Source organism: Setaria viridis, chromosome 3 (genome assembly GCF_005286985.2).
Source record: "Setaria viridis chromosome 3, Setaria_viridis_v4.0, whole genome shotgun sequence".
Taxonomy (NCBI): domain Eukaryota; kingdom Viridiplantae; phylum Streptophyta; class Magnoliopsida; order Poales; family Poaceae; genus Setaria; species Setaria viridis.
Window position 1 is genome coordinate 16,952,237 of NC_048265.2, and position 68,916 is coordinate 17,021,152.

The window sequence follows — 68,916 nt, forward strand, 5'->3', positions numbered from 1 at the left end:
CCATTTGGATATGGGCTCATCCCTCCACGAGTGGGTGAATAGATCTGTGATGGAACGCCCAAACGGAAGCCCAGTATTGCTCCTGGAAGGCCCATCTCCTTTCAGAGTCGTCATTTTCCTCGCGCTTGTCAGAAACTTCTCCTCCTCTTTGCCCGCAATGCTAGGATGCGGTTCATCGATTCCTCCAATTGTCTCGTGGCCAATTCGAGAGTCAGAGATTCAGCCTCCCTCTCACAGAGGTTTGACATCGAGCCATCTCTACCTTCTGACGATTTCTCTTCCATCGAACCCCCAAACAGGCTACACTTGATCTCCCGAGCCAATCCCTCCTTCTCAACCTCTCTCTCCCAATTCGAAGTTGCTGCTCTAACGGGTCTGCTCCCCTGACGATCCACATGTTTAGCAATCTCCGATCGATCCCTTTGATTGAGGTGGAATTTATCTAGATGTCGATGAGGCGCTGGTGCCAAGTTCATCTCTCCTCTTCCCCCTCCTCCACCGTTGTACGTTCTCCCCCCAAGCATGGTGAACACCCCCTCCTCCTGCGGACTCGGGCGTCGATGGCGACTCCCCCCTTGTCGGAGTCATCAGATGCAGCCGCACCCAAGATGAAGGCAGCAATGGGTGAGGAGTCGGCTCAGGGAGGGCTCGTCCATGTCCAGCCCTGACAGCGCCGATGGGTGGGATGGGGGTTCCTCTTGCTCCTGCGGGGCGGAGCGTCGGCGGAGTGGCGAAGTTGCTTCTCGATGGCGAGGTCCCTCTCTCCTCTCGGCGAAGTTGCTTCCCGGCGGCGAGGTTCCTCTCTCCTCCGATCTACGACAGTAGTCCTTGCCAAGGCCTCTGATAGTACTGTTATAGTGCACAGTACAATTAGGCAAGAAAATTAGAATATATGTGTGTATACATCTCATAGAGTCATGGCCAATCGTAATGCACGAGTTTACTCGAGCTTTTCGATCTCGAGCTCAAAAAGCTTACGAGCTTTGAGTTAGGCTTGAGCTTGGCTCATTTAGAAATCGAGCCGATACCAAACCAAGCCTAAGACAAGCTGAACACGATCGATTCACGAGCTTCGAGTTTTTTTAACAGCCATGTGCCACCGTTGGGAACCGACGCATGGTTAAGCGGCAGGCAGGCATGTGATAGGATCACTAGCGCTTGGCACTTGCATGTGTGCGAGCGTGTGGTGTTTATTCAGGTGCGTCTTCGTCTTTCCTAGGTCGACAAGTCGTAGGTTTTTAACCACCAACGGAATGTTGTGGTCTTGACAGGACCATATGGTTCGCGGATTGTGCATGCGAGACGGCACCAGGTCCACAGTGCGCAGCCGGTCATGTCATTTGCGACTGCGCACGTACGGCTGCGTCAGCTAAGGGGGTGTTTGGATGCTAGGGACTAAAGTTTAGTCCCGTCACATCGGATGTTTGACCACTAATTAGAAGTATTAAACATAGGCTAATGATAAAACTAATTGTATAAATGAGATCTAATTCGCGAGACGAATCTATTAAGTCTAATTAATCCATAATTAGCACATTGTTACTGTATCATCACATGGGCTAATCATGGACTAATTAGGCTTAATAGATTTGTCTCGCGAATTAACCCTCATTTATGCAATTAATTTTATTATTAAACTATATTTAATACTTCTAATTAGTGTACAAACACATCGAGGATTAAACTTCAACTTCAGTCAGCCCCTGAGAGCAACCGCGCGCGTTGTTAGTGCCACCCGAAAGTGTTCTCGCTTGACAGGGCACGCCCAACCAACCGCGGCGACACACTTTGGGACCAACTTGGGCATGTCGCGACGCTCTCCGCAGGCGTGGCCTAGTTTCCACCGCAGCACGGTCCATATTTTTCATACCCAGCTCTCTGATCCTCCATCACGCGCACGGATCACCTGACGCCTTGGGGTTGGGGGGAGACGTAACCGATCCCGCGCGCGCAATCGGCAGATAGGGCTGGTAGGCCACGGATCGATGGATCGGCCGCGGCAGCAGATCTCGAATTCCCTTTCGTTGCTCTCCTTCTCAGCGGTCACGTCGCGGGCACATCCGATGGCGGCTGGAGCGAGAGCCGAGGTCGGCGTCGGCGTCATCCCCCGCGCGGGGTGCCGATCGAACTATCGAAGGCAGCGGACGGGGTGGCGGGTTCGGTGCCGCTGGCCTCATTTAGCTGGCGGGTGGCGCGCGCCGGCCGGTGGGTGGGTGGTGACGGGTAGCGTCACCTGACGCGAGACCAGGTCCTCCCGTCCCGTGCTCGCATCGTGTCACCTCGCGGCGGGGCGATGGGGACCCGAATCGCATCGCCGCGGTTCACACGCACGGTGCGGTGCAGTGTGGTGCCGAGGCGCGGAGGGATCAGCTGTGCATGCAACAGATGGCAGCGGCGATCGCTCGCCGCCGTCGCGGTCGGGGCGGACACGGGGAGGCGGGGCGCGCACGCCAAATGTGTGCGGGCCGGACTTGACCACAACAAGGCATTGCTTTGTTTTCGTTGATGGATTGGACGCCTCAAGTTCGATGGCTTCTCGCCCTCTCTCATCGGTAGCAGTCTAGCAGAGGCGGCGCCGTAAACACACCGTAGCTTGTGCCGTGTGTCCAACCAAAGAAAAAGAAAGGAGGTTAAAAAAAGACCCATCATCGCGAGACGGCCGAAGAATATGGAGGCCTATTGAAACAATGGGTAGGCCCAGTTGAATGAGTACAGGCCCATTGGATTTCAAGAACTGCCAGATCATCTTGTCAGGCCCATGGGATGCCCATTCGGAATTGACTTCTCTCCTCTCCTCTTTTTTCCTTTTTCTCATTTTCAATGTTACTCTCTCATCTATAGTCATCTTGTCACTCGCTTTTGCACACTTCTCAGAAATGGTCAACCTAGTATCCAGTACCACACCTAGCGAGACCCTAGGGCTCCTCGGGACCACGGGAGCAGCACGAGCATCTCAAACCTTTTGGGCTCGACCAACTGGCTTTCCAAAGTTCACCGATTCCTCATCCCGACTTGCCGCCCGCGCGCGCGGAAGCCGACCCACGAACGACCGGCACCGCTGCTGACCGGGAGGAGCCCAGCCGGCCGAGCCCACTCCCACTACTTCAGCAATAATCGCCGACGATCTTTTGCGAGCCCGCCCCCTCGCGCCGCCAAGGGGCGCGCCTCCCATTCCCCCAATCCCCGTCGCCATCGGCGACACGCCGCGCAGCGACGAGACGAGACGCGCGGCCAGCTTTTCGGCGCGCCGTGCCAATGCCGTGCCGTGCTTGTGCTCCGGCCGATCGGCTTATCCGGGTGGGTGACGCCGACGGCGACGCTTGCGCGCGTCAGCCGCCAACGGCCAACCACCCCCACCCGGGTGCGCCGGGGGCGAGATGCGCCGCACCGCGCGCGCGCAGTAGTAGCAGCAGCCTAGGATTGCGGCGGCGGCGCATAAACTAGCTTATCCTTAAACCAGCCAAGATCTGTATCTAGTAAGATTTGCTCTTGCCATATCCAGCGATCCTTCTAAGTTCTTCTTCCCGATTTCCTCGTGGGGCCTCGTGTGCCATGTTTCATTTTGAGCCGGAATTCAAGGGCCTGGCAGGGGTCCGGCTCCTCTAAAAACAGCTCCGGCTCTGGTTCCACCAGTGGAGTGGCTTCTCCGGCTCTGGCTCCTTTTGGAAAACCGTTTGCAAAACGGCTCTTCCGTGTAGTTTAAAATGGTTAGATAAGATGAAATACCCATAATATCCTTTTCTTTTTTTCTATTTATTTTTCTCTTTTCCCTTCCTATTTCCTCTCCCTATTTTCCCTTCGTATTTCTTTCACCTCGCACCGTCGACTCCCTATCCCCTCCCTCTCTTCCCTATCTCTTCCCTATCCGCTCCCAACCCTCATCACCCAGCTCCCATCTCCCGCCGCCGGCCTGCCCCCACCGCCCGCGGCCGGCCCCCACCTCCCCCCGTTGCCGTCGACCACCTCCACCCCTGCCTCCCAGCCGTTGCCGACACCGTCTCCGCCCGCCCCCACCTCCCCGCCGCCGGCAGCCTCCCACTGGTCGCCGCCTCCCAGCCTACCTACTGCCGGCTCCGCTACCTGCGGGCCCTCCCCCGAGGGCACGGTGGGAAACGGTCGAGGAGGAGCCGCGGGAGCCCTCTCAGCGGGATTCATGGGGCTCCGGAGCCGGAGCTGGATCCCTTTCGCCCGAAGCGCGCCCTTTGGTAGGGCTTCAGGAAAAGCCGCTCCCGGAGCCCTACCAAACGGGGCCTAAGTTTTCATCGCTCTCTGCTCCACTTTACTATGGAATTCTTTTCACACTTATATCCTTTGAAAAAAATATTTTCAAAACATATCTTTGCCAAAAAAAAATTCCTTGAGCTTAAGGTCTTTATTTAAGCTTCCTATCAACTTCTCAGAGTGAAAACCCAAAAGTTCAAACAAATAATGAACTTCTCGTGCAGCTTCCGGAAAATCAGGAGTCTAGAAAATCTAAGTTTATAGGAAAAGTTGAAAAGGGCTCAGTTTTCTGAACTTTTCATAGCTTTTTAGGTCTAAAAAATTATTTGTTTGAGCTGCAACTTTGGAGCTTCTGTGAAAAGTTGTTGATGTCTTTTTGGTTTTGAAAAGCCAACAATAACTTTTATGAAGATGTATTTAACTTTGTGGGCTTAGAAAGTTAAAAAAAGCTCAGCTTTCCAGCTTTCCATATAAACTCAACATTTCTGGGCTTTTGGCTTTCGAAAGCTGCACAAGAAGTTCGTTATTTATTTGAGTTTCTGATTTTTCACGTTCAGAAGCTGTCAAGAAGCTCAAATAAAACAGGCCATAAACATATCTTGTAAAAGCTATTGTTGGTTTTTCAGAACAAAAAAGTCAGCACCAGCTTTTTCGAAAAGCTCCAAAACTGCAGTACACAAACATGGTCTAAATGTCCCTCGACTATTAGATCGATTAGGTTAGTGCTTAATTTCGTACATAGTTTGATTCAGCACGTCTATGTAAGGTCAATTGAGAGTATAGTGTGTGTAAGGTTCTTGGCATGCTACAAAGCCAACCAACCATATTGATACAAGTACTATGCCATCATAATTCATTAGCATAAATAAGTGGTTGATAATCTTGTGTCTATAAATGAAAGTTTTAGTCTTTTATTTCATCTTGATCATTGAACCATATTTTTCTATGATACAGAACTAATATCGCTAACTAGACATGCCATGTTAGGATCAAGGTGGAAATTGAACTATTTGGATTATTAGTTTGATAATTGAGGGAGAAATTTGAGCTTAAGACAAAGGTTAGATCCCATCCAAACAAGTCCAAAGCTGGGACTTAGCAAAATAAGCTTGATTATCACACAATCAGCTGGAGGCTTAGAGCATTTATTGCGTGCATATTCACCCTCCCTTTGCGCTTGTCTTTTATGAAAATAGCTTCTTCACATGATCAAATAGTAAGAAACTTTAGGGATGTTTGGATACGGGGTGTTAAACTTTAACAGTGTCACATCGGATGTTCGGATGCTAATTAGGAGAACTAAACATGAACTAATTATAAAACTAATTGCAGAATCCTGTGCTAATTCGCGAGACGAATCTATTAAGCCTAATTAATCAAATCATGGACTAATTAGGCTTAATAGATTCGTCTCGCGAATTACACTCCATCTGTGCAATTAGTTTTGTAATTAACCTATATTTAATACTCCTAATTAACATCCAAACATCTGATGTGACGGGTGTTAAATTTTAACACCCTATTTCCAAACAGCCCTTTAACTCGCTAGCCTATCCGTGTCAAACACTCAAACTGCCGCACGGGAGGATAGAGACGGATCGTTCCCTGAACCCAAATCTGCAGATGCCTTTTCCTCTGCCAGGCTCATCCTGCAGGCTGCAGTCGCCTTTGACGGCAAGCGGATAAAAAGGCGCCCGCCGCCGAACGCACGCAGCATCTCACTAGCACCTCACAACTCACATCCGTCGCCGTGGCCCGTGGGCTCTACCCTGCCTCTCCTCCTCCTACACAGGCGCACAGCCCTGCTTATCCTACTTGTCAAGGACAAGGAGAGGAGAGAAAGAGAGATCAACCTGGAAAAAAAGAAGCGATGACGAGATAAGGACGACCTCTCCCCGTGTTTAATTATTGACGCGCGCATCTCCTCTCCTCACAGCCCTTGCCGGCCGGGGATCCCACTCCACCTCCTCCACTTGTCATGGACCATGATAATATCTCGAGAAGTGGCCCGACCGCAGCGCAGCGAGTTTATCCGGTGAATGGTTCCGGTTCCGATTGCCATCTTGCAGGGGCCTTGCTTTTGGACCGGACCAAAAGATGCCAAGGCATCTATGCTGGCATCTATGCTGCCGGCCGGGGACTCGCTGCGAAGCTTTTTGCGCGGCCCCGGTATGCAGGATCACAGCGCCACAGTGGGAACTGCAGCAGGTCAAGCTCGAGGTGGTCAATGCAGGTGGATCGGATTATTTGCAGCAGCTGCTAGCTGAATCTTGATTCCTGATGGAAAGGAACGGGCATCTTTGCCTCTTGTGTGTGTGCGCGCGCGCGGAAAAGGCTAGAGATAGTGGCATGGCCGTGCTGATGCCTGATGCTTGTCGGCCGAAGCTTCTCTCCACCTCTTTTCTTGGGGATGGAAGCTTCTCTTTTCTTGGATATACGTAGGAGTGTGTGAAAAGCTTTAGGGAGGGAAACGGAACCCAAGTGATAAGGCGCGCACTATCCTTTGTTTAATCAACACGTGCTTTCGCAAAGCACAGTCCTCAATCTTCACCATGAATCCCTCCGACGAAACGGTAATGGCTGTGGGCATTACAAAATTATTATCTCCTAAAATAAGGCGTAACTTTATGGCTTATCGTGTGATTATATATTCTCTATATAATAAGCAAGCTAAGTTTTCTGTGAGCGTCTGTACAACGCCGGTGTGTGTTTTGGGTTTCCAACACTTGATTTTTTTTTTGCCATTTAATTCAGAGATCACCTGCTCATATTAGGTCTAACTTTGTACTACCCAAAAGAAATTAGCTATTATTGACGACTGAATTCTAAAAACCAGGACTATATATACCATCATTTCTAAATTTTGAAGAAAATGGATGCAATTTTTGTGTAAAAAGTTATGATTACAATTACAATTAACTAACTTTACTAAGGTACAATTAAAAAATGATAGGAGGCATTAAAACATATATAATTTTTCTTCATATCGATGATATGGTCGATTATGCTAATACTTGTATAAAGTAAGGCCATGATACCTTATCTCTAGCCTGTAGTGCGGATTGGTTATGGAGATTTATATAGGTTTTTGCTGCCTCCCTCAAGATAATAGATAGCCTTCCCTAGTTATTCTAGTGATAGATAATTACGATTGGAACATGCTTAGATCAAATACTATAATTACTGGATGTGTGGTGCTCGGCTTCAACTTGTTTGGGCTTATCTTGAGTGGGTTGAAGTGATCTAATTAGCCTCTCCTCCTGGTTTACTTAGTACTCCCTCCGTCCCAAATTACTATTCATTTTGATTTTTCTAGATACAAAACTTTTAATATGGATCTAGATGTATGTATGTTTAGATATATAGTAAAAGCTATATATATAGAAAAGTCAAAACGAATAGTAATTTAGGATGGAGGGAGTACGTATTTGGTTCCTCGTCACTGACATGCTCGTCATCCTAAACCGTAGTACAAATCTTGATACAAATCTAAGATGGTGAAATTCAAGGATTGGAGCCACCTAAAACGCTCAGGCGAGATGTAGCCATTCCTATTTGGTTTAGCATATACCCACCCTCCTCATCGAGGTTACATTAGTCTTTTTTTAATCTGTGTTGGTGAACAATTTGCAGAACAAGTCAAACTCGAACTGGTCAATGCAGGTGGATAATTTGCAGCTTCTGATGCCTTCTCGATCAGCTCGATTCTAGATGAAAAGGAGTGCATCTTGTGCTTAAATGCTGGTGCAAATGGCACACGTTCGTAGAACGAGCACTTCTTTTTGGATACGTATCGAAGGATGTGAAATTATCTGAGTCCGATAACAGAAGATATGGCAAGATCCTGGGCGGCCAACACGTCCATTGGCAAGTGCAGTCTTAGAACAATGCGAAAAGCTATGCAGAGTTGGAAGATATGGTACTGCTCTCCTATCCAATCAACACGTGCACTGGCAAGTGCAGATGTAAGTGTTCGGGGTGTTTGGATAAGATCCGCTAAAGAGCACCGGATGTTTGGATACTACTTAGAAGTATTAAACATAGGTTAATTACAAAACTAATTACACAGATGGAGTCTAATTCGCGAGACGAATCTATTAAGTCTAATTAGTCCATGATTTGATAATGTGATGTTACAGTAACCATTTGCTAATGATGGATTAATTAGGTTTAATAGATTCGTCTCGCGAAATAGACTAGGGGTTCTGCAATTAGTTTTATAATTAGTTCATGTTTAGTCCTCCTAATTAGCATCCGAACATCCGATGTGACACTGTTAAAGTTTAGCACCTAGTATCCAAACATCCCCTTCGTGCCTTCGTGCTGAAGCCGTGCAAGGGATTTATGGAATCTACAATGCAACTATGCAAGTGAAAAGCAGGTTTAAAGTGGATTCTTTTCCAGGCACAGGACATTTGGACATCTTTGGCACCAAAAAAAAAATTTGCCTGATTTTTTTGCTTGGTTAGCTGTGAGAGGTCAGCTGAAAACAAGAGATCATTGGCTGCAATGAGGAGGAACTGTAGAAGCATGGACTGAACTCGGCTTATCAGCGCTCACTCAGACAACGGCTCTGATATCCCGAAAACAAAGACAAACGCAACAACAAAGGGCAAAGCTCCCAACAGCAATAAACCTTTGAGGATGTCATCATTCCAATTACAATAATCAAGGACAAATGTGGGCGGCAAACCTTGAAGACATGAAAACATAGAGCTAGAAAAGCGTCGAGAAGGAATGCGATCGAAGCTTGGACACACACAATGTTGGGAAGGAGAGACTGCTAATTCTAAAGTGCTGCGCCAGGAAGAAACTTGATATGGATACACTGATGCTATTCCAGCACTCCTCTTGCTTTTCCTCTTCTCCCAGTCCCAAGTTCTTCTTTTTCTCTTGTTTATTATGCATTTCTACAGCACTTTCATTCATCAATGAAATTAAGGTAGGGGTCTCTCCCTCCTCCTTCCTAAAGAAAAAAGAAATCAATGAAAAGGGCGAAATAATCTCATAAGCATTAAAGTTATCAAAGCCCCTGCATGTTTTTCCCTTTTAGAACAAACATAATAATGTAAAATTCGAAATACAAAAAACATATAAACTTCCTGAACCATATTAATAGTGAAACAAAAACTACTCTTGCCATTCCTAATTTCTTAGTACTCCCTCTGTCTCAAATTATAGTTTGTTTTGGTTTTTCTAGATTTATAAATTTTACTATACACTTAGACTATCTAAGTGCATAGCAAAATCTATAAACTTAGAAAAGCCAAAACGACCTGTAATTTGGAGCGGAGGGAATATCATGTACGGTATTCAAAATCTTCATTGTTGATGAATATAATTAATCAAACATGCCTACGCCACGACAAGTGTCCTACCATCATGTGGTTGTTAATTGTATATTACTAGTAGTTGCATTTTAGACGAGCTTTTACGTAAGGCTTTTCATGCTACGTTCAGGGACAGACATTAAAAAAATGTTTGTGTTATGGCATCCGGACAAATCTTGAGTTAAGTTTTGCAGCTATCTTATTAGATTCGCATTTATCCATTAACCATTTATGCCATCCTTGTGTTATTTACCGAACAAATGATTCTATAACTCAAGGTGGTTGGCGGGCAGAGTTGGAGTAAAAGAAACTAATCCTTTATGGCGCCTATCCCTGTAAATTCGCTGGTGGGCAGGGGGCATGGAGCAAAGGCGCAAAACACATGTTCCTCGTCCAGCCCCCTCCGGATCACGGAAATACCGAAACCGGGGCGCTCCGTCGACGCCTTTAAATGCCGGCACAGATGTTGGCCGGAGCAGGACGCCACGAGGCGAACCACCAACTGCTTCCCCCGCGCCGCCGCCTGTAACGACCACTTCACGTGCCCTATCTTTCTCCTCCTGCTGTGTTCACGGCTCCCATCCCCTCTCCAGAGTCTAGGCCCATCTCCCGAAGCCGCTGACGCAGGAAGGCGAGTCGACATGGAGGCCAAGAAGAAGTCGGCCGCTTCCGCCGCCGCCGCTGCCGGAGCCGGAGCCGCGCCGCCGCCGGCTAACGGGTACTTCAGCGCCGTCTTCTCCTCGTCTCCTGCGGTACCGTCTCTATCACGCCGTCTTTCGGACCCATGTGGTGTCAGTTTTAAGGATTGTTTCGATCTCGCCGTTTGTGGTGATTGGTGAACTGGTGGTGCGATTTGCTTTATCTGTTATAGTGTCGGTTTTCTCATGTTAGTTTTAATTTTGATTTTGGAGGAGTTGTAGGGCTAAGCAAAATCCTATTTGGCCGTTGACATTGTTGTTCTTGGTTTTACCTTCTAGGGGAACGCAAAAGACGCAAAGCAGACGGACTTGTACGCGATGCTGAACAAGCAGAGTTCTAGAGGGCAGAATGGCAGTAGCATCACAGGTAGTTCTGTGCATTCCTGTCAATTTGATATTGCTACTCGATTTAGATTCAGTTCATATGTAAAACAATCTTTAAACCTGTTTGTTAATCATCTTAGCGATCTTGGGCATTAATGTAACTGTGGAAGTTTAATTCGTGCTCCAGATAGCAAATCTCATGGCCGCACTACATACAAGGATGGAAAACATGCCTATCCAAATGAGTCATCAGAATCCCCTTATTTTGGCTCATCCGTGCATTACGGTGGTCGGGAGTTCTACAGTAGCTCTCAACAGAAGCAACCTGCCAATGAACCACCAAGAAATGTATGCAGTTATTTTTATATAATTGTACAGATAGCTTAGATCACTTATGTTTAATATCTATTTTGCATGTTGAATCCAGTATAAAGAGGACAATCCAGATGGCTCTGCTACTAGAGGCGATTGGTGGCAAGGTATGGCACGGTTGTGCGCTAATTTGTACATTATCTTGAGTAGATGAATGTGTATGCACTGACTAGGTTGCACTTTCAGGTTCACTTTATTACTGAATAACCTCCTGTGGGCTCTCCTTTTGTGAACAAAGGTATACCACAGAAAACACACTCCATATTTTCCAATTTGCGATTTCCATCACTTAGTGTTAGCTTAGACTATATGCTTCGAACTCAACAACTGTTTGAAAACGATAGATTGTTGGTCTTTAACATCTTGCTGAACCTAATCATGGGACAAGCAAGATGTGATATGGTAACTAAGTTTCATTCAATCTTTTTTTTTTTGTCTCTAGGGATACTTCCCTTGTTCATCTATTCAGTGTCGGTGTCCTATACAAGTCTCAATAACTTCAAAGCATATCTTTATTTTATGTTTGTGTCATTATTCTAGTTCCATTCTAAAATAATCACTAGTCTGTATAAGAATTACTTGTTAGTTGTCGAACCTACACATGATTGCATAATAGTGGGGGCTGACAATGATGGCTGTAAGACAACTGTTAGCTGTCATGAAGTGTAATAAACTTCAATTAACTCGAACAGATCACATCACCACCAGTCTTTTCTCCAAGCCTAGCACACCATCATGATAGGTCACAATTATTCAGGAGTGTTGCACCTGTAGAAAGCGTTTTATCATATAATTAAGATGCCGGGAAGTGTTACCTTTCAAGGAAACACTAGCAGAGGAGTGTTTTGATCTATCCAAAATTAGGAAATACTGTTCCTAAGAAGTCCAGGCAATCGGCATAATGTAATGTTTTGGCATTTTTGCTTCGTTCTTACCATGATATGAGGTTGTGACAAAGGTTACTCCCCAAGAATAAAATGTTTTATGAACTTGCATAGTTTGTCAGATAAGTCATTTCTAAAATATAGAAAAACACTATGAATTCATGATAAAAGGTATCTAAAAAGTACATATACCGGTGATAATGTATAAGGCTGACAATGATACATGGGAGCTTAAGCTATCCAGAACAGCGAACTACGGAGTATTTGGTAACCAGTACTAGCTATGATCAGTAGAAACCTGCTAGACTTGTTACGTATGATGCCTTGTCATTGGCTTCATCCTCTTATTCACATCATTTTCCCTTCTTCTTTTTCAGGAATAAAAGGAGTAGCGCTTGTTGTAGTGTTGGAACTGTTGATACTGAGCCGTCAGGCATCAAAAATCATAGTTGGGAGTTGGCGTCGGGACTACATCCGTCTTGTCGGTGGAGGCAGTATTTAGATGCATCATCTCACCTGGACAGATGTGGGTGTAGGCCGTGTCCTTTTCAGTTCCCTTTTGCCTTTGTGTTCTTGTGGTTTAGGTGCAGTACTGAAACTACTAATGGACTGTTAGGTCAGCAGGGAGTAGTTTCATAAGCAGTTGCCAAAGAGTCGCAGCTCGCAGGATCACCTGCTACATGTACTATGTCTGTGTGTGTGTCTTTGTTCCTGCTATGTTTCAAAATGATTTGGATTGTACATACCCCTGTTCCTAAACTATTGCTCCAAGTTTGGCGAGGGTTTTCTCCTGCAAATTTCATCTCACGGGGGCGCAGCGATTATGTGGGCTGCATACTGGCTGAGGAGGTTTCTCTCTTGGGCTTTTCAGTTGAAGGAACTGTTGTATATAGCCCACGTCGGAGTTAGTGGATCGGATGCTCGGAACTGGGCCGGTGTTGTACTCTGCCTTATGTGTTTCATTAGCCCGTCGTCGTCGTCCTCTGTCCCAGTTCCCGACCGGACCTGACCAGGAGCGCCAATGCGACATTGCCCTGGGACTGCGAGGCTGCGCTTTGACCCCGATCAACAACAACATTGGAGCTTATAAAAAAAACATTGAATAAAAGCTCTGTTGTATTTGTGAAAGTCTTTGGTTGGCTAAAAAACCTTGGATAAGTTTAAGGTGCCAAATTTTTGGTTGGCTACTTATCAGTACCAAATCTCATTGTACCAAGCTGTCAATCTCCCAAGAGCCCCATCGGTACTTCGGTAGAACCATTTTTTAGCCCCAGTTGGCTACTTGTCTCGCGACGGCGCGGTCCTTGGATCCGAACCGATGAACATCGGATAGAAACTGTCTTATACTCCATCGGATAGAAATATCGGATAGCATACAAAAACTTGTAGAACTAACATGAAACCGTGCCAAAAAGCATTACAAACGGAGGGCGGCAAACGGCAAGAGAAATCGCCTCAGGTGCCTAAATACTACGAGTAACACCACGCATCAACAAATCTGGCCAGCGCATCGGTGACGCTGACACGAGGTAATGAGTATACACATCTGAAACCAGCGTGTGCCCTGGATCTTCACAGCTCTGCTGCGACAGCCGTCGTCGGGATGTCGAACACGGCGCTGCCGAGCAACATCCCCTTGACCACCTCCACGCCGGCGTGGTCAGCCTTGGGCATCGTTGCTCTCTTGGCTCCGGGCCCCTTACTGTGGTATGACCGGCGGTCGACCAGCAGGGCCCTGCCGATCTTGGACGGGCTGGACAGCTGCGCCGGTGAGAAGCTCGGCGTGGCGTACGCCGTCGCGTACGGCGTGCCCGAGGCGGGCACCACCGTGGTGGCCTTGCTGCTGCTGTTCTTGCAGACGATCTTCCCGTCCGCGCCGCCAGCGGGGAGGTGGTCTGATTGCTTGCTCAGCTCGTCGACGTTGAGCAGGTCGTCGATCCGTGCGATGATGTTGGAGGCCAGGCTCTCCAGAACCCTCGAGTAGCTCTCAAGAATCGATTTCCCCACGTCCTGAAGAACATGAGAGAGGAAAATGTTCAGTCAGCTATCCGCTGAATTACCATTTCAACGGATTCTGAAAGACACGACGAACCTTGTTGTACTGGATCTTGCTCATGTCCAGGCTCGTCTGCGTGAGCCCGGGGAACCTCTGCTTCAGGGATATCAGGAGGCCCTCGGCGCGCTCAGCGAGCAGGTCCCGCTTCTCCGTGTCCATGATCATGTCCTTGACGATGCCCCACGACAACTTGGTACCGGCGCGGCTCGCCGGCTTCCCGGCAGCGCCGCCCCTCCGGCGCCACACGTAGACAGAGGCCTCGACGCGGTTGGCGATCTCCAGCGCCTGGTACTCCGACGACAGGTCGAGGCAGTCGAGGAGGCAGTCCGGGGAGAACTGGTCCGAGGTGATGTACCGGTAGATGACGTCGCCCAGCGTCGCGCGCCCGTTCTGACACGTCCAACGTTGATCAGAGAAAGCATCGTGTCAGAATGAAAGCACACCACACCGACAGTGCGTACGAGAAAATGTTCAGACATCGTGACATTTCTGGGCTCCGAAGTCTGAACCTTTGGCAGGGAGTCGAGGTAGGAGTCGGGCACGTCCATCTCGGCCAAGGCGTTGCTGTTGATGGCCATGGCGGCCTTGAGGATCTGGTTGGCGCAGTCGCGGCGATGCTCGACCTGCCGCCGCGTGGCCTCGCAGAGGCCGCCGTGGGGCACGCGGGGCACCGGGAGCCACCACTTGTCGTCGCGGCGGTGGAACGTCCTCCTGAACGACGCGGAGCCGTCGCAGTCCGGCGCGCAGATGCCCTGGTCCACGTACCAGAATTCGGCGTCCCTGAATCCCTCCAGGATTTCCTGGAAGCAGAGGCTTGTCAGTCAGTCAGTCAGGAAATGTTCCTCGTTTTTCAGAAGCATTTGGAGAACATGAGGATAGTAAACTATGAACTCACGAGGAGCATGTTGTCTAGCTTCCGGAGCGCTGGCAGGTTGATGTACAGATCAGACCGTGGCCTGCTTGTCATGATCTGAAAAAATGGCAGCCCACAAGTGGTAATCAGCTTACACTGCTCGCGTGAAAATTATTGTTTTTGTCTTCAGAGTTTTTTAAAAACTGTCTTCAGATATAGAACTGCATATTGCAATGTTCAGGTGGACGTTAGATTACACTACAAACTAACCCAGATTACTATACAATTAGTGCAGCAAGAAAAGGGAACAGAAATAGGATTAGCAACATCCTGGACACTAATTAGCAGATGCAGCTAGGAATGATCAAGCATTTGAATTGGCTGGTTTGATGAAACACGCAGAGGTGACCAACCAAAACGGGCAGCACATTGATGTGCTCTTTACTCTTGGGACCTCAGAACATCCCACCCCTTTGAATGCACTAGATTAGGTATCAAATGGCTAAGTACGTATTTAATGGCTATTTGCCGCGGTCCTGCACAATTATGATTCAAAATCACCCAAGATTTTGCGCTCATTGCACTCAGATAGGACGTCGGCCGGACACAGGATTTGATCATGGAAAATTACACGTTTATTACAGCTAGATTCGGAAATCTTACAATTAGTTAGTTGAGCAGTGTACTCAATTTAGTTACTGCTCGGATTTTGCTACCGATGCAGAAGACTCTTAAGTTTGGGAGTGTACTCAATTTAATTAGCGAGTACTAGTCCATAGGAGTAGTTTACCTCCAGCCTAGTCCCGTCCGGGAACGTCTGCCATGTGGGCACGAGCTCGACGATGTGGTCGCTGACGCAGAGCAGCCAGTCCATCTCCCGCCGCCACATGGCCTTCTTCTCCGGCAGCAGCGGCTCCAGCCTCCAGAGCTGCCCGAATATCGTCGCTGCAAATAACGCAAGAGCTAATTAAAACTCCATCGTGATTCTCGTCGAAGAAAGCAACCGGGCAGCGACCAACCAACAACGCCAATGCATTTGCAAACCTCGCAAAGTGGATCGCGTCACTTACCGCAGAGGTTGGTGATGGCGTTGGAGATGGCGAGCGCGGTGCAGACGCCCTTGCCGCTGCCGGACATGTCCTCGCCCAGCAGTAGCTTCGAGAACCTCTCCTTCATCATCTCCATCTCTGGAAAATTTAGGATGCAGCACGACGGTGAGACCGATCGACGACCGCTGTAGATTACACACTCTCGAAACGATAGGATTCGCTTGCCACGTACCCGAGGCCCTGCTGTGCTTGTCGGCCGCGGCGTCCCCGCTGCGCTGCGGCGGCTTCTCGTCCTTGCCGCCGGGCGCGGCGACGACGACTTCGGCCGACACGCAGGTCTTGATGGCCACCTTCTGCCAGTCGTCGGGCGGGGTGTAGGTGTATGACACGCTGGAGGCGGCCTCGGAGCTGGCGCTGGAGCTGCTCCCGCGACGGCCCTCCTCGTCCGCCGAGTCCGCCGTCAGCGCCTCCTCGCTCGCCGCCCTCCCCTCCTCCTCCTCTCCCGCTCCGCCACCTCTCGCCATCCTTCCCCGGGCGACCAATGCTAGCTGCTTCCTCACTACGTTGAGCGGAGGCTTCGACTAGACAAATCGACAGCGCCGGCCGGTGACCACGACCAGCGAGACTACGCTTGTGGCCTTGTGGGTGGTGGCGTGCGGCGAGAGGGGAACACGGAAAGACTGGAACCTCGTGGGGTGGATGCGGCAACGAGAGGGACGGTGAGGGTGAGAGAAAGAGAGAGGAGTAAAGGCTTAAAAGAAGCGAAAGGCGAGAGGAGGAGGGAGGGAGGAGTGACCGTTGGGTTTTGAGTTTCCTTGGTGGGCTTTTTCCGTCGGCTTCTCCTACCAGGCTACGGAGGTTGCCACCCCCCGTCTTTCCTTTAGGAGGGTATCGTCGGGAGGGGGCAGCAGGTCAGGACCGCATGGCCGCATGGGGGGTGCGTCCAGGCCAACGGTTAGAGGGAGGCTGCAGGGTTGGTCGGCTCCGGCGTGGCAGCTACGCCGCGCCGGGACCGGCCGTCTGGTAGCGGCGCACTGGTGCGTCGTCTCTACGTATGGAACTGGCTGTCTGGCTCCTGCCGTAGTGCCGTTGCACGCTGTCGCTAGCTGCAGGTGGTGGTCATGTGGAGGGGAGATGGGTGGGGGTTGCTGGGTCTGCAAGCCATGGAAATTCCGAGGAGGCGAAAGGGCCGTTTGAGGTTCGACGCATGATTCCTCGTTACAGGTTCTGGGTTTTGTTTAATGGCGTTGAACGTGGCCGATCAAACGGTCAAGTCGAGCAGTATCATACTCAACGGTGACGTCCACGCAACGGAGTAGCGCACGCAGTTAGTTGCTTTTCGATATACGTTGAGAGTTGACATGAATTTGTAATTTGTATCGCAGAGAGAACTGAAGTAAAGCGATTTGAGCGTGCACTAGAGCAGTCCAGAACCTTGGAGCAGAGATGCTCTTCGGGCGAGCGAGCGTGATGAGCCAGAGGTTTTCAAAATCTGGGTTTGAAAACGCCGATCGAGACAAAGACGAGAGCCGGAGAAAAAGGCTGCGATGGATAGGGCTAGGACGCGTCTGGTAGCCAACCACCAGTGCACGTCAGGCAGGCTTTGACTCGGTAACCGCGGCAGGATCTCCTTTTGCCGGCGCCTGGGAAATCCATCCCGTGTCGTTCCCTGTCCGTCGCCCCCACGCCGGTCCCCAACTGGCCAATTCCCCCCACAAACAAGAGCAATTGGTGTGGTACTGAATCATTAGGATCTCTCCCCTCTCGCACCAACCGTCTTCAAAATCGTCGCCGGGCTCGATCACTTGGGCCGGATTACCATTCATTGATCATTTGAGCGCGCCTCACTTGTACCGGAAGCAAAGATCGCAAGCAACGGGCGGAAATGATGCTCGCTTTGGCCCACCCGGAACGGAAGCATCAGCTTTGCTCGGCAGCCCGTCGGCAGATAAGCAGCAGCTTTAACTGATACGAGGAGGCTTCTCATGCTGTACTGATATTAGCAAGAGGATGTCTTTGTGCAAACAGTATCAACCGGGATCGTGTTCCTACTGGTACAGTACTACAGAATACAGATCGGTGGGTGCAGTCCTAGCACATACCATCCAATTTGAATGATGGGTCTTCCCTTTTTTTTTAAAAAAAAATCAGATTTCTTACTCAAACACTGTGCTGCCCCAAACTCAGTAGTCTGTCTCGACCGTCAGGTAGTACCGTAGTACACTCACCATGGCCAAGTTTTTGTATTTTCCGCTGGAAGTCAAAGTCCCTGCCATAGCGTGAAGTGACGGGAGACAAGAGAATCAACACTTGGGCCATCCGAGAACTCCAAGATAGCGACCCCCGAATGTCAAAGAGAAGACGACCCTCTGCCTAGAAGAATGTTCCATGAGAGTACGTACCAGTACTGGTGCAGACACGGGGCTACGGGCCCGTCGCGGTTTGAGAGCCCCTACGAGAAGTAGCCACACTGCCACGGTTTGAGAGCCCCGAGGGCAAAAGCGTACGCGCGGCACGCAGGCACAGGGTCACCGGCTCGTCACCTCTCGCCTGTCGCGACTCCTGGGCGTTGCGGCACGGCGCCCCGCCCGGGGTTGGAGTGATGCGTCGCCGGCGAGGGCCCGTCGGCGAACTGCGGCCTGCTAGTGCTGGCCCGGAATCCGACTCGTCCGTTGGGAGACTGACAAGTGACAAGGAAAAGCCGCTAGGGATCTCGGGAGGATGTTCCATTTCGTCTTTTCGCTACGGCGGCATCAACCTAGGCCAATCATCTTGCGAGCCCAAACTACATGGGTTCTGCAGTTCTGCTAAGATCTTATGCTAATGATGTTCTAAAAATTTTGTGATCTGTTGAGTGCTGGAGAAAAGACATTCTTCACTTGGAAGGCTTGAATATAAGACTGAATGTGCCTAGGCTTATCATGTAGTCTTTGTCATTGTTTGCCTATGCTACCGCTTGGAAGTATTCCATCACAAGCATGAAAACCATCATCCAAAGCCCTTCTTTTTTGTATGTCGAGTGACCATCCTCAAATTTGCGTGCTGCAGGGGGCGGCGGATGCTAGCACATCAGTGCCAAGGCCTACCAGTTAGTTACACCGAAGGACAACGTTGCAAACCACCCAAAACATAAGAGGGAAAAGATTATGAAATAAAGTGCCAGTTCTGCTTTCAGAAAACATACGGAATAGTTGGTCTGTTCGTTTTAAGTTTGAATTGCAAGATGTGGACCACCACAGTTTGGCCGTAGCTTCCCAGAATACTGAATATAACATGACGTTGCAGGATGAACTGGTCCTAAAAAAGGGAAATGTTTCAGGATCTGTTCCTACTTATGCCAGCAATACTGAAGTGCAAGGTACTACAGGTAGTTTCTTTCTTAATTTTTTATGAAGTTTGTTCAGTCCCATCCTGTTTTAAACAAAACAAGCACCGAAGAAGCAAACAGCAGAGTATGAAATAAAAGTGCTCTTTTATAAATAGCTCAAAGCATCATTTATAAATACATCAAACAACAAGAAAGTGAGGAAAGGCTGTAGGCGAAAAAAGACGTTCGGATTGTTCGGGGGTAGGCTAAGGAAAGACGCAAGACACATGCGAATCTCGGAAACGATAAAGCAGATAGAGGGGCAGCTTTATCTGTTCACCATTTTTGTAACCATAACACAAATACACAGCATGGTGATCTCAAAGTGTAAAGCATTATAAAGGATAAAGCATTGCATTGACAAGCCAACTAAGCACGTGCAGGATCACTGCATCTGTTGTATTTTGGTTAAAAAACGCAGCTCGTGTAAACATAGCAAAGACGTTTCGGTCTGATGTCCATAACTTCGAACACACGAATTCATGTTTTTAGTTTCACCGCACGATTTGGGCATGTAAAAGTTCTGCATGGGTTAATGCCCCCCCCCCCCCCCCCCCCCACCCCCCAAAGAAAAAATTCTGCATGGGTATTATAATAAACATGAGGCGTGATGTACTGGGGAAGATGTTTCAGCTAGCAATCTCAATTTTGAAGTTAAGAGGTTAGTTAGGTCTGGAATTAAGACATGGTAACTGCATTCTCAAACAAGCATGCAATCAATAAGCACTGTGCAATGATGCAATTCAAATTTGAAGTTTGTGGATACTACAAACTGCACACATACCAATGTCGTATGGTTTTAACCTCATGAAAATTAGCAAAGCAATCTTCAAGCTAGAGAGTCTCTAACTATCAATTAGTGTTGAGATGGCCATGCTGGTTTGCAAGTTCCCAAGAATAAAAGCATCTCACGAAACTTGCAGTGGTTAAAAGAAGATACCAACCTTAGCTTAGTGATGTTCTGTGTAGCTTTAAATAAATCCAGTAAGCAGAAACTTTCCTGCAAGAACTGCACTAATCTCACTTCCTAGCAAAGACAGAAAGGCCACTTGTGGTGTGATACAAGGTGGAATGAGCCTGCGTTGTGGCTTCTGACTAGAGCAAGTTAGAATTCAAACTGAGAGAACTGTAACTGTAGCACATTGAGCGCAATAAGTAAATCAAACTGGTGCACAGGAAAATTTTCTAAGTCAAGCAAAACTAAAATGCACGCATTAAAATGTTGTCAGCGCGGGCTTTCTTAGATGTCACACTGACATAATCACACAAAAACATCCACATATAAACAGAGGCAATGAATTTTATTAAGACTGCTTGTACAATCTACAAAGTGGTAAATTTTACTGTGTTAAAAATACAACACAAAGAAAATTGACACTGGGAAAGAGCTGTTGTAAACTTTGACTCATTCATCTAGACCAAGAAATCATAGCTACAACTAGTTAGAAGCTCCCTGGTACAGAATATCATGTGCACTTTGTAGTTTGTACCTTCACAACCAAGATAACACATGTCCTTCCACTGTTGCACATAGTCTCTGCAAGCATCATAAGGGTGCTTGTTCCATCAGGCAGCAGCACTGAACAAAGAGGTAGCACACATCCTGCAAGATAACCAGTTCCAACATGTACAGTTTAACAAGCAGGTCCAAATACAGATGCTTCAAAGTTGGTACCTATCACTACCGCAAACTGAATATCTATGCACTTAGCATAGCAATGACTGCTGAACTAGGCATATGTGCGAGTGAAAAATATTCAGCAGCCATCATGTCTTTACTTATCTAAGACAAGTAAGCTTTGGGCAACTATGAAACATTACAGCAGAATTACACTACTGAAAGTATATCTTAATTAATAAGATAAAAGGCAAAGAGTGGTACCTATTATACATCATATGTTGTCCCTACTCCAGAAATTCTTCCATAAGACCCTATAGTAAGTTCAGCATCATATTATTAGCAGAAGAGATAGCAATAGAAGCAGATCGCAAAGAAACAGAGAGAAAACCTGTGATATAAATTGTTCAGCATCTGTGCGCCTTAGGAAATGGAGTGAGTTCTTGGTCAATGATACAGAATGGTCGCCAAGAGATACTTCGCCAATGTCCTCCAGCACCCGAACCTGAATGTAAGGATCCTTGGGAGGGACCATGTCCTATAAAAAAGGTATAGAAAGTTGGATGAATCTACCTCATTCTCATCCCTAAGAAAGCATAAGGTATAGAGAAATACCATACCACTGTCAAATCTATATCCATCTCTGAGATGTATGACTTAATGGCTGCAGAGTGGTTCTTGAAGTACTCTTTCTCTGAGAAATGGAGCTTTTCTTGAATATCATGAGGAAGCACAGGGCCGACTTTCCATCTAAAACTCTGAATAACTTCTGCTCGGTTGTACCTAGTTGGACATAATGTTGTCAGCTAAAATACAATCAAAATCAATTTTATGCACGTGCTACCAGCATAAAACAGAGAAACAGAAATTTTCTCATCTGTGAATTGTTAGATTTGTACATGTAGGCCATGAGGCATCTTTTGTTACGGAGCAGGGAAAGATGGTGGATAGCTGCACCATAGTGGTCCTCATTTCTAGTTGTCTCGATGTCTAAGTTTTGCTCCACCATCTTCCTGTCATAAGCCAGAGCAAATCAGTAGATTGTACATTGGAAATGCCTAACAACCAGGTTACTGTTGGATGAAGATGGTCAACAACTCAACATTCTAGTAGGATACCAATTACCTGATCAATGATTGAAACTGTGAATTGTGCTCATTGCACTCTCTAATGACCTGATCAAATACGTCACTCTGCACATTTTGAAAGACTGAAAGTTAGGTATTAAAGAAACTAAAAGGAACTGTGGCTATCAAAATTGCATTGCTTCTGATAATGGAAGAGTACTATAGATACTTTTAACTCAGTTTTTGCGCACAATATAATGGCAAGGTAGTATACAATGCTAATTCTTTCAAAAAAGTATACAGTGCTGCAGCTGCTACCCCTAATTTCCTTCTGAAGATTTCATAACACACAGTTATTTACATCCATGTCAAATGCACATAGTAAAACAAATATGATAACGAATACAATGAAACATGCAGTGATCATTTTCTTTATGGAAATTCTTAGTGATCCTATGGGACCTGGCATGGATAGGGTCTAACTTGATGGAGAATTAAACCAGGTGCAAAAGGATTTTTCTACCAGAATTTGGGTAGCACATGCTAACAGACACGTTTAGAAGGGACAAGAGTCTAAATGGATACTGACTCAGTAGCTCACAAATTTGATATAGCATTGCAGGCACATCAGTCAGCTGTCAGAAAAAGAACGTCGATATTTGATCTGATGATTTATGGTTTTTAAGTGCTACTACACAAGTAACACTTTCGATTGAGAATAAAACACAGTGTCTAATGGCCATTTCACCCATGGGACACCTAAGGCACCGGATCAAACAAAATTGCAGCCTGTCACGAAAATAAACGAGGTAGAAGCAGCAATCGCTCTGATTCCGAACCAGTAACTGTAGGTGAGTTCAGAGAAAGGTGAGTTCAGAGAAGCGGGAATTACGTTGAACGGTGCTAGCTGGCCAGCCTCAGAGGAGTCGATCTCCTTCAGCAGCTGCGACGCGCGCCTCCCGTACATCCTCCTCCTCGCGCCGCCGGCGCCTGATTGCTGCTTCCCTAGCCGCTAGGGTTTGAGCAGACTGGGGACTGGGGCCGCCGGGGATTCGGATTTGGCGAGGGGACGCTGGCGGGGTGGGGAGCTTCGCGGCGGAGCGGTGGAAGGGGAATTTTGGTGCGCCGCGCGGGAAGGAAAATTGAGGCTCGCTTGGAGGCGGGAATCGGGATGATGTAGATTGGCTTTGACCTCCGGCGCGCGGCTTGGTTTGTTGATTGAGACATCCGACGGACATCACAGCTTTGGCCGGCCTCCGTGGAGGTGGAGCCCTGGGTTCATCGTAGCCATCCAATAAGCCAGTACAGGAACGTTGTACAGCCGGTGGGCGTAGGGTCAGGAGCCCACACGGCAGCCTGTTAAAATGTTTTTTCCGCCTCAGAAATTGTACTGTAGCTTTTAGTAAGTTTATTATTGTGTTTTACAACCATTTTTTAGTTTAGATTATGCTTATCTAGAATAAATATGCATTATGGGCCTGTTTTGGACCTACTAAGCGAGAATATCTAGCAACTAAATTTATCATGTGGAGATTCAAATATCACTACTAATAGAGAGGCAAGTTATTACTAACATTTTTGGTCTATGTAAGCTGGTCGGAGGCTGCCGACGTGTCCTGATAGTTTGAAATTGTCCAAACCATTTGTAATTGTTTCATTACTGCACGCTAGCCAGCCATGAAGATCATGGTATACGCAAGATCATGGTATACGCAACCATGGCAATTTCCGTTCCAAATTGTAGGTCGCTTTATCATTTTTAGATTTATAACTTTTGCTTATCTAGACATAATGTATATCTAAGTGTATAGCAAAAATTATGAGCATAGAAATATCAAAACGATTTACAATTTAGGAGGAGTTTGCTAGGGCATGTTCCGAAAGGTTGTAAGGCTTTTTCTCACGATGACGATGCAAATGGGGCCATTTGCCATAGCGGCATTGCGATGTAGCATGGGTTTCCACTTTCCAGAGGAGTGTTGCCACTGTGCTGGCCACAAGCCCACAACCAAGTAGCGGCCATTGTTGGTGTGGGCAACAGGGGCACAATCTATGGTTGGCAGTGCGCGTGAGCACGGGGAAAATGAGCGTCTGCTTTGCGCTTAACTAGCGTCGAATGCACATGCACGCCCGTTTGAGCTTTGGCTTGGTCGAATACGAGTTCCAAGATGAAAGAAGGGTATCAAGCATCACGATATGCAAAACTGACTGGACTACCCAAATAGCCAGCCAGATCAAACGAACGACCATAAAAAGGGTATGAGGCATCAAATTCGATCTAAAATAAGAAGGGATGTGCACAAGCGAGCACATTAGCATCTACCGAGTGTTGAGTGTTCACAGACTACGACAGACAAGGTCAGGAGGATATGCGAAAGCTGCAACATCACAAACAAAGAAGATTCATACTTTATTCAAATTCAGCAACAACACCGACACATGTAGCGCTTAGTCCACACAAACTGCATGCTAGCATCCTCCATGTCGCTGGTAGGCTGGCCTGCTCCTTACTTTCCCTTGACGACTGTCACAGGGCACGATGCGTTCGACAGCACGTAGTTGGTCACACTTCCCAGGAGGATCCTGCAGCGACCGCAAGATTAGAGAGTCGTAAGAAAATGAAACAGGCTAACAACTTTTGGGTTATATTTGCATGCATCAAGTTCTGAGTACAATAAAAGCATTTACAAGTTTGCATCAAAAGGAACGGAAAGCAATGTACAATACTGGAAGTGTCAGATATCAACAAATGCAGTAAAAGTGTGGAGAGAAATATGGCCATGGTATTTCTTTTTTTTAAAAAAAAATGGTCATGGTAAATCAATTCTGATTTGTCGCACCTAAATAATTGAGCTGTGTGTAAATTGAATTGGGTACATGAGGTGCTGCATAGGTCCTCCTTTTCAGTTCATTCAAGTATAAATTCAGTAGCAAGGCAGGAATGGTCAGTTTTGTTGGAAACAAGAAATAAATCAGATATCATTTTAAAGATTTGGCTACCTATCTCTAATCTCGAGTGGAGTACTTTATTTACTTATGGTGAAATGCAAAAACATTTGCTGCGTTTAATGCTCAATACAGATCATCCTTAGACACGTACCCACTTGTCATAATCATAAATCATATAGTGAAGATATTGAGCTAAAGTCATAGTTCCACAACATGTCTATAAACTACTCCCTCCATCCCAAATTATAAGTCATTTCAAGAATCTTAGAGAGTCAAAGTATCTCAAGTTTGACCAAATTTATATGCTAATATAATAGTATTTATGATGTTAACTAAGTATCATCAGATTCTTCATCAATTATATTTTCATAGTAAACTATTTGATGTCATAAATCTTTATAATTTTCTCTATAATTTTGGTCAAATTTGAAATGCTTTGACTCTCCAAGATTCTTGGAACGACTTGTAATTTGGAATGGAAGGAGTAATTACCCACTTGTCATACATGAACTCGAACAGCACAATACAGCAGTGGTTGACCCGATCATGAGTGTGTGTTCTTCCAATGCTCAAACTATTGTAGAAACATTTAAAATTCTAAATATCAACTGCAGTTTCACATGGCCCCATAAAAAATGCCAAGCAATCAATATTAGGATGTCTCAAGGAGAGGCTAGCACATTGCCTCTTGCAAGTTTAAAAGGTCGAAAGTCAATGCTCAGGGAAAAAAAAAAAGGCCGCAAGGCTGCGGCTTGTTCCCCTCTCTGATTAAGAAATGTACTCACACCTCAGGGGTGTTTGGTTCCACCTTGCTAAACTTTAGTTGCTAAAGTTTAGCAACTTTTAGCTGCTAAACTGCCAAACATCTTTGCTAAAACTTGCTAAAGTTGAGTTGCTAAAGTTTAGCACTTTAGCAAGTTTTTGGTTGCTAAAACTTGCTAAAAGGTGGGCTGGACAACCTGTACCCCTCATTTATTGCTTGTCTCTCCCCTCCTGCGCACCTTTAATAAGGGTAGATAGGTCTTTCTACAACTTATTAAATACCTTTTAGCAAGAGTATCCAAACAGCTTTTGCTAAAATTTAGCAACTAAAGTTTAGCAATTTTAGCAACTCGACAACGGGCCCGTATCACTGGATTCAACGGAAGACAGAATCTGAAATCTAGATAAGCATTGTCGTTGAATGGCATCCCAGAACGACGTAATGAACTGGGAGCGCTGTAAATTTAAGTGCTGTAAGTTGGCACGTGGCCTGTCCCTATCAATCGAGCGATGCAACAAATAAATTATACTAACAAATTTTATTGCTTATCTAAACAAGATTGATTATCTAAAGCGATGAAACAAGGGACTCCATTATCAAACAGGACAGCACATTCGGTTCTTGATGTGGCAACATTTCGACAGCAGCAGTAGTGTGTTAGGATTATACCTCTGGATCGGGCCGAGGCCGCGGCTACCCATGACAAGGGAGTCGATCTTGAGCTCCTCGACGCCATCGCAGAGCTTCTCCCTGGCGTCGCCCCAGTACAGCTTGGCCACCACCTTGAGCTGATCATCAGCACGGAAATGTACAAGCGTCAGTTATCCCCACCCGCTTGATCAAGAACGCAGTACCGAATAACACGGCAAAAAGGCGCGGCAGGAACATCCATCGGCCCACACCTGCTTCTGTCGCGCCGCCGTGTCGATCATGTCGAGCACCTCGGCGTCTGTCTTGACGCCGTAGTTCTTCATCACCTCGGGCTCCCGGAACTCGGAGAGAGGGATCAGCGCTGCAGGGGGATGGACCAAAACACGCGGGGAGAATCGCATCAGTTCAAGCTAGCCAGGCCATATGGAGAAGTGGAGAACCACACCGCGGATTTACTAAGATCTCGGAGCCGGCAAGTGCTTACGGGATCCGGACTTGGCCCAGAGCGTGTGCTTGGTCTCCTCCCCGCCGTGGTGCAGGACGTGGACGACGACGAGGGTGTCCCCGTGGCGGAGCAGGTTGGCGATGGCCCAGTCCAGCGCCTTCTTGGAGCTGTCGGAGTAGTCCATCGCCACCCCGATCCTGCGCTCCCCGTCCGCCCCGGCGCCGGCCATCGGATCAGAACCCTCGCTCGCGCGGCTGGGCTGCGGTGCGGCTTCTCACTCGCTAGTGGCCTCGCTACCCACCTGCTCTGCTCTTCCAATGGGGGTGGTGGGGGCAGAGGCAGAATGAACTCGATCGGAAAGCGCTGCGGCGATGCGAGCGAGAGAGGAGCATAAAAGGAGAGAGCAGGTGGTGGGTGGGTCCGCGTCAGCAGCGTTCGGGCCGAAGCAAAGCGCGACGCCCGACGCGGCCAGGCGAGCGGGCGGGACAACTGGTCCGGACCCGGACACGGACAGCGGCGGATTGCGGCGCGGGGCACGTCTCGCCGCGCGCGTTCCGGCCGGCCGGAACGCGCGGCGTCTGGCCGTCTGCGGTGGGGGTGGGGTAACGCAGCGTGCACCGTGCACTCCAGCGTTTGGTGCGACGTGCGCGTGGAATCTTTGCACGGTGCCGTGCCTGCCATCGGCTTCCGGGTGGCACGGCAGGGATGCGCGTCGCGGTGCCTGAACGGCTGGCAACTGGCATGGGCGCAGCAGACCGGTGGGTCGGGTTGGATGAGAATCATGTGAGGTCGTTTAGCCTGCGCGCACGAGTCACGACGGCTAGTATTTTTGGATGGAAGCAGCGACTACGGACGTGCCGTCCTAGAGTCACGACGGCTTCCACGCGGTTTCTTTTGGGCGTCGTGGAACGGTTGGGACTTGGGATTGCTTCCGGGCTGAGGGAAAGAGGCGGAGAGCGTTGCGAAACTCCGATCGGTTTGCGTGAACGGAAGCTTTTTGACGCCCTAGGTTAACGGTCTTCGTGTGACTGAGTGTTTTTTTTTCTTTGCGCTTTGAGAAGATAAACATTTCTGAAATGCCCCACGCGTACTGTACTATGCTGTTGTCTCAGTCAAGATCCTTTTTTCGTCTACTAGGACTCGTCCTTTCGTCTACCGCTTTAGTGCTATCAGTAGCACATTGCACTTTGACGAGCAACAAGGGATGAACATAGGCTGGTATGTCGTATGCATGTGAACTTCGGCTAGGCTAACCACGTGCTGGAGGGCCAAAGGTGTCAGTTGGATAGCTACAACACCGCACACACCACGTGGCCTGCACTTGCACCGGGGGATTCGTTTCCACGGCCCATATACATTGGGCCTGCTGTGTGGTTCGACGACTTTTTTGTTTGAGTATGATGATGATTGTGCCGTTCTTAGCCCATTATGAAACGCTACATGTTGGGCTGCAACTGTACCACTTTATCTTTGAAGCAGGCCACCGGCCCACTTAAGTACGGCCGAACGCTCGTCGATCCGTGAGCATCACTGTCAAAAAGTCAGAACCATCGACTGCTGCCGCAGAAAGGCATCACCAGCTGTAGTTAGGCAGGACGGCAAATGTTGTGTCCAGCCACCAATCACCAGGAGGCACGTGGCAAAAGAGCTTTTGTTGCGTCTTCTCTCCTATGTCCACCAGGACCACCACCACCACCATAATCCAACTCCAACCGAATTACAAGCGACGTCGAGCGGGATCCAAGATATCAAGCAGAGATGGACATGGCGGGTACGAGATATTTTCATGGCGGCCGTCGCCGCCGTGAGCCCCAGCGCTTTCGGAGGCTGGCCATCATTGGAGTGGATGCAAAAAAAGCTCAGGACCATGCGACGCGACGGCGATCGGCGACAATCTTGACATCGACGTCGTTCGCTACCAACCCGGACGGCACGGCAGGCCCACCACCGGCGCCAGCCAACAACTCGGCGGCGGCGGCCTTTCGTCGTCGAGCCGGTCAATGCAGCCCGTCGCGGCGCGCGCGCCACTTGATCCAGCGTCGGCTCGCGCATAATTGGCCATGCGGAGCCGCCGAGCCGGGCGGGGAGGCCGTAGATCTGTATGCGTACGGGTACGTGCCTGCCTACGCTACACGTCACCGAGTCGCGGTGCCGAAAGCGAATTCCCCGTCGGCATCCTCCTCCGCCTCCTCCAATCCCTATCCATTCCCCGCTCCTCGATCGGCCCCCGCGTCGCTTCCCTCCAACTCCCAGCCCGCCCCGCGCCTTCTCCTCCTTTCTACCGGCAGCCCAGCAGAGCACAGACTAGAGTGCCGAGGCGCACAAAAAAATAGCACCGCCACCACCACACGCAGCAGTTTCTGGAAGGCCCCCGCGTGCCCTTAAAGGCGCCGCGCGCGCCGGTCGCCTCCCCCTGGCCTCTCGCCCGTTTTAATCACCGTCCAGCCCGGTGGCAGTTAAGCCGGCCGCGCCCAATCGCCCGTTCCGCCACCACCGCGGCTCCGCTCCCATCCAGGCGCGCCCTGCTGTGCTCAACCTGCTGCTCTTCCTCTTATTCCCTCCCCACCTCCTGTCTCGGACAGGGAGGGGTCTGCCAGGTTCAGTCGCCGGCCGTGCTCGCCTGATCCTCTTCCTCGCCCGGTTCTGAGAGAGCCGGGGGAGCGGGAGCGGGAAGCCCCCGCTCGATCGAGCTTCGTTGCCGCGGGCGTTTGACGATGTCATGTGGCCCCTCTGCATCATCTCCGAGAAGCTCTTCAAGATGGCGGGCGACGACGACGGCGGCGGGCAGGGGCCGGGCTCGCCGTCCGCCGACGGCCAGATTCCTCTAGCACGCCGATCGTACTACGTCGATGTGAGCTTCTCTCCTTTCTCTCGACTAATTAAGTAGCCTCACTGTTGCGTTTCTGTGTACATGTGCTTTCCTCATTATTGGGTGGGTGTTGACAAATTTGATTCCTGTTCTGGACCTTCTTCTGGTGGTGCTAGGTTCCACATGTGCAGCAGGCCTTCACCTGGGACTGCGGCCTCGCTTGCGTGCTCATGGTGCTCAGGACGCTGGGGATCGATTGCTGCGACGGCATTGCCGATCTCGAGAGGCTCTGCCGCACCACAAGGTTCTCTCTCTAACACTACTGGAATAATTACAATCTTAAGTACGATTAGCTGTGCAGCAGTACTAATTACTAAACAAATGCCCGTCCGTTATAGTTTGATTTGGTTCTATGCACGGTTCATTAAAAGGGATTAGCACAAAGCTAAAAATGATGGTGGTTGGATGATTGTAAGGAATATATGGTCCAGAGTAGTCATGAAGACAGACAGGCATGATGGTTTCATTCAAAATGAACACAGTACCATTCTTAAAGAACATTTGACGTGTTGTGGATATCCGAAACTGAATTTATAATGTGTTAATATTTCAACCTATTAAAAGAACGGTAAACCCTTGATGAACTAATGGTGTTGACGCTTTCTCGTTTGCAGCGTTTGGACAGTCGACTTGGCGTATCTGTTAAACAAATTTGCTGTTAGCTTTTCTTTCTTTACTGTGACTATTGGAGCAAATCCGCAATATTCTGCTGAAACCTTCTATAGGGTACATGTTCTTACCAACTTCTAGTTCACATTCTTCTGAAGTTAACAATAGTAATGTTTCTAAAATGGTCAATGATGATAGGAGCAATTGGAAGAAGACATCGACCGGGTCGATGAGCTATTCGGGAAGGCACTTGATGCTGGAATTAGTATTCAAGTATGATCACAGCAGCTAACTACATGAAAACTCTGTACTACATGTACTTCCCACAGCACTTAATTTTTTTTCTCTCAATTTGTGCCTTTTTGCAGTGCAGATCCATCAGCGCATATGAAATTGCCTTTCTACTGTTATCAGGGCACTGCATTGCCATTGCATTAGTGGATAAGTCAAAGCTAAAGTAAGTGTTTTTATTTTGTTGTGGTTACTAAGATGATACATACCTCCATTTTATTCACTCTTTTTCTGTTTTTTTTTTCAATTTCATAAGTCATATACAAAGTTGAATTTGGTCTTAATTTTTTTTGTGTAAATTTCTTATATGCCACTTGGATAAAATTGAATTCGAATCCTAGATCTGCCGCTGCTGAAACCAACATCCCTTCAAGGCCGCTGAGTTAAATTTTCTTAATCCCTTCAATGTCATTTCAGTGGCATATAGGGGATTAAACTAAGCAAAGATTTATCATTTAACTTTCATTTTCAAGCGCCAAACCTTTTGGAGTTCAACTGAGAAACACAAATGGTCCGATATTGATTCGAAACTTGAGGCTCTGACAGAATATAATAATAACTGAAATTTGGAATGCAGTTCGTCTTGGATGAATGGTGTACATGATGTGCAACAGCTCAATGAGGATTCAGATTACATGGGTGAGTTATTTTATGCTCCTCTTGGAACATTTACTCTCTCTTCAAAAATGAGCATTTTCCAGGGTTTTGTGAGGTCATTGACATGCATTTCAGTGTCCATAGTTTTGATTGTTTCTTCATCTGGATTACAAGCACCATGTTCCTTCTTGTCATCATATTGCAAATTCACTAGTATAGTTGTGTGAATTTGTTTACACTTTGCAGGGCATTATGTCATAATCTGCGGGTATGATGCCGATGATTGTGAATTTGAGATAAGGGATCCTGCCAGTTCCAGGTGTGTAATATTCACTTAGTATACTCTTCCATGATAATGAGTGTCAGCTTGTATATGTGCAACTATATATGTTGGATGAAGTCATTTGTGTTTTCTAAAAGTTTGGTTCTGATTTTTTCCCTCTGGTAATTTACAAACGTACATCTAACCACGAGAATAGCTAATGTACTCTGTATAACTAGAAGTAGCTCATGCTGTTCTGGGATACAGAAATACAAGAGTCAAGGAGTATTTTTTTTTTTGAACGAACAGATTGTGCCTATTTCACTGATAGAGTCAAGGAGTATTAGTTGTCTTGAAATGACAACTGTGTAACTCGAGTGATTTCACCTTCTGATTTGAGCTTCATCCCTTCATGTACATCTGTGCATGATTGTCAAGACTCAAGACACCAGCTAATTCTCAGTCAGGGGCGTAATAAGGCTGCGTGTTGATTCTTTCAGGAAGCGCGAAAGGGTGACAATGAAGAGCTTAGACGAGGCCCGCAAATCCTTTGGAACCGATGAGGATATTCTCTTGGTAGGAGAAACGCTGTAAATTTGTTTCTTCGCACTCGTTCCTTTCATGCTCCATGCGCTTGAGTCTTGCTCAAATTGAAGTGTGCTCGTAAGATGTTACTGCTTGCACAACTTACTGATGGCGTACTGGGTACTGCAGGTCTCCTTAACCGGAAAGAGTGGGATGAAGCTCACCCGTAAATTCCTCGCCGGCTCCATGTAAATAGCTCACCACGCCAGCCTCGCGCAACCTTGTGTATACGCTGTACATTTTCCCCTGTAGTTATGATTGTCGATTGCCAGCCTTGTACGTAACCTTACTGCCGATAGGAAGAGCTAGTCACCAAGCTGTAGCCACGAAGGGTTCAGCGGCAGCAAAAACTGCTGCTCTTGTGTAGCTGCAAATGATCAATGATGCAGCAGCAGCAGCAAACAGTTCTGCTGCTCCTATAACAAAGAAAAGCTATACGATCATAGCTGAACGTGTACAGATCTGCTTGAATGAATTGTGATCCTCTGCAACATATCCCGTCTGTTCTGCTGCTGGAATGTTTGGCGTGCGTGCAGTTTGATGAGAACGCCGGCGTGGCTGCGTCGCTGTCGGCGTAGCGCCGGTGTCTGAATGTGGCCAATCATTTGAGCTCCCGTCCGCCGGACCCAATCAGTCGTCTGCTTGCACGTTGTTTTCTAGCGATTGCATTTGGAGAAAAAAATTAACCAGAGCTTAGGAATTAGGGAACAGGCGTCTCCTTGTCGATGAACAGTGTGCACCGAGCGTGCGCGTGTGGCTCTCGTTAAAATTGGCTACAATTATATTTTTTTAAAAGTAGCCATGTATAATTGATTGGTATAATACTCGGGAAGTACATTTTTGGCCATCCAACTCTTAGCTTATTTTTTACCATCGAATCGCAAAATTAGGAATCTTTGGTCATCCAAAGGTCCCGTTTGGTTCACGTTGCTTATTTTTAGCACCTGTCATATCGAATGTTTAGATACTAATTAGGAGTATTAAATATAGACATTTACAAAACCATTGCACAGATGGAGGCTAAACGGCGAGATGAATATATTAAACCTAATTAGTTCATGATTTGACAATGTGTTGCTACAGTAAATATTTGCTAATGATGGATTAATTAGGCTTAATAGATTCATCTCGCCGTTTAGCCTCCATCTGTGCAATTAGTTTTATAATTAACTTATATTTAGTTCTACTAATTACCTTCCGAATATTCGATGTGACACGGACTAAACTTTAGCTCGAGTAACCAAACGTCCCCTAAAACCGTTCATATCTGGCCATCGAACGGTTTTAGTGGGTGGTTTTGCTGACGTGGACGCCACATGATGGTGGGGCCCACTTGTCAGCCCTCCTCCTCTCTCTCTTTTCTTCCCTACGCCGACCATCCCCCGCGCCTTCGGCCGCCCTTGCGCCTCCCCTGCGCCAGCCACCACCGTCCCCCATGTCTCCCCAATCCTAGCCCCCGCGGACTTCGTCACGCACGAGCTTTGTCTGCCGCGCGCCATCAGCTATAGCAACGTCTCCTCTTCCTCCTCCTCCACCACCTCACGTTTCACTTCGGTGGCCCTTGGGGGAGGTGTCGCGCCGCGAGAGACCGGCCTCCGCATGCTTCGTGGGCCCGTGAGTCGCACCGGTGCCTCAACCTTCTCCTCCTCCTCCTCCTCGCCGCGCACCACATCGCGCGCGCCACTAGCCGACCGCTGCTCCCGTCGAGCGCCAGCGTCCGCACCGCGGTGAGAGGGTGGCGTGGCAGCGCCCACGTCAGCGAGTGTGTCGTAGCCGCTGCCACTCTCGTCACGGCACAGGCGTGCGGGGACACCTTTTCGTCCCGCCCTACGCCGGCACTGCCATCCCGCCCCGCCGCAGAGGAACGGGGAGGATGAGGTCGAGGACGCGCCTGACAGCGGCATAGGGTGGCGGCGGTATTGCTGAAGGCCGGAGCGGTGGCGGCACCAGATCCTGGTGCGGGGGCTGGCAGCTGTCGGCAGAGGGAAGAGGAGAGAAGAAAGAGAGAGAGAGGAGAGGGAGACGAGAAAAGAAAGAGAGAGAGGAGAGAGGAGGACTAACAAGTGGGCCCCACTGTCATATGGTGTCCACGTCAGCAAAACCACCCACCAAAACCGTCCGATGGTCAAATATGAACGGTTTTAAGAGTTGGGTGGTGAAACATTGCTGATTTTATGGTTCGATGATCAAAACCAAACTGGGGTGATAGTTGGATGGTGAAAAATGGACTTCACATGAGACACGCAGAGTTCTGTTGGTATTTCTATTCCTACTGCAGCTGTGTAGGAAGGGCCATCTGTTCGCTGATTTTGCTACACCTGGCCAAGAAAGGTTGAGAAGGTAGCAGAGGACTAGAGAGTCTATATAGAGTACTAAAATAGGCAAGTTCACGGCAAACAAGTAAGCTCACGGATTCAGAATTCAGTTATTGTCAAAGCATACGTAACGACCTCTCCATGGCGCGTATGATTGCGAGAGGGCGATGGGAACGCTCAGCTTCCACTTCTACTACCTCCAAGTAGAGTAGTAGCTGGATCCATTCAGTAAGCGAGGTGGTTACAGAAAAGTCGGGGTGGAATGGCTCACCTGCCTCATGAAACGCAAATGCGATGGGCAAGCCTGGAGTTTTCCCCGGAGTTGCAACCATGGAGGAGACCGACGCGACGGGCCACCTCCCGAGTCGCTGCTGCGGGGTGAGGTCGACGACAAGGGTACTAGTTGGCGTGATCGCGACGGGCCTCCTCCATCGCCCAATCGCTGTCATCGGAGTGGAGATCGTTGGTAGAATTTCATTTCAGAGACTGATGGCATCTTTTGTACTCTCTCCATTCCAAATTACAATTTTTTTAGATGGCAACGGGGTGCGGAGATCGCCCACCTGAACTCAATTGATTTGGGCAAAGCCCACTTGGGTTTTACATCACCGTCATGGCGCGATCGAGAGGTACAGAGGGGAAGGGGAGAGTATTTTACACAGGGGTGATCTACATGGCAATGCCAGAGCACCAGGATTTAAGCGGGTCACAGTTCAGCCTGCGGGGGGCACAGACAATCCAGAGCCAAAGGTAAGAGACCACAGCTGCTGCCATGGTCGCGAGGTCCTGACTGCATCCGTCGAACACCATGCGGTTACGACTCTTCCAGACGACCCAAAGCAAAAGCAGGATCCAGAAGAACACGCGCACTTGATGGGGGCAAAGTTTGCCCAGTTGACATCAGCGAAGGGGACGGTGCAGCTAGCTTGCTTTAACATCCAGTAGACTGCCCCAAATCGGAAGGTGTGTTCTGACTCCCCAGAGGAGATGGCGAGCGTCCGGCGCTCCCTCTAGGCGGAGCCCGGCAAGCCAGGACGAGAGGCCGGCGAGTTCGTTGGCAACGGCGGCGCTCATTCGATCCTGCATGGGCAGCACCTGCGTGCTAGTGCAGAATGCTGCTGCCACCGTGATGTTAGGTGTGGTGTAGTGTGAAAACAACGTCGGTAGAGCCTTGGCGAGGGCACCGGCGGTTGACCAGTTGTCGAACTAGAAAGAAGTCGAGTCCCCGCTCCCTAGCGAGACACCGGCAACCACCCAGTAGGTGCCCAATTGGCCCAGGGGTTGCTGTGCCCTGCCAGCAGCTTGTTGATGGTCTTGAGGAGGAGGCAAGTGTTGTGTAGCTCAATGTCGATGATGATGAGGCCAGCTTCATCCTTGAGATGGCATGCCATGGTCTAGGCGACTTGGCTGTCATCACCAGTGCAACGGCTGGCACCGGTCCAGAACATGGCGCACCGCAGCTTGTCCATGCGCTCCACCGTAGATTTAGGCAGGCGGATTGTGGCCAAGGTGTACACGGGCTTCAGCAACATAAGTGCATTAGTCAGTGTGAGGTGCCCGCTGTGATTGAGGAGGTGAACCCGCCAACCATGGATACACCGCTCAATGGGGATGGTGAGCTCATCAAGGACGCGTGCCAGGAGCGTGGCGTTGGAGAAAGGGAGGCCCAGGTAAGTTTGGGGGAAGCTCTCAACAGAGCAGACCAAAATGCCGGACAGGGAGAAGTAGCGCGGCGCGGCGATGTGGATGGGCATGCAGGTGCCCTTGGCGTAGTTGATGGCCAAGCTAGTCGTGGCGGCAAACTCGTCAAGGACGCACTTGAGGCGGCGGACCTAGGGCTCCTCAGCGCGGATGAGGATCAGTGTGTCATCCACGTATTGGATGACTGGGCATTTTAGGTTATCCGCCTGCAGGTGACGGAGCACCACGGGGATGGCGGCGTCGGTGATCATCCGGTAGAGAAGGTGAGCAACGATAATAAAAAGGTACGTGCTGAGGGCATCACCTTGCCGAAGGTCGCGGCGGCAGGAAATCCACGGAACCGGGACACCGTTGAGCAGGATTGCTGTACGCCCCGAGGAGAGAAGGCTGCTCATCCACGCGTGCCACCGGTCACTGAACCCCCACGCAGCTAGGATGCGGTCATGCACCTCCCAATTGACGGAGTCGAAGACCTCGCGGAAGTCCAAATTGAGCGCAATCATCGAGGCACCGCGCTTGTGGGAACATTGGAGGAGCACGAAGGCAAAGAGGAAGTTGTTGGTGATGGAGCTCCCCTTCACGAAGTTAGTCTGTAGGCCGGAGATGAGGCTGGGAATGGCACCTTGGAGGCAGTTCGTCAGGATCTTAGCAGCAAGCTTAGGGGTGCAGTTCTGGTGGCTTATGGGCCGAAACCCATCGGCGGTGGTGACGTCCGTCTTCTTGGGCAAGAGGACGACATGGGCCTGATTGATGCACCCTAGCTCAGCGCCCCGTTGATGGAAGGCATCGAGGAACGCCATAACCATCACACCAATCACCAGCCAGAAGGTTCTGTAGAAGGCGAGGCCAAACCCATCTGGCCCGGGACTGCTCGAGGTGCGCGTCTACCAGAGCACCTGCTTGGCTTCGGAGGCGGTGAAGGGGGCCTCAAGCGTCGCAAGGCTAGAGACAGGTGCAAGCAGGCCCAAGGTCGCCGGAGACAAGTCGATAGGGGTGGTGGTGCCAAGTAGCCCGGCGTAGAAGCAGTGTAGGATGTACTCCTTGGTGGCGTGCGTATATGCAGGCGCCGCATCGTCATGCAACACCTGGATCTTGTTGCTGCGGAGGTGGGGTAGAACGCCGTGTTCTCATCCCCAAACTTGCAGAGCTTGAAGGCGAAGCACTGGTGCCAGTACATGACCAGCTCTTTAACCACCCAGGAGCATCGCGCGGTGACCAGAAGGCACAACAGGAGCTCTGGGGCGGCGAGGGTCCGCAGTTCCTCGAGGAGATCCAGGAGCTTGATGACGAGGTCGCATGGTGCCACGATCGTGTCCAGCCTCTCTTCGGAGCGTGCCCATTTCTTGCATTCCGCTCGTGTCCACTTGAGGCAGCGAACAAGCTTCACCACGGGTTCGCTGCCCACGTTCTGTGGGTGTTCCCAAACATCACGGATGAGGTCTCAAAAAGCAATGTTCAGCCCTACGCCTTCTCATAGCAGAAGACCTGCGACACCGGGGCTGACAATGAGGCTGTGACGAGGAGGGGACGTGGTAGGAGGTCGGTCGGGGCAGGGAGTTGAGCGTAGAGTTGAACAACATCGCCCCCCACGCAGCTTTGATTTAGGCGCAGTCAAGGCGGACAAGAGTGGGCACCTCACGCTGGTTCGGCCACGTGTAGCGGCGGTCCAGGAGCGGTAGCTCGTGAAGGAGGAGGGCGTTGACAGTGTCGTTGAAGAGTGCGGTGCTGGCCGCATCAAAGTGGTCATTGTTCTTGACCTCCAAGTTGCGCGCAATGTTGAAGTCCCCAAGCATGAGCTAGGGGCAGCAACACTAAGGCGCGAGCGAGGTGAGCTCCGCGAAGAACGCGGGGTGGGAGGCGGCATCACAAGGCACATAGATGTTGGTGATCATCCATAGCTATCAGGAAAAGCAGGTTAGGGAGAACTGAAGCGGGAGGGAGAAGGTTAGTGTCGCGGCATTGATCCCAAGCTGTGAGAATGCCTCCGGAAGCACCAACAACGTCTAGGGCGACGAAGGAGGAGACGCCCAGCGGAAGGAACGTGGCGGCTTTTAACATGGTTGGAGCAGTGAGCTTGGTTTCCTACAGACAGACCACGCCGAAGTTGCAATTGGCGAGGTTGCTCTCCATGTCGGAGCACTTGTCAGCGTTGCCTAGCCCTTGTACATTCCACCCACAACAAGAAGGCGACGAGTTCTAGCCATAAGAACAAAAGAACGCCGAGGTTACAGGGTAGGCGCCGTTGTCACAAAAGAGCCTAGTCGACAGGCCAACTAAGGGCTCAAAGATGAAAATATTATAGGCAAAAGGAGCTCTCGACCCAACAGTAGGGAGCATGCAAAACAAGGTCCTCCAGAACAAAATCTAGCTGGGAGGCACCTTACAAGCGTTGGAGAGCGCGATCATGGACCACCAATGGTCACCGATGCATGGGCTGCAGCTAGCTCCACCATGGCTGGGGCATTGAGGTCGCAGCCATCGCCGAGGGCGCGTAGCTCAAGGTCGGAGAGCGGTGTCATAAAGGCAGGAGGGGGAGGCAGCTGTAACACCCAGGGTGTTAATCTTAGGATTAGAAAACTTCATTAGTGCATAATGAGCATCATGTCATTGCATCAGTTTAAAATCTGTTAAATTGACATTTATTGTTCAAATGCAACTCTGTGAAGAAACTTTTGTTTTTGCAATACAATTGTGGCTTGTTTTATTTTATTTAATTACCTGATGAAAAATGATGAATTTACAGAATTTTCTCTAATTTTTGGGTGATGTGTGTTAGTGATAAAAATTCAGTGAAGTTTCAATTTCAACTATTTTCCTTTTCAAATTCTTTTCAATCCTTTTTAGCTCTGTAGTTGGTTCAAGCTTCTTTGTATTCTCTATGATTTTATCTTTCCAATTGGTATTTTTAGGGGATTTTTGACCAGCTGCACCTTGCACTTTTGAAGGGGGAAATTTATTTTAAGAAAAATGTGCAGGCCCACTCGTCACTCCTTCTCCCTCCTCCCATACCTATGTTCTCTACCACAGATGGCAGGGGCGAGCTTCCCGCCATGCCGCCGTCTGCCCCCACACTCCTTGCCTCGCAGTCAACCGCGGCCGTCCCGTCTCCAACCGCCCATGCCACGGCCCATGCTGCAACCGCGCCGGTCAAGGCGCTGCTGCCTGCCGGTCGCTTGAGCGCACAACCCTAGCCGGCCCCCCCTCACCTAAGCCTTCTCTGCTCTCCAGCAGTCCAGCGCACAAAGGCCGCCAACTCGACTTCCTTGTCCTGTCTTGTTTGCATTTGGCACAAGGCCTGCTGTCTCACTCTTTCTTCCCTCTCGTTGTTTCTTCTCCATATGTGCAAGAACGAGCAGACCTCGCCTCCGACCAAAATACTCCAGCCACAAGCACCCAAACCCAAATCCCTCTCACCCCTGGATCCTACACGTCCCTAGCTCCCTTCTCACCCAAGTCTTGTTGAACCCCAACGAATCCCGTGTCGTGAATATCAGATCCCGCGGCCTCTATTGCTGCCTAATGCTCGAGCTCCACCCGCATGCCGATGACTACCCTCTGGCCCTCCTCCTCGCCAACCCCCTACTCAAAACGAGCCGTGGTGAGCCTCTGCCCCTCATGCTCACGCACTTTCACCGTTTTAGTTGAGTTTTCGCGCTCGTTCTCGCGTTCGCCATGGTAGGAGAGCCGCCACTAGCCGCGTTATAGGGTAGAGCTAGGGTTTCGGGGAGAAAAGAGGGGGAAAGATGTACTAGGGTTTGGGAAAGCCCTAGGGGTATGAAGCATCCCCATATAAGTAGAGACTAAATGTGATACAAATATAAGTCCCAAGAGGCTGATAACACATCTATTCAACAGATGGTTCAAAAACCGTACAACTCCCGAAGGAGCGGGCGGGCAAGCCACACCCAAAGGAGAACTAAACCAACAATGATACAGATCCAAGTTGCAGTCCAGACGGACTTCGGGCTACAATCGGAACTAAGCGACAGCGAAAGCATTCTGCAAAGGCCAACACCACAGGCAGCGTTGGGTGCGGAAGCAACCTCCTACTCGAAATCCTCGATGACGAAGTCCGGGTCGTCCTCTGAAGCAACAAAACAAGGGTGAGTACAAAAGTACTCAACAAGTCCAACTCCAACGACGGAGGGGAAAATAATCAAGAATATGCACAGGATATATCAAGAATAAGGCTAAGGTGTATTTGCAATAAAGCTAGATTTTCAACACATGCAAGGGTTCATTTTTAAAAGAGTTTTCGCAAAGCATTTCTTTTAGTAACCGAATCATTAAGTGGGGTTGATCCTACACAAAGGATCTAAGTTTTAATGCTACCGGACTCCCCGTCCACAGTAGCTCACGGCACAACTGCCGGACACTTCCAAAATCTAACACACGGCATAAAAATCATCCATCTCCAAGTACTAGTTATGTGATCAAACCATAACTCGTCCAATGCTGTGGACACGGCTACCCGGATAGGTTTTAACTCTGCAAAGGTTGTACACTTTTCCCACAAGTAGGGTACCGCAACACGATCACCTTAGTGCCGGTGCAGATCCTAACAAAGCCATTACCCACCTTAGCTAAGACTGACTAGTCAACACGGAAGCAACCAAGGGGTTAACGACCTACCAACGAGGTCTTAACCGGGACCTAAGTCACAGAGATCTTACTCCTTTTCCATGGTCTCCCGCTGCTCACCAGCTCTCCTAATGACTAGCAGACTAGCTAGTGGGATTCCTGCTAAGCCGTTGCCGCATACAACGGTCGAGTGGTTGTACGATGGTTGGGTTAGGCAAGATGACACATCAATTCGGTCCTTAATTCGTGACAAGATGGATATCTCCCAACCTTGCTCAACCACAAAGGTACGAGCCCAACTTATTGGCATTTCACACAAGAAACACCCATCCATCTCATCTAAGCATGTCTTTTCTTCATTTTCGAAAACCCATTTTCCCTTTTTAAAACACTCACACCTTTATTCTTTAACAAAACATATTGTAGTCATGATTGAATTGAGTAAGAAGGCCCTAAGCATTCTATCAGTAATTATCATCCAAACAGAGCAAGTCGTATTTAGAGATAAATATAGGACAAGCAAGGAATAATCATAACAATCAAGGGGTGGCTATCCAACCGTGTTTCAGCAGTAAAAAAATATGCAATTTTTGAAAACAGGCCAATAGGTTGTGTTTGAAAAATTAGGATAAATATGCATCAAAGGGTGAGATAGGACTTGCCGTTCTCAAAGCCTTTTGGGAGTTCCTGCTCGTGGTGCTGGTCTTCGGGCTTGGGCTCGCAGTCAAACTCCTCCTCGTGCTAATCCTCGGGTACTCCGCGATCTACGGCACACACAATCAAGCACACAATAAATAAAAGAAAATTAAAGCTTTACCCGTTGAGCTCGAATAGAGAACGCGAATGGAAAATAGAAGGGATGAATATTTTCATGAAATTTGGAGATGACTCAGCGGAAGTATGTTGGAGGATGCCGTGGTCAAATTTGGGATTAATTGGAGGAAGTTTGGCACATGAAATTGTGAGATAACCATGTATTAGGGGCTTAAAATGAGGTTTAGGACTAAACTGCGAGAACCAGGAGCCTATTTGTAATAATTTTTGGGAGGTGGGAGCGCTGATCTGTGAAAAGAGTTTGAGAGAGGTGGGAGGGTAATTTTACGAATAGGAAGAAGTAGGGGGTTAGATCGAAATTGAAGGGAAGTTTTCCCTTCTTCTTCTTTGACTCGGTACAGGAGGTGGGGGGGGGGGAGGGAGGGACGGTAGGCGGCGGGCCGGGCGGTCTAGCTCGCCGGCGGCGAGGCCGGGCGATGGGGGAGGCAGAGGAGGGTGTGGGGGACCCATTTTGGCCCTCACCTTGGGCGGATGGTGATGGGAGAGGGGGCACCGGCGGTGGACAGGGAGGCAGTAGCGGCGTTCTTGGTGGCGACGCGCAGGGGTGGTGGAGCAGGGGGCAACGAGCTGGGAGGGCAGCGCTGGTGGTGTGGAGGAGCGATGGGGGCTCAGCCCCTTTTATAGCCGGCGGAAGGGGCGGCGGGGGCTCAATGGCCGGCGGGCCTTCAATGGTGGCCGGGAATCTCGGCCGGTGGCGTGCCGGAGCGGAGCTCCACATGGAGGGTGTGGCGGGGCTGGCTTGGTCGATGAGGACCACAGGGGCGACAACCGGCGTGGGGAGGCGCGTCGGGGAAGGGTCAGCGTGCAACGGCCGACGCGCGGTGTGGGGCGACAGCGCACAGGGGCTGGGTGGCGTGCGGCAGGGGGTGACCAGGCGAGCGGCATGGGGCCGGGCGGGCTAGCGGTCGTGCGGGGCCGGGCGCGGGGCGGCCTAGGCGAGCTGCGCCAGGCGCTAGGCGCTAGGAGACGCGGGCGCAGGGGCGTGCGCTAGAAAGAAAGGAGGGGAAAGGAGGAAGGAGAAAGGAGGAAGAAGGAAGAAGGAAGAAGGAGAAGGGAAAAAGAAGAAAAAGAGAAAAGGGAAAACAAGAATGGGAAAAAGAAAAGAAAAGAGAGGGAGGGTCAGCGAAAAGTGTGGAAAGCGGTCGGGCACGCGTGACATATTTTGATGGGCACACGGTGAAATTTGCGGAGGGAGAAAAAAAATATGACTGTCGGTGTTGGGTATGGGGACGGTGGGGTCGCCGGGAAGGAAAAGATTTTCGGGAGCTCAACGGTTGAAAGATTTTGAAAACAAATTTTTAGCGGGTGATTTGAGTTAGTAGATTTTACGGATGTTACAGGGTAGTTTTTGGTGAGGGAGGCGGAGCCCTCACGCCGGCGCCGGCGCACTGTCGCTGCTCACTGTGCACTCGGGCGCGAGCCAGAGGTGGAAGAAGGGGCGAAGGGCGCGGGTGAGAGAAGAATAGAAGTTAAGGGGGTGTTGTGGAAATATGTTGGAGTTAAGTGCTAGATGGAAAAACTGCAAGGGTCTTAAGTGCTAGATCTAGGAGCGTTAGTGCAAAAGAAAGGGTGGATTCGCTAGGATAGTTTTGTTCTGAAGAATAGAAGTTTTCTTTTTCTATTTTTGTTTTAGTTGAAATGATTGAAACTTTGGAAATCCGTATAAATTATAGAAAAATGATAAAACGCAAAATAAGTTTTTTTGGGTTCCTGATGCTCAGTTCTACCTAGGAAAAATACTTGTCCTTGTGAAATATGTGTTTCTATTGCTGATTAAAATACATATTATTTAATTGTTTAACCTCCTTAATTAGGAATAAATAGCTCGAGTAATCATAAAATGCTGATAAATTCACAGTAATATATTCCTATGTTGAAAAGTATTCTAGGAAGTTTGTAGAACCAAATTGCTTATATAACTGTAGATATAAATTATTCTTGATATCTGTAGTTTTGCAAGGTTTGATTTGTAATAAATTCTGTGGAAGTGCAATCATCTTGAACTTTTTGCAGTAATTTGTTTGTGTGATTAGTAAGCTCCTTGTGGCAGAACCACCTCGGATTAGCTTGATTAAGCAGGGTTAAGCCGCCTAACATGCGACACTCCTGCCTAAACCGAGCTAACACGAAGTGCCGTCGGATTTCATCCGATTTAACCACTTTAAACAGGATCGAGTTTAGCAAACCCACACGAAGGTGAGTGGTTACAGAGAATTCAACAAGTCCACTGAGTTGACAAGTTTTACCCGTTTGGTTCGGCCATAAAATCCAACACCAGAGGTTTACAAGATTTCAAGAAAACAACAGAGAAAACACTAGCGGAAGACTTCGTCGGGGTCGGATGTCCGGGCGAGGCCAGCCAGAACATCACTGAGTCCTCTCCTCGCCATCCGAGGAGGGGTCCTACTCGACCGTCCAGCCTGGCGGGAGCCGGGGCGGCCAAGCACCAACCAGAGAGGGGTCGGAAGCAGCAACTTCACCTGAAAACAGAAGCCACAACAAGGCTGAGCTACTAAGCTCAACAAGACTTAACCGATAGGAGTAAGGGCTACTCCTCCTTCTAGACATGCAAGCTGTTTGGCTGAGGGTTTGTTTGCCAAAAGCACTAAGCAACCCTAGTTCCGTTTTTAGCTCCGGTTCTATGTTCATTTACCTGTCTAGGTTGTGCAACCTATTCTAAGCATTCATAGAACCAAACAAGATGTGAAGATATAACAACAAACATTGCCATCATCAGATTCCTTATTTACTCAGGGTGACGTAGCGATCAAGCAATCTCAAACTGTGAGAGGCAGACGAATCGATTCGAGTTTCTTAACCATGCATGGTGAACCTAGCCTCACGACATCCGCGCACCCGGAGGTCGCTTCCTGTGTCGGCCTTCCCCATCGATCCCCTAACCCGTGTCGGGCCCATTTCCTTTGGTGCAAGGTTCCACAGACCCGGCCTCTGCCGTCCTGTGACCACGCTTGCCACCACGTGCGACAACCAGCAGGGGAAACTCCGTTCCAAGAACAATGGGGCGACCGCTCACGTCTAGGTTCAATCCGGTACTAGGCTTCCTCATCCCATACTAAGTATGAGGCTAGTACTTTCAAACACTTGATCATGAACACCACCACTGTCGGACCTTAGCAAGATTTTATAGACAGACGGGGCGACCATCCGACCACCAAAAAGTTACCCGAAACCCTGCCCCGTCCATCGTCCTTATAGTTGTAACAGAAAGATAGACATCCAACTCCTACAACTCGCGAGTGACAGGGAATCACTCGACTTTTACCGTCTCCTAATTAAGCAATGCAGCTACTCGGTCCAACATCTAGTGCTCAGATCATTGGAATAACTATGTTTATGCATCTAGGGTTTCACACAACTCCTATACGTAAATGCACAAGCATGTTACAGAAGGCATGCGCAAGTCTGGTAAAACACATAGGACTTTCATGAAACCGGGGCTTGCCTTCAAGCAAGGAGGACGGGAACTGCTCGGCTTCAGGGGCGACTTCGACTTCGGAGGGCAGGAGCTCGGCTACAGCTTCTTCTTCTGGCGCCGGGCGAAGCTCGTAGAAGCCGTCAGCGAGGTGCAGCTCTACACGAATGCAATGCAAGGGTTAGCTAAGACGGTTACTTCAACCAGCAACACTGGCTCGCCTGAGCCCAGAAACTCGCGACAAAGAGCAGGGGGTTATGGTGGTTCGAGAGCTGATGAGGATCGAAAGGTAAGGGTAGGAAAGGAATTAGTGGTCTGATCCTTGAACTAGAGGATGTGATAACTGGGGTCCTTGGACGCAAGCGCTGAAGGGTTCCCAAGTTTTATACATACACCCTCGAGTTGAAGAAAAAGATCACAGCCAAGCCCTCGGGCGAGGCGGATAAGGGTCGGCGGAACAGACAGGGTCGGACGAGGCGGAACTGGGGTCGGGCGGATAGGAGGGGTCGGGCGAGGCGGACTGGGGTCGGCAACTCACCTTCTTCCTGAAAGGAAGGCGTGGGGTCGGGAAGAAGCGAACTTGGGCGGAGGGACTAAGGCTTCGAGCAAGGGCTAAGACTGGCAATGCTCCGGCGGCGGCGCCGCTTCTTGCGAATCACAAGAGAGCTGGTATGCAGCACGGAGGAGCAAGCTGTTGGTGACTTGGAGAAAACTGAGGGAGAACTGAGAGAAGAACTCCTCAAGAACTGGGTGGGCGGCGCTAGGAGCTTGAGCAGGGAGCTAGAGGAGGCTGAAGGCAACAAGAGCGGAGGGAAACTCCGGCGACGGGGGCATTCCTTTTATAGCTTCTGGAGCAGAGGAAAAGAAACGGTGCGGAGAGAGAGAAGGGAAGCGGCGCGAAGGCCGGGGAGAAACAATGGAGTGCTCTGCCGGGGCGGCGATTGAGCGAAGAGGGCGGTGGTGCAGAACTCCGGGGGTGACGCTAGCGATCATTGCGTTCTGCCGTCAGGGCGGCGTAGGAGCGGGTAGACTGGTGGTTGAGATTTGGCGGAAAGCGGGCGTCGTCGTGCGGAAGATTTGATAGAAGCGACCGGCTTAACGGCGCTAGAATCGATGGCGCACGGTGAGGAAACAGGCGGACGCGGACGCAGGGGAGAGCGCGGAACAACAGATTGTCGGCGGCTTCTGACGGAGCGGGGAAAGGAACTGTCGCGGCCGCGGTCGGGGTTGGCGGTGGAGGAATCGTCGTGTAGCGGCGACCAGGCGGCGCTACTGTGGCTGAAGGGACGGAAAAGACGGGCGACATCGGGCTCTGGGGCCGGGGTCTGGCGGCGTGATGATGGGCGCGGGAGGCGAGGTTCTGCAGAAAGGGGTGCAGAAGGCTTCCGCTGCCATTGGGGAAGGGGGCGCGGGAACCCACTCGGTTGCTTGCCAGAGACAAAACTGGACGGCAGGCGTCGGAGAAGACGAGCCACGCGGCAGGAAGACTCCGAGGTGGCCATGCAACTCGAGTGCGGCTGTCGCGTGGGATCTGGAAGAGATCTCACGGGTCCACTGGTGGATAGATCGGACGGGTGAGGAAGATTAGCAGAATTCGACGGTGGGCTGAGCTCGCCGGGGTCGGGAGAGGAGCGAAGCGGGAAGGGGTCGGATCTCAGGGGTCGGGACCAGGCGGAAAACTGAGCACTTAGGGGCGGTCAAGCGAGACAGCTGACTAAAGCTAAGGGCTGCGATCACGACTAACTGGAAGGCTTAGGGGTCGGTCGTTACAGCCTACCCCTCTTAAAAAGAATCTCATCCCGAGATTCAAAGATCAAAGGGGTGTGCTGTTCTTACCTCCTTGAGGGGATAGAAACCCGGGAAACCGCTTGTTCAGATATTCATCCGTTTCCCATGTTGCTTCATCCTCGGTGTGGTTTCTCCAGAGGATCTTGTACATCTTTACCACTTGGCGTCGGGTGTGCCTTTCCTTTTGGTCAAGAACTCGATCTGGGTACTCGGCGTAGGTCAGGTCGGGCTCTATTTGAAGCTGTCCTTGCTCTAAGATCTCTGCTGGAACTCGGACACATTTCTTCAGTTGAGACACATGAAAACATCATGTATGGCAGACAACTGTTCTGGGAGTTGGATCCGGTAAGCAACGGGTCCATATGTCTCCACAATCTCATAAGGGCCAACATAGCGGGGAGCTAGCTTGCCTTTTATTCCAAACCGTTGTACTCCTTTGGTCGGGGAGACTCGAAGGTACACCTGATCACCAAGGTCGAACCGCAGGGGTCTTCTCCGCTGGTCGGAGTAACTCTTTTGTCGAGATTGGGCGGCTTTGAGATTTGCTTGAATTACCTTCACTTGCTCTTCGGCTTTTGCCACTAAGTCAGGGCCATAGACCTGTCTCTCCCCTGGTTGGGACCAGTTCAAGGGTGTCCTGCATCTCCGGCCGTACAGGGCCTCAAACGGTGCCATTTTCAAACTGGCCTGGTAGCTGTTATTGTAGGAGAATTCTGCCAAGGGCAGACACTTGTCCCAGTTTTTATCATAGTGGATGACACAAGCTCTTAACATGTCTTCAAGAATCTGGTTGACTCTCTCGGTTTGGCCATCGGTTTGAGGATGATATGTTGAGCTTCGGATGAGCTTAGTGCCCATAGATGCTTGTAGCTGCTCCCAAAAACGTGCTACAATCTGAACTCCTCGATCGGAGACGATCATCTTGGGTACACCATGTAGGGAAACTATACGGTCGAGGTACAACTCTGCATACTGTTTGACTGTGTAGGTGGTACGAACACGAAGAAAATGTGCTGTCTTGGTCAGACGATCCACTACAACCCAGATGGAATCATATCGTTGTGCTGTAAGGGGTAAGCCAACTATGAAGTCCATGCTAATGTCTTCCCACTTCCAAGAGGGAATAGGTAGCGGCTGCAAGATTCCTGCTATCTTCAAATGACTGGCCTTGACACGTTGACATCTCTGGTTTCATTCCACTCCACCAAAAGGTTTGACGGAGATCATGGTACATCTTATTGCTGCCAGGATGGATTGAGAACTTGGAGAGATGAGCTTCATCTAGGATTTGCCTCCTCAACTCGGGGTCGGCGGGTACAACTAGTCGGTTTCCATAATACACACCTCCCGTTTTGTCCTGACGGAATTTCTTATATCCTTCATCCTTTTCTGATATCTTACTGATGATCCGTTTTATTTCTTCATCCTTAACTTGTGCTGACCGAATTTGGTCCTCCAAAACTGAGTCAAGGATGATGTGGCTAAGGGTTCCACGAGGAATAACCTCCAAACTTAGTTTTCCCATCTCGTGACACAGGGTTTTGGTGAAAGCTGTTGACAACAAGCAGTGGCAATGGGGTTTGCGACTGAGGGCATCGGCTACTACATTTGCCTTGCCAGGGTGATAGTGCACTTCCAATTCATAATCCTTTATCAACTCCAGCCATCTTCTCTGACGCATGTTGAGGTCGGCTTGAGTGAAGATGTACTTGAGGCTCTTGTGGTCGGTGTATATGTTGCAGTGAGCTCCCATTAGGTAGTGCCTCCATATCTTCAAGGCATGTATTACTGCTGCTAACTCAAGGTCATGTGTCGGGTAGCTTAGCTCATGAGGTCGTAACGCACGTGAGGCATAGGCAATGACTCGGCTGTCTTGCATAAGAACACATCCGAGTCCAGTGCCAGAGGCGTCACAGTATACGTCATACGGCCTAGAGGGGTCGGGCTGAGCCAACACTGGGGCGGTGGTCAGCAAGTGCTTCAGGGTCTTGAAGGCCTCTTCACACTTGGTGTCCCACACAAATTTGACCTCCTTCTTCATCAACTCGGTCATCGGCTTAGCTATCTTGGAGAAATCCGGTATGAAACGCCGATAGTAACCTGCAAGTCCAAGGAAACTCCTGATCTGGTGTACTGAGGTAGGAGACTTCCATTCCAGGACTTCTTGCACTTTACTGGGATCCACGGCGATACCGTCTCTGGAGATAGTGTGTCCCAGAAACTTGACACTATCTAACCAAAACTCACACTTGGAGAACTTTGCATAGAGCTGGTGATCTCTCAGCCGTTGGAGAACTATATGAAGATGGTTGGCATGCTCTTCCTCGTTCCTCGAGTACACTAGGATATCATCAATGAACACCACTACAAACTTATCCAGCTCGGGCATAAACACCGAGTTCATAAGGTACATGAAATAAGCGGGTGCATTGGTGAGTCCAAAGGACATGACTAGGTACTCGTACAGTCCATATCTGGTAGAGAAAGCTGTCTTGGGTATGTCGCAGGGTCGAATCTTTATTTGGTGATAACCAGAACGAAGATCAATCTTGGAGAACACTTTTGCTCCGACTAGCTGATCGAACAAGACGTCAATGCGTGGCAACGGGTACTTGTTCTTGACCGTCACAGCGTTGAGGGGTCGGTAATCCACACACATACGTAGACTGCCATCTTTCTTCTTCACAAACAGGGCGGGGCAACCCCAAGATGATGTACTGGGTTGAATGAAGCCCTTTTCAACAGATCATGCAACTGGGTTTTCAACACGGCTAACTCAGCGGGTGGCATCCGATAGGGTCTCTTAGATATCGGGGCTGTGCCAGGAATCAACTCTATGGAAAACTCCACTTCTCTGTCAGGGGGCATACCCGGCAAATCTTCTGGAAACACATCAGGGTACTCACAGATAACAGGGATGTCTTCTAGACGGGCTCCCAAGAGAGGGTAGGCACAAGGAGTCGAAGACTCAGGATGGGTCAAGGATATGGTAGAACGGCCATAGAAGGGTGAGCTGACATAGAGAGATCGGGCTGAGGTATCTAGAACAACATGATGTCGGGCCATCCAATTCATACCAAGGATGACATCTATGCCTTCTAGGTCAAGGATGATAAGGTTTTCCTTGAAGAGGGTGGGGCCTAGCTGGAGAGGTACAAGAATAACGACCTGATCCGACGTTATCCTTCCTCCAGGAGTGGCGATCACATAGGGTTCCTTAGTGTGACCGACACTTAGCCCACATCTTTCCGTTGCCTTACCTCCAATAAAGCTATGAGAGGCTCCCGAATCAAACAACACAGCAACAGCTTGATTTAAAACAAGGAAAGTACCCGTCATTACTGGCGCACCTTCGGGGAGTTCGGTCAAGCTGGTGTAGTTGAGTCGGCCTTGTCGGACTTGCATCTTGGGCCTTCTTCCTCTGGCTGCCATGGGGTTCTGACCTTGCTGTTGATTCTTGTTCCTGGGGCAGTCCTTTGCAAAATGTCCTTCATTGCCGCAGGTGAAACAACGATTACTGGCTGCCGGGCGAGGTGGCGTTGGCAGGGTCGGCCGGGGCACTTGTGGTTGGAAGCCTGGAAAACGAGGCGTTGTTGCCGGCGGGGGTCGGGCGATCCATTTCCCTGACGGCTGGGGTCGGCCAGGGGCTTGTGGAGGGATCATCCGGAACCTTCGAGTCGGTGGACTCGGAAATGCCACAGAGGCTTTCCTCTTCTAGTCGGCCTTGAGGGCTTGCATGCAGTCCTCCTGAGAGATGGCCAGGTTGACCAACTCGTTGTAGGTGTCCACCCTGATGGGGTTCAGCCTTTCCCTGAGCTCCAAGCTCAGTCCTCGGCGGAATCGGTCCCGCTTCTTTTCGTCTGTGTCCGCATGATAACCAGCATAACGACATAGGTCATTGAACGCTTGGGCGTAATGCAGCACATCCCGAGTTCCTTGGGTGAGGGCCAGAAACTCGTTGAGCTTACGCTCCAGGAGACCTTCGGGAATGTGATGCGCCTTGAACGCCGTCTTGAACTCGTTCCAGCTGACCACGTGGCCAGCCGGCAGCATGGCATGGTAGTGGTCCCACCAAAGCCGTGCGGAGCCACGCAGCTGCTGAGCTGCAAACCGCGCCTTGTGGTGATCGGGGCATGGAGCGGTGAGGAGCTCGAACTTGGATTCGATCGTACGAACCCATGCGTCAGCATCGAGCGGTTCTTGTGTCTTTTGGAACAGCGGGGGCTGCGTCCCCAGGAAGTCCTCATACCGCGCGATATGCGGCTGCGGTTGTGCTCTTCCACCGTGTGGCTGTTGTTGTTGTCCTTGCACCAGATGTCTTAGCAGCTCAGTTTGAGTTGCTAGGATTGCCTCCAATGGCGATGGGGGCGGGGGAAGATCCTGTCGCTGATCACTACCACTGGGCGCAGATCCAGACCTAGTGCGGTGCGCCATCTGCAAGAGTTAACGCCCCATTACTTTCATATCCTTAGGTGTACTCCAACAAATGGAACGTATGAATTAAATTCCTTAATGCGACTCTTGCCCATGGTGCCTCACACGTCCTCATAGAGGAAGCACATTCCTCCCATACTCAGCATAGATAACCTCTACTTGACCGGGTACTCCACTTTAGGCAACCCATGCCACATACAGACTCCCATGATCGGGCCCACTTAGACCAAGGGGTCGGACACGGTCCGTACTTGAAAAGGGTCGGCACTCTCTGGCTCGCAAACTAGGGTCGGCCAACTGAACCGGCTCCCCGAAAACAGCATACGGCGCAACTTACTCAACCTATCATCACACCATACAAAGATGAGAAAGCTATGCACCGGGGTTAACTTTATACTAATCGGTGTTTCAACACAGGGAGCACTCAACTCGAGGCTAACCTATTACAATTTTTTTCCAAAATCTAGGCTGCCGAGGAGTACAACAAAAGATGGTTCCCTGAGAACCCTTAAGCTACCAATGGACACTATGAGTCGGAGAAGGGGCGCCATCTTCTTCTATGTCCATGCTGGACGCTCCCTCATCTTCCTCAGGGTCCTCCTGAGGTTCGAGCTGCATGTTAAGGGCATGCATATCCTCGAGCTCGGCTTGGTGCTCCTCCAGGTGGGCATTGGCAACTGCCAACTCCAATTCCACCTCCATCTTTTCCTCCGAGAGTTCTATCATGCCGTCCACGAGGTCGGCGACTTCTCCTTCTAGCTCGGAGATCCGATCTTGCATATCGTGGATCTGGATACCACGCTGGATCAGCTGGTAGGTTTGGCCTACCAGGTCTCTTCTTGCTGCCTGGAGGTGACCGTGGGTATCTGCTGCCGTCCAGGCGAAGAGGGTCATGGCTCTCCCCTGAAGCTCTATCAACCGGTAGAGAGCGGCCATGCACCGGATGTTGGTGGAGATGGTGACCATGGCGCAGGTGGTGGCCAACACCTCGATGTTCCCGACGCGGTCAAGCCAGGCCGGGTCCAGTCGGTTCCTGACGGGGAAGAGACCGATCGGGTCTAGCGTGATCTCCACGGGATGCAGCTGACAAAACTGGGTGAGCAACTGAAGGGCGACGGACTCCCATGTATCTTCCGGAGAAAGACCATAGGCTATTATGCCAAGAGAGGGCCAGTCGGGCCGGGCAAGGGGAGGTGGTACCAACGCTTGCACTTGGCACGTCTGAATGCCCTGTCCCATATATAACCGCCCGGCATACAAGGGCGGGGACTGATATCCAAACCACTTCAGCGTATCCCACAGAATCGCGGGAAACCCCTCGAAATGCAGGCACGTTGACTGGAAGGTACCGTCCGCTCCAAAAACCACATGTCCAGGGACAGCCATCTGGAACCAAGAAAACCGAAACCACGTGAGATAACTCCAAGGATCAGGGGTCGGATAGAAAAGCAGACGGGTTTCACCGAGAGCAACTAAGGGAAACTAGAAATCCTTAGATCAAAAGAACTCCTTCGGACAGGGTTGCTGTTGAGAAGAAGGAACCGTACAACCTTTTAGATATGACGCATGCACGGCCTACCTTACTCTTAACCAAAAACAACTGCCCAAACTTTGGGTCTTACGCGGTCAGCGCCGGTGACAAGGCAACAATACGTCTCTCCCTATAATAACTAGTCGGTTCTAGTAACGTCTCCTAAACGAACACGGTTAGCAACCTGCAGAAAACACCACACACGAACCCTTCGTGCCAGCACCCACGAAAGCATTCCCAAACATTACCGCTCACTATAGGAACGGCACCCATGCGTTTAAGGCTGCATGGACAGCACTCAACCGTGAAAATAGGCTCCGTTTGAATGGATCCGTATAACCCTTCGCATACTCGTGATGCGGAATCGACACACGTATGACAAACGTGGCGAAACAACCGTGCTGATAGGTTCGTTGGAATCGAACCGTACCAACCTTCGTATGGAACACATACGGAACCTGCGCACGTGTAATAGACGTGAGCGAAAACAACCGCGAAGATAGGGTCCTTTGAATGGAGCTCCCTATCAACCCTCGCATACTCGCGATGCGGAACTCGGCACACGTATGATAGACGTGGCGAAGTGCTGGAAGGGTCAGCAAAATAACCAAATACTTATTAGTCACCTAAAACAACCCCAAAATCCCCTAGGGCCTCTCGTACTAAGTCATCCTTATCGATCGTACGAGATTTTTCGAAAGCTTCTTGCAACTTTTACCCTTTTCAAGAAGTGTGTAGGGCTCGTTGGGTTCTCTGAAATGCTAAACACGGCTCTGATACCAGCTGTGGCGGAACCACCTCGGATTAGCTTGATTAAGCAGGGTTAAGCCGCCTAACATGCGACACTCCTGCCTAAACCGAGCTAACACGAAGTGCCGTCGGATTTCATCCGATTTAACCACTTTAAACAGGATCGAGTTTAGCAAACCCACACGAAGGTGAGTGGTTACAGAGAATTCAACAAGTCCACTAAGTTGACAAGTTTTACCCGTTTGGTTCGGCCATAAAATCCAACACTAGAGGTTTACAAGATTTCAAGAAAACAACAGAGAAAACACTAGCGGAAGACTTCGTCGGGGTCGGATGTCCGGGCGAGGCCAGACAGAACATCACTGAGTCCTCTCCTCACCGTCCGAGGAGGGGTCCCACTCGACCGTTCAGCCTGGCGGGAGCTGGGGCGGCCAAGCACCAACCAGAGAGGGGTCGGAAGCAGCAACTTCACCTGAAAACAGAAGCCACAACAAGGCTGAGCTACTAAGCTCAACAAGACTTAACCGATAGGAGTAAGGGCTACTCCTCCTTCTAGACATGCAAGCTGTTTGGCTGAGGGTTTGTTTGCCAAAAGCACTAAGCAACCCTAGTTCCGTTTTTAGCTCCGGTTCTATGTTCATTTACCTGTCTAGGTTGTGCAACCTATTCTAAGCATTCATAGAACCAAACAAGATGTGAAGATATAACAACAAACATTGCCATCATCAGATTCCTTATTTACTCAGGGTGACGTAGCGATCAAGCAATCTCAAACTGTGAGAGGCAGACGAATCGATTCGAGTTTCTTAACCATGCATGGTGAACCTAGCCTCACGACATCCGCGCACCCGGAGGTCGCTTCCTGTGCCGGCCTTCCCCATCGATCCCCTAACCCGTGTCGGGCCCATTTCCTTTGGTGCAAGGTTCCACAGACCCGGCCTCTGCCGTCCTGTGACCACGCTTGCCACCACGTGCGACAACCAGCAGGGGAAACTCCGTTCCAAGAACAATGGGGCGACCGCTCACGTCTAGGTTCAATCCGGTACTAGGCTTCCTCATCCCATACTAAGTATGAGGCTAGTACTTTCAAACACTTGATCACGAACACCACCACTGTCGGACCTTAGCAAGATTTTATAGACAGACGGGGCGACCATCCGACCACCAAAAAGTTACCCGAAACCCTGCCCCGTCCATCGTCCTTATAGTTGTAACAGAAAGATAGACATCCAACTCCTACAACTCGCGAGTGACAGGGAATCACTCGACTTTTACCGTCTCCTAATTAAGCAATGCAGCTACTCGGTCCAACAGCTAGTGCTCAGATCATTGGAATAACTATGTTTATGCATCTAGGGTTTCACACAACTCCTATACGTAAATGCACAAGCATGTTACAGAAGGCATGCGCAAGTCTGGTAAAACACATAGGACTTTCATGCAACCGGGGCTTGCCTTCAAGCAAGGAGGACGGGAACTGCTCGGCTTCAGGGGCGACTTCGACTTCGGAGGGCAGGAGCTCGGCTACAGCTTCTTCTTCTGGCGCCGGGCGAAGCTCGTAGAAGCCGTCGGCGAGGTGCAGCTCTACACGAATGCAATGCAAGGGTTAGCTAAGACGGTTACTTCAACCAGCAACACTGGCTCGCCTGAGCCCAGAAACTCGCGACAAAGAGCAGGGGGTTATGGTGGTTCGAGAGCTGATGAGGATCGAAAGGTAAGGGTAGGAAAGGAATTAGTGGTCTGATCCTTGAACTAGAGGATGTGATAACTGGGGTCCTTGGACGCAAGCGCTGAAGGGTTCCCAAGTTTTATACATACACCCTCGAGTTGAAGAAAAAGATCACAGCCAAGCCCTCGGGCGAGGCGGATAAGGGTCGGCGGAACAGACAGGGTCGGACGAGGCGGAACTGGGGTCGGGCGGATAGGAGGGGTCGGGCGAGGCGGACTGGGGTCGGCAACTCACCTTCTTCCTGAAAGGAAGGCGTGGGGTCGGGAAGAAGCAAACTTGGGTGGAGGGACTAAGGCTTCGAGCAAGGGCTAAGACTGGCAATGCTCCGGCGGCGGCGCCGCTTCTTGCGGATCACAAGAGAGCTGGTATGCAGCACGGAGGAGCAAGCTGTTGGTGACTTGGAGAAAACTGAGGGAGAACTGAGAGAAGAACTCCTCAAGAACTGGGTGGGCGGCGCTAGGAGCTTGAGCAGGGAGCTAGAGGAGGCTGAAGGCAACAAGAGCGGAGGGAAACTCCGGCGACGGGGGCATTCCTTTTATAGCTGCTGGAGCAGAGGAAAAGAAACGGTGCGGAGAGAGAGAAGGGAAGCGGCGCGAAGGCCGGGGAGAAACAATGGAGTGCTCTGCCGGGGCGGCGATTGAGCGAAGAGGGCGGTGGTGCAGAACTCCGGGGGTGACGCTAGCGATCATTGCGTTCTGCCGTCAGGGCGGCGTAGGAGCGGGTAGACTGGTGGTTGAGATTTGGCGGAAAGCGGGCGTCGTCGTGCGGAAGATTTGATAGAAGCGACCGGCTTAACGGCGCTAGAATCGATGGCGCACGGTGAGGAAACAGGCGGACGCGGATGCGGGGGAGAGCGCGGAACAACAGATTGTCGGGCGGCTTCTGACGGAGCGGGGAAAGGAACTGTCGCGGCCGCGGTCGGGGTTGGCGGTGGAGGAATCGTCGTGTAGCGGCGACCAGGCGGCGCAACTGTGGCTGAAGGGACGGAAAAGACGGGCGACATCAGGCTCTGGGGCCGGGGTCTGGCGGCGTGATGATGGGCGCGGGAGGCGAGGTTTTTCAGAAAGGGGTGCAGAGGGCTTCCGCTGCCATTGCGGAAGGGGGCGCGGGAACCCACTCGGTTGCTTGCCAGAGACAAAACTGGACGGCAGGCGTCGGAGAAGACAAGCCACGCGGCAGGAAGACTCCGAGGTGGCCATGCAACTCGAGTGCGGCTGTCGCGGGGGATCTGGAAGAGATCTCACGGGTCCACTGGTGGATAGATCGACGGGTGAGAAAGATTAGTAGAATCCGACGGTGGGCTGAGCTCGCCGGGGTCGGGAGAGGAGCGAAGCGGGAAGGGGTCGGATCTCAGGGGTCGGGACCAGGCGGAAAACTGAGCACTTAGGGGCGGTCAAGCGAGACAGCTGACTAAAGCTAAGGGCTGCGATCACGACTAACTGGAAGGCTTAGGGGTCGGTCGTTACACTCCTGTAAATGATTTATATTCATATAACACAGAATACTTCCTGAATAATTATTCTTGCTACAAACTAGTTTAAATTATTAAAGATACTTGCTGCTGGAATTGTTCATCCCTGAAAAGTTTGCTAGCAGAATCTCTATGGTTGTTTGTATATGTCATTTATTTGGCCTCTAGTATGTTATTGCTATAGTTCACTCATAAGCATGTTTTACCTAGATCTTGTTGCCATCATGACATGCTAAATCACTTATTTAGAACCTGATATTCATGCCATGCTACAACCAAAGTTACTGGAATATTATTGGCTTAGTTTGATAATGGTATGTCGCACATGAAAACGCAAGTGTTTCCTTGTGTAGATAATGGTATACTTGTATGCTCTTCTTTGATCTTTAAATGTTGTATGATTGAGTTGCTACAAAGTTAACTTGATGTATGATTGAGTTGCTACACTCTCTAAACTTGACTTCATGCATGTGTCATCACGTTTCAATCAACTCATACATATGCATTTTCATGTAGATAACCCGCTAGTCGACAGTCTTTATGAAGTGATTGCTGTCGGAGTTATGAATCTGGCAGTCCACTAGGGAGTTACCCAGGTGGTTGATTTGTAGGTGAGGGTGTGGTCACGAAATCAAGAACTTGATGGTAATCACAAGAACACGAAGGAACACAGGAGTTTTAGACAGGTTCGGACCTCCAAAGAGTAATACCCTACGTCCTGTATGCGTGGATTGTATTGCTCGGTATGAGAGTTGATAGGGTTTCGTTGCTCGTTACCCTTAGGGGGCGCCCTTGGCCTCCTTATATAGTCCGACAACCAAGAGTTACAAGTTTGTTTGAATCTAATCTACTTGGTATTACATGGAAGGTAACCTAAGTCGGATTACAATACATGTCCCATGGTATCCGGGTAGATTTAGATAGTCTAGTTGCCTTGACGTGTACTCCAAGTAACTTCATGTCCTCGGCTCGTACGCCCTGGTCGGGCGAACCCACTTGCAGGTCCGGCCAGCATCCTGATCGGTGGGGACCCATGGGGTACCCATATCTCTTAAGCCGAGCAATGTGTAGGTGAACAGAAACTTGAGGTCGTCATAGTGAAGCTTGAATTCAAGTAGCTGAATCTGCAACGTCGTCATGGTGACAGAGAGGCTGCGCAGTGCTCAAAAGAAGAAAAATTGAGCAAATGCAAGGCCAGCATGCAGAGCGAAGGCGAGCGCCGAGTTGATGGATGCTGGCATCCAGCAGGTTAGAGCGTCGGGTGCGGAGGGTGTCACAAGATGCACTCTGTAGGAGTAGCCCCCGAGCATTGAAACGATTAGAATAATTGGTCCAATGGTCCAAGAAGAAAAAAATGATCCCAGAAGCAAGTCCAAGTGCCTGAGTACAAGGATAGGTGAAGCCACAAAGGCACACCGACCAGAAGTAGGCGCCCAGCCCTCGAGGACGAGGACTGGCGGAGCCACAGAGGCACGCCAACCTGAAGTATGCACCTAGCTCGTGAGCATGGAAGTCGGATGAGTCATGGAAGCACATCGAGTCGCCTTCCGCCCTAAGCCAAAGAGGTCGGCTGAGCGACGGGAGGCATGCCGAGTCGTCGGCGGCGCCCAGCCCCCGAGCATGGGAGCCGGATGAGTCATCGAAGTACGCCGAGTCACCTCCCGCCCCGAGCTAGAGAGGCCGACCGGGCGACGAGAGGCACGCTGAGTCATTGGTGGCACCCAGCCCCGAGCCTGGGAGACGAATGAGTCATCGAAGTATGCCGAGTTGCCTCCCGTCCCAAGCTAGAGAGGCTTGTCGAGCGACGAGAGGCACGCCGAATCATCAGTGGCGCTCAGCCCCTGAGCCTTGGAGCCGGACAAGACGTCGAAGTACGCCGAGTCGCCTCCCGCCCCGAGCTAGAGAGGCCGGCCGGGCGACGGGAGGCACACTGAGTCGTGGGCGGCGCCCAGCCCCCAAGCCTGGGAGCCGGACGAGTCGTCAAAGTGCACCAAGTCAGGATCTATAAAATAAATCTTACAGTGTATCAATCTGTGTGATGAAATATATGATGTAATGAACTTAATCGTATGCGATCTGAGAAAAAAAATGCTCCATCCCTCCCTTGGCGCATACGATAGGACAACGTGTAGCTGAGGCTTGTAGCCGTTAAGCGCCTAGCCTTGCCTAACCAGCGTCCTACTGAGAGCGGATCTTGAGCTTGTAGGAGGGGTGAACGCAAGGTTGTTTAGGTTTCGCGAGCTAGGACGCCGAGCACACGAGTTAGTCGTATAGCCTCGAGAGGGGGAGGAGAAAGAAGCAGGACCCAGAGGTCGGTGCCTGGGTGAAGCCCCCAAGCTTAAGAGCGAGCGGGCTGCTGAATAGGTCAGATAGCCCCCGAGCGTCAGGAACAGCTCGAGCAAAGGAATAGTAAGGTAGTAGGTACGCAAAGAACTTGGTTTTATTTATTTAATAAAAAGGGAGAAAAGAATATTTAGCTTTTAAGTCCGAAGGGTAGAAGCGTAGCAGGCGCTCGATGTTCCATGGATTGGGGACGCCTGAGTCGTCCACCCACTGCAGCCGGTAGGTGCCGGGTTGGACGACCGGTGAAGCCGCGGAGGCACGTCAAGTCACCTCCCTCCCTGAGCCAGAGAAGTCGGCCAGGCAATGGGAGGTATGCCGAGTAGCCTGGGAGGTCGGCTGAATGGTAGGAAGGCACGCTGAGTCATTTTTGCATTGATTCATGGACGATTGTCGATAAAGCTGTGATGGTTGTTGAAGAAGCTGACTTGTCCGAGTGAATTCTGACTAGTTGTCGATGGTATGAGGCATGTCCCCGACCAGTTTTCTAGTCAAGGCGTGTAGTCGAAGTAGTCGTTAGCAAGATGACACGAAGTCGAAGTAGTCATAGCTAGACCCTTGTTGGTACATAGTTGTGTACACGTAGTAGATTTACACCAAATTGATATCATGCAGGGGCATAACAGTGGAGAACCTGATGCTCCTTTCTCTTTCTTGAAGTTCGTGTAGTAATTTTGCCCGAGTTGAATTTTTCAGCCGCAGAAATAGGTAGTAGCTCAATATTCTGCCTTGTCTTGATACTTGCGCTGCTTCCTTCTGAATTCTTCTTGACGTTGATTCTCCCTTTGACTTGATGGACGGCAGCACAACTGTGCTTCAGTATGGAATTTGGTGACTTTGACTCGGACAATATTGCATCGCGAGCTATGGTAAGCGGCGCGTCGCATGGTCAGTAACCTTGACCCCAAGATGGAAAAAATATTGTCATCGATTCCGTCTCGGAAACCAAAGTAGCAACGCATCGGTAGACAATGCCCAGTGCCCTGGCGCTTGTACAGGACAGGATTTCGGCGACTTCAATTTGAAGCACGCTGAGTGCGCCAACTGCGTAGCGCCGAGTGGATTGATTTTGAAGGTGTGTCTTTTAAGCTCGCCCGATGATCTTTGGGTTTGGGTGGGTGGGCGAGCACGAGGAAGTCCTTCGTACTCTCAGGAAAAATAACGTCGGGACGGGATGCCATCAAGGTCAAAAAAATGGATCCCGCAACCACCCCTACCTGGCGCGCCAACTATCAGAGTCATGGATCCGACAGTCCACTAGGGAGTTACCCAGGTCGTTGATTTGTAGGTGAGAGCGGTTACGAAATCAAGAACTCGATGGTAATCACAAGAACACGAAGGAACATGGGGGTTTTAGACAAGTTCGGACCTCCAAAGAGTAATATCCTACGTCCTGTATGCGTGGATTGTATTGCTCAGTATGAGAGTCAATTGGGTTTCGTTGCTCGTTGCCCTTAGGGGGCACCCTTGGCCGCCTTATATAGTCCGACGACCGATCGTTACAAGTCGGTTTGAATCTAATCTACTCGGTATTACCTGGAAGGTATCTAAGTCGGATTACAATATGCGTCCCACGATATTTGGGTAGATTTGGACAGTCTAGTTGCCTTGACAGTACTCCAAGTAACTTCATGTCCTCGGCCCGCACGCCCTGGTCGAGCGGGCCCACTTGTTAGGTCCGGCCAGCATCCTGGTCGGTGGGGACCCATGAGGTACCCATATCCCTCAATCGCCGCGTCCGAGAGTGAGCAGCATGAAGCCTCTCAAGTCGAAGCATCCCAAGACCTAAACTAAAGTTCAGAAGAGCCCAAGGCTAGTCTTAAAGGCAAGCCCCAGAGCATGACCCCTATTTTCAAAACTATGCAATTATCTTAAATACTTGTTTACTTTATGCTTTAAGTTTCTAGGAGTTGAATGGAACCTTAGTTGCATGATCCCCAGAACTCCCAAGTTCAAATACTAGTATGTGTAGGTTGGTAGAAGTGCCATGCTTAATTAAGAATGGTAGAAGTCAAGTGATTGTCTGTCGCTCGTGAGACATAGGACCTTTCAATATCTAGGGCAAGTTACTTGAGAATGAATCACTGATGAAAGAAAAGTTTGAGATCAGGAGGAGATAGAAATGAAGTTGAAGTTAGTTTTGTTAGTTGCGCCCCGCCTGTGTCGATTAAGGTCCGTTCGTTGCGGCCCTGCTGATTGAGTTTGAACTGTACTATACACATGCTTGGAGTAAGAGGTAATTGAAACTGGTAAAACCTAGTACTTATGGCATGATTGTAGATTGAGTTGGTCCTGTTTCCTATTCGTGTGCTAGTCAGTAACTCACGCCTGGCCGGGGAAGGTACCGGTGGGGATTAGCATTCGAGGGTCGTAGGAGTTCGCAACTACCATCTCTCTAAGGGAACCGTTTGCCATATGCGGCTCGACGGGGCATGCATATGCCATGTGTATAGGTTCACTTTGCAAGGTTCATAAATTAAATCGATTCGCCACCGCTCTCAATTAAGAGAACCTTGATCATCATGTCACATCATAGTAAGAAGTGGAATGAAAGGAAATGTGAAATGATGTTGATGTTGTTATCTAATAATTTTTTTTACACTGAAAAGTTTTGAAAATGTTGCTCACTTAGAATGGTTAGCTCAACTTTAATTTGGATGCTAAAACTTGAAAGTAAGGATCCACTCTTAGTTGCTTTTTGACGAAACAAACCCCTCAGCCAAAAGCTTTTCATACTAGGAGTCGACTAAATATATACCATAATCAGGTAAATATTGCTGAGTATTAGTATACTCAGCCTTTCTTTGTTGTTTACTTTCAGGTCTTAGTGAAGAAATGATTGAGTTGGTTGCCGGTCAACCTTGGGATGGCCATCCTTTACCTGAAGGGTGGTCGGTTGAGTGGTCTCCGGCCTCGCCTTGAGGTGCTCGCGTGTTGGATGACATGTTGGCGGGCTACTCATGTCGTCATGCATCTCTATTCACGCTTTATCGTTTAGACTTCCACTATATTTTATTTAAGAACTCTAGCTTGTAATCTTTTATGAATTTCAAACTCGGTTTGTAAATTAACTAAGAACTCTATGTTTGTAAACTGAAATACCATGTTGTATCATCTATGCTCACCATTGTGTGAGACTTGTTGCATGTTTTTTCGATCGAGGTATTCAGTGGTTGAATCGGACTTTACCCGACGGACTGTCGGATTACACCGTTTCAAGTGCGTGTGACCGGCTTAACTACTAAGAGGATGGTTAGCGCACTTGAGCTGGTTTAATTTGGGCGGTTTCACCACAGCGGGTCACCCGCACCACCGAGGCGTTGCGCCTTGAGGTTCTCCGGGGCAGGCGTAGGGTCGACGTGCGGCGGGTGGGCATGCAGGACCCCAGAGCGCGCACGTGAGACCTCCTCCTGCATGGTGTGGAGGACGTCAGCCGCGCATCAGATGTGGGCTGGGCACTGACCTCACACCCGAGCTCCCAGAGGCCCGAGGGGAGAGCTGCGGCGTGGCGTATGATGCCGATTGAGCCGGCGATGAGGTTGACGAGCGGGGCTCAAGCGTGTCGATGGCCTCCGACGGTTGAACGAGCCTGGGCACCTTGAAGAAGGCAAGCTCCCCCACCGGCCCGGCCAGAAGAAAGAAGACGTTCCCAGGGGTCACGTGCACCTGCATGGCTACGTGACGTGGGAACTGAAGGCACGACATCATTGCCACCACCAGTTGAGCCTGAGCTGGATCCAGGGCAGGGATGTGCTCCTGTGACGCTGCACCGTGAGTGGACCCGCAGGCGGGGTTGAGGGAGGCCATCCCGCCGGGTAGGGCTAAGGGCCCGCCGGCACTGCCGCCCCCAAGACCACCAGGAGGAGCGAGGCCACCTTGGCCAGAGTCCGCGCCCGAGTCAGCGGCAGGGTCGCTGCTGAGGGAGTCCGGTGCCACACCCCTGCGATGGACGTGGCAAACATCGGTGATGGAGAAGGAGCCATCCTCCTTCTTGAGGCGCAGGCTGGTGGGGATGTTGGAGTAGCTCTCATAATTAGCGGTGATGATGACGGCAGTGTAGTAGACCCCAAGGAGGCAAAACTGGGAGATGAGTGATGGGTTTGCAACAGCGCCCATGGCGACGTGGATGTCCACCTTGTTCCAGTGTTGGCGCGGGAAGCACTCCAAGGTGAGAGTGGTGAAGCCGCCATGCTTGAAGGAGTCCTCAAACTCCGTCTCCTCGACGCGCTCGAAGTGGATCGTGAACTGCAACACTGGAATGTTCCCCCCATTGATTGCAGCGTCGCGAACAGCGGGTGGGTTGAAGACAACCATGCTCGTGTCGCGGCAGCAGAGAGGATAGGGTGGTGCTCACCATGCTGGATGTCGCCGAGAAGGAGAGCGTGGTGCACCATAGACACGGGTGCTAGAGCGTCGGGGCTGATGAACACGTAGGTGAAGCAGCCTAGGGCCAACCAGTTGATCGGCGGCATGTATACATTATGCTCGTCGGCCCAAAAGAGTTCGCCGCTGGAGATGGCAAGCGTGGCGGAGCTCGCAGAGAGGGAGGCTGGAGATTCCTGCGATGGCGATTCGCCCCGGTCCACCAGAGGGGCTGGTGCGACGGGCGAAGCAAGGCGTGCGGGTGAGGTGGAGTCACCGTGGGCAGCCCCAGGTGGGGGCGGCGGCGGGGAGGGAGTGGCATTGGTGGAGGAGGGGCCCTCCCTAGGAGAGCCTGGCAACGCCCAAGCACGGGGGGAAGGGGGTGGACGGGCGTGGTGCGGACCACGGGCAACCCTCCCCATAGAGAGGCAGACCTGGCATGCTGGCCGACCGGTGGCGAGAGCGCGGGCACTTGGAGAGGCGGTGGCCGGAGCACCCACAGCCCCGGCAGCGGACGGATCCCTGCAATCAGCGATAGAGTGGTTGCGAGCGAGGGGGGTTGTATCCGAAGACATGGAAAGGGATGTTTTTATGTCAGCAGACGAAGCCAAAGCTTATGGACTTGTCGTTCCAGACCCTGCTTCACCTTAATTGTTATTTGAACAAAAAGATCACAATAAACTTTTGGGCTCATCAAAATGCAAAATCTAAGACTACTATAAGACTATAATAAAATAAAGACTATCTGATGTCAGGTAAAATTCTTACTATGACATTGAGCAACGGAAGTAGCGCGGGGTGAGGATGGAGAGGTGGGTGGGAGGGAAGAGGGGCTTTGTGGAGGGGATCGGGGCTGGGCGCGGCGGCCGAGGCGGTGAGCGGGCGACCGAAGCAAGCGTCGCCGGGCAGGGGGTGCCATTGACAACTCCCAACACTGTGTCCTCGTCAGACGGTGGAAGGGGAACAATGATGCCGGGGCAGAGCAGCGGGGCACCCACCGGGGGCGAAGGCACGGAATCCGAGGTGCAAGCAGGCAGGGAGGCCACACCGGAGGAGGGGGCGCCTCTCCCTTGGCGGCGCCATAAACTCGATGGGACAGGAGGGGTGCTGAAGCGACGCAGGGGAGGACCCCCGGGGAGGGGGGGCGGGTCCTGTCAGAGGCAGAGGCACTCGTGACAGGGGACGGGACGGCAGAAAGGGGGAGGCCACGTGGGCAGGGCTTGCGGCAGCGGGGTCCACTGGGCGAAAGTCAATGGCAATTTGAAAGAATGCCCGTTGGATGGCGGCTAGCCGGGAGGGAAGGGCGGCGAGAGGAAAACTGCCGAAGGAGAGGCCGCCCCGGCGAAGGATGGTCGTAGCCACGGACAGTCGCAACGCTAAATTACAATTTGTTTTGACTTTTTTAGATACATAACTTTACTAGCTATATAAGTATATATTTTTTACAATTCGATTTGACTTTTCTAGATACATAACTTTTACTATATATCTACATATAAGTATATATCTAGGTCTATGTGTAACGAACAATAATTTGGAACGAGGGAGTAGCTGGCTGCCTTCTTATCAATTGCTTCTTTCGATATGTTTTCTATCGCGAAGCGGAAAGCAAAGACAAACGATGCACGTAAGGAGAAATAAATTAAAGATCATACTCCCTCCGTTACGGAAAGAATGCAACTCTAGTATTTTTCACACAAACTAATAATGGGTAAATGACGCATTTACTCATACTCCAAACAATATTTTAAATGGAAGATAGTTTTAAGCACCAACCCACCACAAGAACCTACTGGAAATTTATACAGTCATTTAGCTAGCAACACCTTACAACTTAAATTGTTATGTGTACCCGTAGAGGTTTTTTTTTTGACAACTTCTGAACCATAAAATTGTATTCTTTTACGGATGAAGGGAGCAGCACCGTCAGAACCGCAGCAATTGTCTAGCCACGAACGGATTAATCAGGATTGTGAAGCCTCGGTAACCGTTGCCGCGTGGATCGATTGCAGCAAGGCAGAGAAACCAGAACAAACGCGTGGCATACGAACGTGGCGCACGAACACGTACGGCAGGGGGCAGCAGCGAACTTCTCCGGATTTAATTGCAGTGGCAAAACGGAATTAAGGCTTTCAAGTCAGCACAGCTCTAGAGAGATCGGAAACTTCCATTCATCTCCATCCACACAGAGAAAGAAGAGCAAGGTCTGAGAGCTAGGCCGCAACAATGGAGGGAGCTGCGGCGAGCGCGGCAACGGGAGCCCTGCAACCCGTTGTGGAGAAGCTGACGGCTCTGCTTGGCGACGAGCACGAGCGCTTCAAGCCGACGCGCGGCGAGATCGAGTTGCTCGCTCAAGAACTCGACGCCATAAAGGCCTTCCTCATCGAGAAATCAGAGGTCGAAGATCCTGGTGAGGAAGACAGGCTCTGGATGAAGGATGTGCGGGAGCTGTCTTACGACATCGAAGACAGCCTCGACGAGTTCATGCTACATGCCGGCGACAAGTCCGCCAAGCCGGACGGCTTCATGGAGAAGATCAGGAGCTTGCTGGAGAACACCAAGAGTTGCCATCGGATAGCCAAGGAGATTGAAGATCTGAAGAAAAAAGCCATCGATGCAGCCGAAAGGAATCAAAGGTACAGTGCCGGTGACCAGCCCGTAGCCAGTGCCTACATTGCATCGGTTGATCCAAGAGCGCTTGCGATGTTTGAGGATGTGACGAAGCTTATCGGCATCGACGGACCGAACGGCGAGCTCATCAGGTTGCTGGAAAAAGATGAGACTGGAGATGGCTCGGCCCAGCAACAAACTAGAGTGATTTCCATTGTTGGATCTGGAGGAACCGGGAAAACGACTCTGGCACACCAGGTATACCAGAAGCTTGAAGGTCGATACAATCATCGGGCGTTCTTATCGGTATCAAGGAATCCGGACATCAAGGGAATCTTGAGAACTATCCTATATGAAGTGGTGAGACAAAAAGATTTTGAAGCCGTGATTAAGGGAGATTATGTTAGCAGAGTGGATGGGGAGGATCAACTTGTCACAAAGATCAGGGAATACCTCACAGGCAAAAGGTACTACCTAAAATTCTTTGGACCTTTTTGGTAGAATACTGAGTAGCTAATCAACATTTCTTTTGAGGAAATATAATTTAAATCTTTTTTCAGAAGAGATAGATATGCATCAAAGTATTAAAATATCCGTCACTAGAGTATTGATAGTAATTTTTTATCAAATAAACACTTGCATAAATTTATAAATGCTACTCAAATCCTTAAGTCTATATATTTTACAAGAAATTTATTTTTTATTGGATTCCTAAATATAAATGTACATAGTATTTTGCAACACATTTGTTATGTTCTCAGGCCATTTTGCTAACGTATAGATATACTCCTATGCTTAAACAGTATATAGAGATAGTGGCCAAATGTGTGTAGAAAAGACTGTATTATTGTCTAAAATGAAGTAAAAGAGAAGAACCTATCATAGGTCCTCTATGTTCACAAGAGCATCTCCAGACCAGAAGACTGCTAATAAAGGCATGTGAACATCAATTATTTGCAAGTTTTTACCATGTTACATAAACACAACAATATATCCAGCTCATGCAATGGGTTATTTATTAAATTGCTTCTAAATAACTCTATAAGAAATACTGATTACTATGTACGACACATACAATGTTATATTGTTGTTTATAAAGCATGGTAAGTTGTGCTAAGTTGATAGCAATCATATCTTGTGCCAAAGCCGCTACTTCGCAAAGAGATGGCTTTGCATTCTCTCCACAAGTTTCTTAAACCTGTCCCAATACATTTCATTTTTCTTTTATTTCTCTTACGTTAGACACTCTATTTTAACAACATTTTCACATCATAGTAATTCAAACTAACATAGATTTATGAACATATTGTCAAGTCTGTAATTCCATCTAAACAATTGTGCCAGCTTTTTTTTTCCTTTTTCTGGTCAAGGATTACAACATTCTTCCATTTTTGTTCTGCAGATACTTCATTCTGCTCGATGATATATGGGACGTGCAGACATGGAACAGCATTAAGGATATCTTCCCCATGACCAGCTGTGGCAGTAAAATCATCACCACTACTTGTACAAATGACGTGGCTCAGGAATGTTGTCGATCATCCACTAATGGACATATATACAATATAACACCTCTTAGTATGGCTGACTCAACACAGTTATTCTACAGAAGATTGTTCAACCCTGAAGAAAAATGCCCTTCACACCTTGAAGAAATTTCTGGACAAATATTGGAGAAATGTGCCGGCTTACCGTTAGCGATCACTGCTATATCTGGTTTGTTGTCCAGCAAGAAAAAAACAAAGGAGAAATGGGATCGAGTGAAAAAATTGATTGGCCGTGGACTTGAAAGAAATTCTAGCGACGAAGTAATGTCAAAGATACTATCGCTCAGTTACTTTGATCTTCCTCTCCATCTTAAAGCTTGCCTACTGTACCTCAGTATATTTCCAAAATATTATACCATTGGGAAGCAGAATTTGATAAGGAGGTGGATTGGTGAGGGATTCATCCATGAACAGAACGGAATATCAGCAGCATACGATTTAGGCGAGAGGTGTTTTAATGATCTCATCAATAGGAGCTTGATCCAACCAGCAGGGAGAGACAAATTTTTTGAGGTGAATAGCTGCCGGGTTCATGACACAGTTTTTGATTTCATTGTTTCCAAGGCCATTGAAGAGAACTTTGTTACTTTAATAGGAGTACCTGGTGTAAATCCTATTGCTGGAAACAAGGTCCGTCGGCTGTCTATCCAGAATGATGGTGAAATCCCATCAGAACTAGTTTTATCTAGCGTCAGGTCACTTAATGTTTTTGGCGGTAATATGGAAATTCCATCTCTGTTGGAGTTTAGGCTCTTGCATGTATTGGCCTTTGAAGACTGTAAGCAGTTAAAAGATGATCATCTTGCGGATGTAGGCAATTTGTTGCACCTGAGACACCTGAGGCTCAACCATGCAAATGCTGTTACAAAGCTTCCAGAAGCAACAGCAGAGCTGAAACACTTGGGGACACTTGAAGTACATGGACACGACACACTAATGGAAATTCCAGCAGCCATTTGCCAGGTTGGGCGGTTGGAATGTCTGGTAACTCTAGTAGTCACTGACGATTATGCTGTATTGCCTGATAAAATTGTAGACATGAAAGCATTGCGGGTATTGGAAGGTGTCAGCGTGTATCGTCAGTCGATCGACTTCATTCGCCGGCTTGGTGAACTAACAGATCTGAGGAAGCTGGGCATGATATTTGTCAATAGTTATGCTGATGAAGAATGGGAGGAGAAATATGAAGAGATTGTCTCTTCGATCTACAAGCTTACCAAAGCAAACCTTGATTCTCTGCATATCTATACCTTAAATGAGCCACCAGAGTTGCTGGACAATCTAAGCAAAGAACACCCTGATCCATTGGGCCTTCGGGAACTTGTCATCGAGGGGGATGCCGTATCAGGCCTTGCAGCTTGGTGGGGTTTACTTGTGAACCTCCAGAAGTTACTCTTCTGTGCGGATGAAAGTGTCAGCGAGGAAGATGTGGAGACCCTTAGAAGCCTACCCTTTCTGGAATACCTCTGCATCCATCTGTGGGATGCACCCGAGGATCCTGAAGTGAAGGCTCCTCTGGAGAGAGCAATGAAGGCCCATCCCAACCTTCCCAAATTGATATGGGTAGACTTGGATTAGATCTCAGTTACCAATTCTTCCTTGCAAACAGTTCTTGGCTCAGAATACCTGT

The 68,916-nt window shown here is 49.7% G+C and overlaps 6 protein-coding genes across 7 annotated transcripts in view; 3 read left to right on the forward strand and 3 right to left on the reverse strand.

Moving 5' to 3' along the window:
* The first annotated feature begins 10,016 nt into the window (after positions 1-10,016).
* On the forward strand, positions 10,017-12,572 carry LOC117848811 (uncharacterized). Of its 2 annotated transcripts, XM_034730361.2 has the most exons (6): positions 10,019-10,303; positions 10,529-10,616; positions 10,761-10,921; positions 11,001-11,052; positions 11,132-11,183; positions 12,207-12,572. In XM_034730361.2, the coding sequence occupies exons 1-5, from the start codon at positions 10,193-10,195 to the stop codon at positions 11,146-11,148; spliced, it is 429 nt and encodes a 142-aa protein (XP_034586252.1). In that variant the 5' UTR covers positions 10,019-10,192; the 3' UTR covers positions 11,149-11,183; positions 12,207-12,572. The 2 variants fall into 2 exon arrangements, with proteins under 2 accessions (XP_072148850.1, XP_034586252.1); XM_072292749.1 differs by lacking the exon at positions 12,207-12,572 and having other exon boundaries at positions 10,017-10,303; positions 11,132-11,188.
* Positions 12,573-13,154: 582 nt separating this feature from the next.
* On the reverse strand, positions 13,155-16,810 carry LOC117848810 (rop guanine nucleotide exchange factor 7). Its single transcript, XM_034730360.2, has 7 exons — positions 16,020-16,810; positions 15,809-15,925; positions 15,529-15,683; positions 14,781-14,855; positions 14,395-14,685; positions 13,922-14,275; positions 13,155-13,839 (listed from the first exon to the last, which is right to left on the reverse strand). Exons 1-7 carry the CDS (start codon positions 16,309-16,311, stop codon positions 13,402-13,404), a joined length of 1,722 nt encoding a protein of 573 aa, XP_034586251.1. The 5' UTR covers positions 16,312-16,810; the 3' UTR covers positions 13,155-13,401.
* Positions 16,811-20,436: 3,626 nt separating this feature from the next.
* Positions 20,437-23,282, reverse strand: LOC117847559 (uncharacterized). Its single transcript, XM_034728782.2, has 7 exons — positions 22,732-23,282; positions 21,898-21,965; positions 21,672-21,785; positions 21,393-21,555; positions 21,164-21,310; positions 21,037-21,086; positions 20,437-20,757 (listed from the first exon to the last, which is right to left on the reverse strand). Exons 1-6 carry the CDS (start codon positions 22,804-22,806, stop codon positions 21,060-21,062), a joined length of 594 nt encoding a protein of 197 aa, XP_034584673.1. The 5' UTR covers positions 22,807-23,282; the 3' UTR covers positions 20,437-20,757; positions 21,037-21,059.
* Positions 23,283-24,099: 817 nt separating this feature from the next.
* Positions 24,100-27,029, reverse strand: LOC117846947 (universal stress protein PHOS32). The gene is made up of 4 exons (XM_034728073.1): positions 26,687-27,029; positions 26,454-26,563; positions 26,221-26,339; positions 24,100-24,422 (listed from the first exon to the last, which is right to left on the reverse strand). The coding sequence occupies exons 1-4, from the start codon at positions 26,874-26,876 to the stop codon at positions 24,347-24,349; spliced, it is 495 nt and encodes a 164-aa protein (XP_034583964.1). The 5' UTR covers positions 26,877-27,029; the 3' UTR covers positions 24,100-24,346.
* A 1,863-nt stretch (positions 27,030-28,892) lies between these two features.
* Positions 28,893-32,353, forward strand: LOC117850787 (guanylyl cyclase 1). Its single transcript, XM_034732654.2, has 9 exons — positions 28,893-29,498; positions 29,633-29,760; positions 30,131-30,242; positions 30,324-30,398; positions 30,494-30,582; positions 30,994-31,055; positions 31,260-31,332; positions 31,776-31,851; positions 31,990-32,353. Exons 1-9 carry the CDS (start codon positions 29,367-29,369, stop codon positions 32,050-32,052), a joined length of 810 nt encoding a protein of 269 aa, XP_034588545.1. The 5' UTR covers positions 28,893-29,366; the 3' UTR covers positions 32,053-32,353.
* Positions 32,354-65,087: 32,734 nt separating this feature from the next.
* The window catches only part of LOC117846932 (disease resistance protein RGA5), a 3,952-nt gene continuing 123 nt past the window's right edge, over positions 65,088-68,916 (forward strand). Inside the window, exons 1-2 of the mRNA XM_034728055.2 lie at positions 65,088-66,206; positions 67,142-68,916. The exon at positions 67,142-68,916 is cut by the window's right edge and continues 123 nt beyond it. Of these exons, the coding sequence (XP_034583946.1) occupies positions 65,356-66,206; positions 67,142-68,864 (2,574 nt within the window). The 5' untranslated portion in view covers positions 65,088-65,355 and the 3' untranslated portion in view covers positions 68,865-68,916. The remainder of the gene's footprint in view (positions 66,207-67,141) is intronic.

Excerpts from the sequence above, each read along its gene's own strand:
- LOC117847559 (XM_034728782.2), bottom strand. The coding sequence starts at position 22,806 with ATGTACGGGAGGCGCGCGTCGCAGCTGCTGAAGGAGATCGACTCCTCT. Across the intron at positions 21,966-22,731 it reads GCCAGCTAGCACCGTTCAAC|AGTGACGTATTTGATCAGGT; the intron begins GTAATTCCCGCT and ends CAAAATGTGCAG. Across the intron at positions 21,786-21,897 it reads CAGTTTCAATCATTGATCAG|GAAGATGGTGGAGCAAAACT; the intron begins GTAATTGGTATC and ends GGCTTATGACAG.
- LOC117850787 (XM_034732654.2), top strand. The coding sequence starts at position 29,367 with ATGTGGCCCCTCTGCATCATCTCCGAGAAGCTCTTCAAGATGGCGGGC. Across the intron at positions 29,761-30,130 it reads AGGCTCTGCCGCACCACAAG|CGTTTGGACAGTCGACTTGG; the intron begins GTTCTCTCTCTA and ends TCTCGTTTGCAG. Across the intron at positions 31,852-31,989 it reads CCGATGAGGATATTCTCTTG|GTCTCCTTAACCGGAAAGAG; the intron begins GTAGGAGAAACG and ends TGGGTACTGCAG.
- LOC117848811 (XM_072292749.1), top strand. The coding sequence starts at position 10,193 with ATGGAGGCCAAGAAGAAGTCGGCCGCTTCCGCCGCCGCCGCTGCCGGA. Across the intron at positions 10,304-10,528 it reads TCTTCTCCTCGTCTCCTGCG|GGGAACGCAAAAGACGCAAA; the intron begins GTACCGTCTCTA and ends TTTACCTTCTAG. Across the intron at positions 10,922-11,000 it reads CCAATGAACCACCAAGAAAT|TATAAAGAGGACAATCCAGA; the intron begins GTATGCAGTTAT and ends TGTTGAATCCAG.
- LOC117848810 (XM_034730360.2), bottom strand. The coding sequence starts at position 16,311 with ATGGCGAGAGGTGGCGGAGCGGGAGAGGAGGAGGAGGGGAGGGCGGCG. Across the intron at positions 14,686-14,780 it reads AGCTAGACAACATGCTCCTC|GAAATCCTGGAGGGATTCAG; the intron begins GTGAGTTCATAG and ends CTCTGCTTCCAG. Across the intron at positions 14,276-14,394 it reads ACCTCGACTCCCTGCCAAAG|AACGGGCGCGCGACGCTGGG; the intron begins GTTCAGACTTCG and ends TGGACGTGTCAG.
- LOC117846947 (XM_034728073.1), bottom strand. The coding sequence starts at position 26,876 with ATGGCCGGCGCCGGGGCGGACGGGGAGCGCAGGATCGGGGTGGCGATG. Across the intron at positions 26,340-26,453 it reads CGGCGGCGCGACAGAAGCAG|CTCAAGGTGGTGGCCAAGCT; the intron begins GTGTGGGCCGAT and ends GCTGATGATCAG. Across the intron at positions 24,423-26,220 it reads GGCCTCGGCCCGATCCAGAG|GATCCTCCTGGGAAGTGTGA; the intron begins GTATAATCCTAA and ends CGGTCGCTGCAG.